This window comes from Electrophorus electricus, chromosome 12 (genome assembly GCF_013358815.1).
Source record: "Electrophorus electricus isolate fEleEle1 chromosome 12, fEleEle1.pri, whole genome shotgun sequence".
Taxonomy (NCBI): domain Eukaryota; kingdom Metazoa; phylum Chordata; class Actinopteri; order Gymnotiformes; family Gymnotidae; genus Electrophorus; species Electrophorus electricus.
Genome location: NC_049546.1, coordinates 2,226,755 through 2,298,843, shown reverse-complemented (window position 1 = coordinate 2,298,843; position 72,089 = coordinate 2,226,755). Strand labels below are relative to the sequence as shown.

General features: G+C 45.7%; 2 protein-coding genes and 1 long non-coding RNA gene across 3 annotated transcripts; 2 read left to right on the top strand and 1 right to left on the bottom strand.

The window, feature by feature from the left end:
* The first annotated feature begins 22,787 nt into the window (after positions 1-22,787).
* zgc:101566 (uncharacterized protein LOC449823 homolog) lies at positions 22,788-40,990 on the top strand. The gene is made up of 3 exons (XM_027017188.2): positions 22,788-22,977; positions 23,402-23,501; positions 39,037-40,990. Exons 1-3 carry the CDS (start codon positions 22,972-22,974, stop codon positions 39,315-39,317), a joined length of 387 nt encoding a protein of 128 aa, XP_026872989.2. The 5' UTR covers positions 22,788-22,971; the 3' UTR covers positions 39,318-40,990.
* A 1,165-nt stretch (positions 40,991-42,155) lies between these two features.
* chst1 (carbohydrate (keratan sulfate Gal-6) sulfotransferase 1) lies at positions 42,156-44,754 on the bottom strand. The gene is made up of 2 exons (XM_027017190.2): positions 44,666-44,754; positions 42,156-43,851 (listed from the first exon to the last, which is right to left on the bottom strand). The coding sequence occupies exon 2, from the start codon at positions 43,786-43,788 to the stop codon at positions 42,526-42,528; it is 1,263 nt and encodes a 420-aa protein (XP_026872991.1). The 5' UTR covers positions 43,789-43,851; positions 44,666-44,754; the 3' UTR covers positions 42,156-42,525.
* A 317-nt stretch (positions 44,755-45,071) lies between these two features.
* Positions 45,072-48,330, top strand: LOC113581798. The gene is made up of 4 exons (XR_003411104.2): positions 45,072-45,152; positions 46,078-46,179; positions 46,678-46,808; positions 48,060-48,330. It is a non-coding gene; the product is annotated as an uncharacterized LOC113581798 (long non-coding RNA).
* Positions 48,331-72,089: the final 23,759 nt, after the last annotated feature.

Genomic DNA, 72,089 nt, shown 5'->3' with positions numbered 1-72,089 from the left:
GAAATTTTGCCTACTTAAAAAAATCACTTCTCTTCCACTCATGTAGTTACTATAACTGCATCTATTCCGAAATAAAACAATCAGTCTAAAGTGATTAAAATGACCTGTGTGTATCTGTTGGTGCTGATCTGCTGTTAGCATATTAAGGCCGTTGATGCTGTTGGATGTTTCAAAGGTCATTTAAGAGTCCTCCTGCTCTGCGACATCACACTTTTAATTCAGAGTTTAGTGCAAATAGACTTTAGGAGATGTTTAGCCCATTAAAAAAAACCCAGGGCAGGAAATCGCCATTTCAGCACCATGGATAGCTCCACATATGGCTCTCTCTCTTAGATACACACACACACACACAGCAGGACTGAAGAACATTCTCAGAGAGAAAGCCCTCCAGAGGTCTGTGCTATTCATCCAACCCACAAAGAAAAGCTTTAATATTTCGTAAACAAGTTATCACCCAGGAGTGCTGAAGATTTAATACCAAAAGCCGATTCATATCTTGACAATATTGCAAATTTAACAGCCGACTTAATGTGCGGCCTCATAAAAGAGAGAAAGAACTGAGGGTAAGTCCATAATGAAATAAACGATGACAGTGAGGATAGTGATAATGGTAGAATATCTAAAAGGCTGAGGAGTATGTGTGTAGAGGAACTTAAATGAGCAGAGAGCTTCATATGGGCCATGTGAGCTGGGAGAGAGGGAGAGAGAGAGAGAAAGAGAGAGAGAGGGGGGGAGGGATGGAGAGAGAGAGAAAGAGAGAGAGAGGGGAGGGATGGAGAGAGAGAGAAAGAGAGAGAGAGAGAGGGGGGTTGGATGGAGAGAGAGGCAGTGAGAGAGAGAGGGAAGGAGGGAGAGAGAGAAAGAAAGACAGAGAAGGACAAAGATAGAGAGAATGACAACAACAAAGAGCAGGAGAGAAAAGATAAATGGAGGGTTGGGAGGTGGGGGAGGGGATCTGTGAGGGGAGAAAAGATAGATGAAGAAAGACAGGGAGAGGGAGGATAGAGAAGGGAGGACAGAAAGAAAACAGAAAGAGAAAGAGGGAGACAGAAGGAGAGAGAGGGTGAAAAAAGAACAGAGAGAGAGCGAGAGAGAGAGAGAAGGAAAGGGGGAGGGAGGTAGAGAGAGAGGGAGCGAGGGATGGAGAGAGAGAGAAAGAGAGAGAGCGAGAGAGAGAGAGAAGGAAAGGGGAGGGAGGTAGAGAGAGAGGGAGCGAGGGTTGGCCTGGATCGGCGTCCGCTAGTCTTACCCCAGGTGACTTCAAAGCAGCAGCACGCAGCAGTGTTCAAACGGGGCAGAACAGATACCCCAACGTTCAGCACGGCACAGGCAGGGCAGCTACCAGCATGTGACTGGGGTAGTTTCTGCACACCAGCAGAGGGCAAACGCATCCCAACCCAGGTGTGTGTTATTCATCCAGCAGCCACTGAAAATGATATCACAAGCAGGGGCTGTCAATGCTGGGCTGATCTGTTCAAGGTCTGTATTCCTTCAGATAGCCACCTTTCACAATCCGCTCCTCACTGGGGAATCTTTTCCTTCTTGTCCGCCATTAGGGTCATGCATAAAACAATCTGCACTAAATTAGCCACACGATGGCAGAATAACTGTTCAGCGCCACCATGCTCAGAAGCGATAACAGAGACCTGTAGAAGAGGTGAAGTCACCATGCCCAGGTGTTTGCTGGCTCATGAGTTGTCTCTGCAGCTCAGTTTTGATGTGGACACCAGGGCGGGAAAAAGACGCTCCTCCAGCATCCTTGCGTCTCGCTCGTTAGCCCTGCAGGAAAGAGGCCAGCACTGAGCGCTCCTCCTCTCGATCTCTGCACCGGGAACCGGCACATCGCCAGGCCACGGAGAGTCGAGCCTTATGGGAATTATTCGGTACCACAAAATTGCGCTGCTTGGCAAAAAAATTTGGTTGATTTTGTTCAGCTAAAAACACAGACACTGACAACTCATTTCATAACACATTTGTTGGGCAGAAATGTGACAAAATTCATCACCAAGCTGATTTAGAACAGCTGGAGCAGAAGACTTTACCCAGAGTGAAGACCCCACGTTCCCAACCTACAACCATCTCTTTACCCAGAGTGAAGACCCCACGTTCCCAACCTACAACCATCTCTTTACCCAGAGTGAAGACCCCACGTTCCCAACCTACAACCATCACTTTACCCAGAGTGAAGACCCCAGGCTCTCAGCCTTTAAACATTTCTTTGCTGGTTTACCCTACACCAGAGACCATGTGTTTGATGATGTTCACGTCTTTAGCTAATTCAGCTCCATTGAAACTGAGATAAGACTCTCCAATGAGATGTGCCACCAGACCCCTGGGCCCCGTCTGTCTCATCGGGGCCAAACTGCCTCAGAATTCCTTATTCTGACCACTTTAATGCGATGGGAACTGGCTCTAACTACATTCAAAGATGTCACCGTTGGCATTTGTCTCTTCCGTTGCTATGGAATCACAGCTTGGAAAACCCAGGAGACCCACTACCCAAGCAGCAGGAGGGAGGGCAGGGTGTGTGTGGATAATATGCCATCTCTGAATAATGCTGACCCAAAAAAACTCTTTTAAAAAGACCATAAATTACTGTCACAATTTCTGGTGGGCCCCACAGCCCTCTGGAAGACAAAAGCACCGAGAAGTTACAGTGCCGCAGTTTTGTAGGAGGTAGCAGGCTATCTTAGCGCATCTTATTCTGCACGGTAATCGTGGGGGCTTACATGCACTCTACAGCTTTGTCGTGGATGGTAGCGCTGTTGCTTAGGTAGAGGTGGGTAGTAGTGACTCTGTTACTTGTAACCGTTACATGTACTTAGGTATAAATGGGCAGTAGTTACTATGTTACATGAATGTAGCATATTTTTAATGGATTTATACTTTTTTCACAACATGCTTGCACAATATATATTTTGCCAATTATTAGCACACTGCTGGCCTTTGCAGTTTTGATATTGCAGAAATCTGCAGTATTTAAATGATCCCTCTAATAAATGTTTTTTTATTGTGTGCTGTGAACATCCTGACCCATGCTAGACATTTCAGTTTATTCAGTGGGTGTTGTGATGCAGTCTGCCATTCAAAACATCCAACTGTCACAGTGTGCTAGACACCCTGCCCAAGAGACATGCCCACTGCCACACACACACACACACACACACACACACACACACACACACACACACTGTACCTGCCACACTACGAGTCTCTCTGCTATGTCTCAACACTCAGAGTCATACTGCCAGTGTTTTCAATTGTTATAATTGTACTGGCCAGCTCGTCGCAATGAGTTCTTCATTGTGTTCATCACTCACTCCTTCCAGCCTCACACCAACAAGCATAAATAAAGTAATGCAGACCCATATTTAAACAGGTCACATCAAAGCACATATATTTATATATTACATTTGTGCATATCAATCAGCTTTACTTCAGATGCACCATTTCCAAAGTGAGAGTGATTTGGCAGTACATTATCTGGGTAAATTCTTGACTTCCTTTTTGTTTTTCAAGTATTTATCCCAAAAACTAAAATATCACAATGAAACTTTTCCACAGTATATTGTCATGGGACGCCCCGCCCCCCGAGTCACGTGGTACGGCCTGCCGCGTGCAGGGGGGTTCACTCTAGTTTGTAGCCACACCCCCGTGAAGGCACGCACCTGTACGGGGTGAAGTCTTAGTGTGTGTCTGCCTATTTAAACCCCCGTCAGTGCGTGCCTCACCGTTAATGTTAATCGTTATCGTTAAGTGTCTTCGTGTACGCTAATAATGTTACGTGAGGGCCACCATTGTCCTGTGTGTTTAATGTTATTAAATGTTTCACTCATTCGAGAGAGTCTGTGCATCCTGCTCCACGCCCTTCGGCACTCGGGCATTCGTTACATATATGATATTGATGAGCCATATTTAACATCTTGTTGCTTTGACTTGTGAGGAAAGGAACCTTTTTACATTTTAATAATTCACATAATTCATACTTTCCGTGTTTAATTTCTTCATGTTCTCCTGGTAATCGACATCTTGAGCTTAGTCTCTGCAACAAACGTTACTTTTCAGGTATGGAGTCTTCTGCTGTTTCTGGAGTCAGGGTTACAGGTTTGAGAGCAGCATGTATCCAGCTGAATCAACTTGCTTGGCAATTTGGATTTATTTCAGTTTTTATTTCTGGAATTATCTTCTGAACTATGTAGTCATCTCGACCCGCTGAGCCAAATAGACATAGTGATGGTAAAGATGATGCAGAAAAAAAGTCTTGATAAACAGATACACCAAGTTATGTAAACATCCAAAGGACAGAATATGAGAAGTTAGAGAAATGCCAGGGACTGAAGGAGGGAATAGAAATGAGGTAAGAGGGAAGATTAACACCAAGATTGACCTCCACATGGGATGAGTTGTTCCAACAGCTCTCAGGAATGACAAGACAGATCTCAGTACAGAATAGCACAATCCTAGGGACAGATTTCAGGAATAACATTGATCCTAGTACAGAAGAGCACAATCCTAGGGACAGATTTCAGGAATAACATTGATCTCAGTACAGAAGCACACAATTCTAGGGACAGATTTCAGGAATAACATTGATCTCAGTACAGAAGCGCACAATCCTAAGGACAGATTTCAGGAATAACATTGATCTCAGTACAAAAGCGCACAACCCAGGAACAGGAAAAGTCCTGTGCCACACTCTCTGTGAGAAAAAGATATGACTCGCATCTGGAATGACGAGATAGGAAGACCCAGTTTGGTGGCAGGAAATTAAATATATTTGTAACTAAACTATGAATTTCAACCTCTTGCTTATATATACAAATGTCTTTGTGTAGTGTTTATTTATTGGCTGCTTTATAGTAGGAATTGTGTTATATCACAAAGCTGTACTGCTGCCACCTAGACTATGTTGAGTCAGTCCCTCAACCTTGAAGGAGGGTCATCTTGTAAACTTTACTGGGCGGAGTTAAGAAACAGCCCTGAAGGTGGGGACGAGGATTCCCCTTAAGGCCCCGCTGATGAGTGAATGTTAAAATCAGCAACGAAACAAAGCAGTGCCACACATACAGTCTGGAACGGCCACGAGACCGCATGACCTACACGGTCAGATTTGTTTCAAGCATCATCGCTTCCATTGGAGAAAATAAAAGCTCTAACCCATGGTGTATGCCTATTCATGTCATTATAACTCCTTGAGCATGGAAATCACACCACACCGTCATGGTCAATAGTAACAAATGGACCAATTATGTTGTATAGGTTTTCATTCAAAAAGAAATCTGTGATGAAGCTGTATCACCCAGTTAATTTCATTCATAATTATATGCATAATTATTATCTTGACAGTAATTGTTATTATTAAATAATTGTGAAATATTATCTTTATTATCTTGAGCCAATTAGTAAATCCAGGCGTTTGGAACAAAGTCCTGAAGAAGACTTTTATTTTATGAACCTGAACTCTCCACTCTCCACCGCTGATCCCTAGAACTAGACTGATGGCATATGAGGTCAGGTGACTCTGAGGAATTCGCCTTCCTCCTTAACTGTGTGCTACACTCCACCACTGACTCGGACAGTGAAGGGTTAAGCGTCGAGAAAAAAGTGGTTGCAAAACAAACATTTAAGAAAGATACAAAACAGATGAGTGCTCAGTGTAGGTCATTCAACCGAACAGTGCAAAATTAGAAAGAGGGAAGCTTAAAATCTTACATTTGATTGGTTATTTTATTTTATCCATATACCTAGATAGAAAATATAAATAATTAATTTGACGATGCTTTGCATATTTACTATAAACACATAATATATCTATGACAATAAAGAGTCCGTGGATAAGAGATGTCGTTAGAAGCATAATTGTTATCATAGTCAATTAGTGTAACTTTTATTATTATTCAGATAAATGTCTCCTAGTGTGAACACGCAGTTCCAGCAACGGAGACGCAGTGTATTCAACGTCACCTCTATGCTTTACAGGACAACCTGCACCGGGCTGTCTAAGGACAGGTTAAAAAAAAGTAACCTTTAGACCCTGAGACCCCACGACAACACCTTACAAGCCAGCTACATGGTCAACTTAAAAACGATCAACTTAAAAACCTCTCTCATATTCATGCGCTCATTCGTTTTCGGAGGCATCTTCTTGGTAGGATGTACAAGAAGCATGTCAAAGTTTGTCAGCTTTGTGTTCTAACAACTTAAACGTACTGCGATGGACACAGATGAGACCAAAAAAATACTGCATACACGGTAAAAACAAAAAAAGGAGAATACACACCCACCTAGCAGCCGAGGCACTTTCACAGGCTCCGGTTCGGCATCGAAATCCAGCAAAACGCGCGCGTCGCCGGCCAGACTGGGAATCTGGGAGTGAGCACTCGCGATCGGCAGTACCTGGCGATATCACCGGAGTGTTCCGCGGACAGGTATAAATGCGAAGTATCGATCTGGGACGGAGTGTAGCGAGGAGGGAGGATGAGGAAGGATGGATGCTCAAGTCAAGAACGCGTCTGTACACCACCCGCAGGCAGCACGGGAGGGTGTGTCCGCAGGCGGAGTCCAGCGGCCACGTCCTCCACAGCACACTCACACCCCGGCAAGGGAAAGACTACAGCTGGAGGATACATCATGCTGGAATATACATCCACAGTTCGCACAGCCAACACTACTCAATCGGCTGTTGACATTTCAGGTAATTCTTTGTCGTAATTTGCCCCACCAAGTTCCTGGCTCCTCGAAATCCACTACACAACACTGAGATTTTGAGAGCTCAGGTTTATTTCATTCTCACAGTGAACTCTGTAGACGTTTCATCCTAAATAAGGCCATACAAGTCTGGTAATATGACAGTGTTTGATCATTACTGGCACTTTTGTGCTTTGAGTGAATTGTGTTCTCTTTTTATCTTTCCCACAAGTGACAGATTTGAAAGGACTTTAGCCAGCTGTAGGGACAGCTCTCATTGTAGACATAGCCATCAGATGGTCTCTTTCTCATTTTCTCACTTTTTCTCCCCTATCTCTCCCTTCCTTACACTCCTTCTCTCTCTCTCTCTCTCTCTCTCTCTCTCTCTCTCTCTCTCTCTCTCTCGCTCTCTCTCTCTCTCATACGATGATTTGTCGAGGTGTGTTAATCGCCCTGTGTCTGAACCTTCACCCTTATTTGTCTCTCCTTGCTTTGACAGTCAGACACAGGGGGAACGTGGAGTGGAACCACTGGAACTATCCTCACCTTCACTAAAACTGACATATTGTTCACATTTTGTGCAAGACACACAAAAGTAGGTCTCTGTGGTGTATTAATACATGTCAGTGAGGAGGCTGAATTGTCTAGGTACAATTCAAAAAACAGAAACAGTGGTTGAAAAATTGATACAAATAAGAGACTTATGTATTTATATACTGTGTCCAGTAGATGGCCAGGGAGTGTCAGTTGCTTGAGAAATGTCATTCTGTTGATCAATGTTGCATCTATTCCAGACAGATGTGGAAAGATTTCACCCTATAATGAGGATTGGTTTTGAGGTATATTTGGCAACACAACCTTGGTGTATAAGATGATTTCCTTATTGAGCTAAATAATTCCTCCATTTGAGGAACCTATTCTGAAGAAAGTGCTTCTTCCAGAAATGAGAGCATGGTCTGCATTGCTTGGTGTTGACATTCAACACAAATGAGGATCAGGAGATCTTTTCTTTCATTGCTCTGGCGCATGTTACAATACTTGGAGAAGAAGGGCATCTCTTGTTGTGTGTGTGTGTGTGTGTGAGTGTGTGTGTCTGTGTGTGTGTGTGTGTGTGTGTGTGTGTGTGTGTGTGTGTGAGAAAGAGAGACAGAGTATGTGTGTGTGTGTGTGTGTGTGTGTGTGTCAGACGTGTTTAAGTTTGGTTGCGGAGTGGTAGCTATTTCACTGGCCTACATTGCGTTGACCTGGTTTCTGTGAGCTACAGTATGTTCAGAGCTGTTGGTAAACTTCCACTGATCAAAATGGCTGCAGAAATAACTCCAATTATCTGGTCTTAGATTCCAAAATGATGGAAGCACGAAAAAGATAATATGAAGTGGCAGAGAGACTTAGAGAGACTACCACCTGGAATGCTTTGTCAAACAGGTAACATAAGCAGAACTGGACAATGCAGATTGAGTGTTTTGAAACCTGCAAAAGTCTGCCATCCAGTGGTTTCCATGGGGAGTTATTTCCTTCCGGAGAGGGTTCACTTGGTTTATACACCAGTGTAAGAAAGAATGAAGTGATCCCATTCAACCCACTACAGTCAAGAAAGAAAACATTTATTGTACTTGAATTTTCCAACTCCAGCACTCCCAGTTGACATGAAGCCACACTGTGGGTGCATGGGAGGGGTGCACCATGCATAAAGGAGAGGCTCACAGGAAGTGGGGGAGGGCGTCTTCTTCATAGGCACTTCCTGTGGATGATAGAAGGCCCCGCCTCCTCGTACTCATCTTTGATGATCCACTAATCCAGACAGAGTAATTCTGCATGGGTGGAGTAGTTATATGCATGGTGCCCACCTCTGCTTACTAAGATATACTTGGTCCTCCTACACTTACAAAGGCATATCTGGTATACGTTGAGTCTTAAGAGGCTAAGGGGAAATTAAACTCCTGTACTTCGGTGTACTATGTCTTGTCTATGTCTTGTCTATGCTAACTAATGTCTTGTCTCGTGCAATTACCTTTATGTATATTGTATATTTGCACATCGGCCTTTGGAGAAACGCAATCTCGTTCAGCTGTGCACTACTTGTTGTGTAGTATGAATGACAATAAAGCTGACTTTGACTCTGACTTTGAACTATTAGTGGAAAATCCTGACTGACAGTGTGTGATAGAGAAAAAATAAACAACAAAAATCATATCCAAACAGCTCTAACCAATTCTAACCCTAACCCTAACCCTAACCCTAATCCAAACACCTCTAACCAATTCTAACCCTAATCCTAACCCTAACCCTAACCATAATCCAAACAGCTCTAACCAATTCTAACCCTAACCCTAACCTTAGCCCTAACCCTAATCCAAACATCTGACTGACAGTGTGTGGTAGAGAAAAAATAAACAACAAAAATCTTATCCAAACAGCTCTAACCAATTCTAACCCTAACCCTAACCCCTAACTCTAACCCTAACCCCTAACCCTAACCATAACACTAGCCCTAATCTTAACCCTAGCACTAACCCTAACCCTAACCCTAACATTAACCCTAACCCTAACCCTAATCCTAACGTAACACTAACCCTAACACTAGCCCTAACCCTAACCCTAACCCTAACCCTAACCCTAACCCTAAACCCCTAACACTAACATTAACCCTAACCCTAACCTTAACACTCACCCTAACCCCTAACCCTAAGCCTAAAACAAGCCCTAACCCTAACATTAACACTAACCCTAACCCCTAACCCTAAGACTAACACTAACCATAACCTTGACACTAACCCTAACCCCTAACCCTAACACAAGCCCTAACCCTAACACTAACCCCTAACCCTAACACCAACCCTAACCCCTAACCCTAAGACTAACACTAACCCTAACCTTAACACTAACCCTAACCCCTAACCCTAAGACCAACACTAACCCTAACCTTGACACTAACCCTAACCCCTAACCCTAACACAAGCCCTAACACTAACCCCTAACCCTAACACTAACACTAACCCCTAACCCTAACCCTGAGACTAACACTAACCCTAACCTTAACACTAACCCTAACCCCTAACCCTAACACAAGCCCTAACCCTAACATTAACACTAACCCTAACCCCTAATCCTAACCCCTAACCCTAACCCTAAGACTAACACTAACCCTAACCCCTAACCCTAACACAAGCCCTAACCCTAACACTAACCCCTAACCCTAACACTAGCCCTGACCCTAACACTAATCATAACCCCTAACACTAACCCTAACCCCTAATTCTAACACTAACCCTAACACTAACCCTAACCCTAACCCTAACCCTAACCCTTAACCCTAACACTAGCCCTAACCCTAACTCAAACCCTAACCCTAACCCTAATACTAACACTAATGTTAATGCTAACCCTAACCCTAACCCCAACCCTAACACTAACCCTAATGCTAACCCTAAAACTAACTCTAACACTAGCCCTAACCCTAACAGTAACACTAAACCCTAACCCTAACCCTAACCCCTAACACTAACACTAACCTTAACCCCTAACACTAGCCCTAACGCTAACCATAACACTAACCCCTAACCCTAACACTAACACTAGCCCTAACCCTAAACCGAACCCCTAACCCTAACACTAGCCCTAACCCTATACCTAACCCCTAACCCTAACCCTAAACCTAACCCCTAACCTTAAGACTAACCCTAACCCTAAGACTAACACTAAGACTAACACTAACCCCTAACCCTAACCCTAACCCCTAACACTAACACTAACACTAACACTAGCCCTAGCCTTAACCCTAACCCCTAACCCCTAACACTAACCCCTAACCCTAACACTAGCCCTAACTTCTAGTGAATGAAGTATCTCATATTACTTTGGATATTTTAAGATTACTTGCAGGTGTATATCATATACTGGATATAGCAAGTAACAACTTCAGCTTTAAACCTAAAATACCTTGAAAAATAAACCTATTATTTTTACTTTCAGTACTAGACTTTGTAGAAATTGCCTCCGATATTTCCGATATATCAGACTTTGTGCTGATTTTTTTTATTCAGGTAGAAAAGCTAAACAAAAGCACAAAACAATGTTTTCAAAATAAAAATAACAAAGGGCAGTAAACAGCACCTTCACAACTAACTGAACTGAATCACTACTGACTGAACTGAATCACTACTGATTGAACTGATTCACCACTAACTGAACAGGACATTCACTACTAACTGAACTGATTCACCACTAACTGAACAGGACATTCACCACTAACTGAACTGATTCACCACTAACTGAACTGATTCACCACTAACTGAACAGGACATTCACCACTAATTGAACTGATTCACCACTAACTGAACTGATTTTCCACTAACTGAACAGGACATTCACCACTAACTGAACTGATTCACCACTAACTGAGCAGGGCATTCACCACTAACTGAGCAGGGCATTCACCTTGCTTCTCATGGTTCTGGGCTCTAGAGCCATGATCTCATCTTGCATCCTATAACCAATGCCAGCGTACATGGTGATGCCATTGGATAATACGTTATTCCCATACAGATCCTTACAAAAGTCGATGTCACTCTTCATAATGCTGTTATGCATGGTTTCATGGATGCCAGTCAAATCCATACCTACAGATTGACAGCACAACGATAAAGGCCAGCATGTCAGATAATGTGCTGATTACGTTTAGAAAAGCATCAGTAAGGTGTGTCAGACTAATACATTAAGTAGAAGCACATTAACTTTTCCTTGGTATCGATACGCATCAGTGCATTTTCGACAATCTGACCTTAAAAGAGTTCATTAAAGGAGAAAGCCAGGTAGTAATTGCACTTTCGCTGTAATCAGACAGTGATTGATGTTTAGAGTCAAGCCCAAAGAACATCTGCTCCATAAATAGAACCAGTTATGTCATGCCATTCAGTATTAGCTGCCCTCCAAAGGTGATCTCTCAACCTGTCACATGTTTTTAATCACTGAGCCATTCATTTATCTTATCCCCAGGAGGAGCAGTGCTGTCCACATCTCCACCTTACAAAGCCACACTGTGCACTTACAGGCAGGTGTATAGTGAACAAGGGAAGATATATTTATATAGCTCCTTTAAACTAACATACAAAGCTTTGTGTAGTCATTACTGGCCATTCTAACATGCACAGTCATTCATTAGGAAAACCAATTATCATAACCTCCATGTTTTTAGACAGAAGACCAGAGATCCTGTAGGAAACACACACAGACAGAATGTTGGGACTACAGCCAGAGAGGGGGACTCAAACCAGGGTCCTTACCACTGATCGGCAAACATACTCACCACCAAGCCACCCCACTGACAGATAGAACAATTGCGAGCTATTGATTGAATTCAATTTTGATCATTTGACTTCTGGCTCCAAGTAGATTCAAAGAGTTGAGGACTGTAGCCTCGGCCCAGAAGACGTACCAGAGAGTGTTGTTCCTACTGAAGGAAAGAGCAGAAAATGGACTTGAAACCACTGGGGTAAAAACAGACCAAAGACACACACGAGGAGGGGGACACATGTCTAAAATACTAATGGAACAATACTCACTGAATATACACACACAATTTAACCAAACTAACACATTAAGAACATTAAATTATTAAATTAAACCAAATAAGTCAGCAGAGAGGTCATCACTCTCTCCCTCAACTGATGACACACTTTTAACAATTTCATATTTAACATGAATTCTCTGCTATGTTGTAAGATTTGTTATGCTGGATCACTATGCTGGATCACTATGCTGGATCACTAATGTTGTAATGACCAGGGCAACTGCTGACCAAACACTATATGGGTCATGGATCATTGTCAACACAGCAGTGACACTGATATGATAGTGGAATGATAGTGGAATGATAGTGGAATGATAGTGGAATGATAATGGAACTATAGTAGATTGGTAACGGAATGTTAGTGGAACTATAGTGTAATGGTAATGGAATGATAGTGGAATTGTAATGGAACTATAGTGGAATGATAGTGGAATGGTAGTGGAACTATAGTGGAATGGTAATGGAACGATAGTGGAATGGTAATGGAATGGTAGTGGAACAATAGTGGATTGGTAGTGGAATGGTAATGGAATGGTAGTGGAACTATAGTGGAATGGTAATATAACTATAGTGGAATGATAGTGGAACGATAGTGGATTGGTAATGGAATGGTAGTGGAGCTATAGTGGAATGATAATGGAATGATAGTGGAATGGTAATGGAACTATACTAGATTGGTAACGGAATGTTAGTGGAACTATAGTGTAATGGTAATGGAATGATAGTGGAATTGTAATGGAACTATAGTGGAATGATAGTGGAATGGTAGTGGAACTATAGTGGAATGGTAATGGAACGATAGTGGAATGGTAATGGAATGGTAGTGGAACAATAGTGGATTGGTAGTGGAATGGTAATGGAATGGTAGTGGAATGGTAATGGAATGGTAGTGGAACAATAGTGGATTGGTAATGGAATGGTAGTGGAACAATAGTGGATTGGTAATGGAATGATAGTGGAATGGTAGTGGAACTATAGTGGAATGGTAATGGAATGGTAGTGGAACTATAGGAATGGTCCTGTGGAGTGCAGAGTGTGTCAAAAGCTGAAAACAAGCGGTAGGATGACTAACACAATAGTACCCAGCATCAGACAGGCTATAGTTTCTGTACACATTAAAGGTGTTTCTAATAATTAAATGGTTTTAATGCAGTCAATGTAAATGCACAACAGGAGCTATTTTTCATAGCATTGTTTTGAATATAGACAGTATTACAGATATAATTCATAGATGTTTTATTCTGATGTAATCTCATCTCTTAATCATACAGAAGGGCTTTGCGTATGAGGTTGTGGCCAGTGCACAGTGTAGATTTGTGTGTGTGTGTGTATGTAATCTGCCTGGCCTACGTAGAAGCACACCACCTCTCTCAGTCAGCATCAGGAGGTGGTCAGTGAGATGACAGTCAGAAGGTCCGGCCTTGTGATGGCAGGGAGCAGAACGTCACACTCATACAGGAATGCTGGAGGTCACATCATTATCAGCATCCAGCAGGATGCCTGTGGAGAAGGCACACACACACACACACACACACACACACACACACACACACACACACACACACACACACACACACACACACAAATGTCAACATCAGGCAGCAGCAATATAAGTGAGAAAAACAGTAAGGCAACACATGACCTGCCTTGAGGTTTATTGTCCTGCCCTGTCCTGTAGTGTCCTGCCTTGAGGTTTATTGTCCTGCCCTGTCCTGTATTGTCCTGCCCCGTCCTGTAGTGTCCTGCCCTGTCCGGTAGTGTCCTGCCCTGTCCGGTAATGTCCTGCCCTGTCCTGTATTCTCCTGCTGTGTGTTGTGGTGTCCTGCCTGCGTGCACGCACACACACACACACACACACACACACACACACACACACACACACACACACACACACACAGACACACACATAGCAAAATGCACATACATATGCAAATACAGACATATGCAAACACACACACACAGACCCCAAAATACACATACGTACACACACACACACACACATTTCCATTATTTCACTCAGTTCCTCAAATGAGAATTAATTTCCGTGGCTGAAAGTTGTACTTGTCTGAGGACATTCTTACATGGCCCCTCACTCTCCTCAACTTGCTGACAGCTTGGCCAAACACACAGATCTTATGAAGTCAGGCACTGAAGGCCAGATGGAACCTTATGGCCCAGCTGTTCACCGTTGCCTGAGCAGGTGGGAGTGAGGTGGTGGCTTCAGAGAGGTGACCTGGGTCATTGCCACCCTGTTGACAAGGGGACAGAGTGAAGCTGTGGGTGCCAGATCTGTACTCCAGACATTAGAACTCATTAATTATTTATTATATATAAAATTATTCATTAATTATTAATAATAATTATTCATTTATGTTCATTATCACTCATCATTCATTACTACAGATATATTTGTACAAGATTGTCATATATCTTAAGGCATGGGTGTGTCAGGTCCTGGAGTACCACCCAGTAACCCCAGCGGCACCATGCTGGTAGAACTCCGGGACCTGTTGAATGGTTCTGTGCTTAGCAACCTGTGTTCTTACAACCTCTCCATTTCTTCCCAGTTGGTGAGGATGCTGCACTTGATGGGGGTATTTGAGGACTTGAAGGTGAGGATATCTCTCTTGCTCTGGACCCTGTCTCCTATGTAGCTGTCTTTCTGGCCTGTACCCACTGTCGCCACCTACAGGCTAGAGAGAGAAGAGCCAGGCTAGCAGGCAGGAAATACACTTTATCACCACTGAGTCTGTTTAATAGTTACCCTGTTACCCAGTTACAGAGCCTGCACCATTAACCAAACCTATAGTCTCCATGTTATTGTCTAGGAAACATTGCAAACATTCCTCATGAGATAATCTCTGACAAAAATGTTTTTATTCTTTTTTTTAATTCTATTTTTTAATGTCTTTTCTAGAAGTTTTAAAGAACTCAGGCACTATGTGACAGGTTAACAGATGCATGCTGTTAGACGCCGGCAGCCACGTGAAACACAGGAGACCCAGCTTGAGCAGAAAGGTCTGGGAGTGTGGAAGAGTGGGCGAACACACACACACACCCTTATACACACACACACACACACACACACACACACACACACACACACACACACAAAACAGAGTGGCATAGAGAAAAACACAAATACATACATACAGAGCATATATAGAAAGCAGAGTATGAATAATAATAATAATTAATAAATAATGTGAAGTATTATTAAATGTTATAAATGTTTGTACTCTGAGTATCCTTTTCTTTTAAATAAGAACAGATAAAGACATTGGATTTTTTTGCATCAAATCTGAACTCTCTCCAAGCTTAATGAATCAACATTATTTACATGTAACAAGACAACCTTGTAAAGCCTAGCAGCTAAAAAGTTGAAGAGATAATGTCACGGTAGACCTCATGACTTGGGAGAGTTTACTTGGAAAACATAAGCGTTTGAGCTGAAAACTGTAATGTTCCTTCACTGCACCTCCGTTGCAGGCAGAGAGGGGAAGTCACTGGACCTGCTGCGTCTCTGCTGCACAGAGTACAAACCATTAGCTTAATGAGAAACGCCGATAGCAGAGACTCCCCCAGGAGAGAGAGACAGAGGCCTGGAACATCAGCTCCCCCGAGAAAAAGAGCAAAAGAGAATGCGATTAAAAGAGAGAGAGAAAGAGAGAGGGTACAGAGGGAGAGAGAGAGAGAGAGAGAGAGGGGGAGAGAGAAAGAGGGGGGACAGAGAGAGAGAGAGAGAGAGAGAGAGAGAGAGAGAGAGAGAGAGAGAGAGAGAGAGAGAGAGAGAGAGAGAGAGGGACAGAGTTAACCTCTCTCTTACCTTCTCCCTGTATTTAAATACCTCCCAGAGGAGTAATGGCACAGTGCAGACTCTGGCCTTTTTAGGAGGCGATGTGCCCCAAGCACACACACATACACACACACACACACACACACACAGACACACACACACACACACACACACACACATGCGCACGCACAGGTGCACACACACACATGCACACACACACACACACACACACACACACATACAAAGTAGGCAGCCATCGGCGAGCAGGAGGATTTCTGGGATGAGTGGCTGGTGGCGGACAATTGCACGTAAAGTTAGCGGATAATTGCTGACCCTTTGGGGTGGTCAGGCTACAGTAGGGGCAGGAACTGGGGGTAAGCGACAGGTCAGTGAATGGCATGCCAGGGCAACTAGAAATGAGGTGAGCAGTGGTCATTAAGACATAATGAGCACTGACGGATGGGTTTTCCCTCCTGGGGGAGTGAGTGTGGGTATAGCGGTGACCAGACTGTCTCTGATAGCAGGCCTTCAAAAGATCTTCCCAAAGCTGCTACTACGGGTGAGGATGATGTACGTCTGCTCTCAGTGAGGGTTGCACACAAAGCAAATGGCTCCCCCTACAGGTTCACAGCTCAGACAGCCATATACAAACAGGCATAGCTGTGTTACAACACACACACGCGGAGACGGAAGGAATGATAACACGAGCCACAAATGATATACATAGAAAGTAGTGCTACAGGCAGTATATCACACAGATATGCACACAGATATACACACGGATATACACACGGATATACACACGAATGTATACATGGATATACACACAGATATACAGACTGATATACACACCGATATACACAGGGATATACACAAAGATATACACACCAATATATACACAGATATGCACACAGATAACTGCAAACACTAGAGATTCCAGTTGCTCTTCTGGTAGAGATAGTGGATCTAATTTAGGAATATTTAAATAAAACTCCTTCACACTTGCATGCTCTAATGCAGTGAAATGGAGCTCTAACGTTGCAGTGCAGTGAGATGGAGCTCTAACGTTCCAGTGCAGTGAGATGGAGCTCTAACGTTCTAATGCAGTGAGATGGAGCTCTAACGTTCCAGTGCAGTGAGATGGAGCTCTAACGTTATAAGGCAGTGAAATGGAGCTCTAACGTTCCAGTGCAGTGAGATGGAGCTCTAACGTTCCAGTGCAGTGAGATGGAGCTCTAACGTTCTAATGCAGTGAAATGGAGCTCTAACGTTCCAGTGCAGTGAGATGGAGCTCTAACGTTATAAGGCAGTGAAATGGAGCTCTAACGTTCCAGTGCAGTGAGATGGAGCTCTAACGTTCCAGTGCAGTGAGATGGAGCTCTAACGTTCTAATGCAGTGAAATGGAGCTCTAACGTTCTAATGCAGTGAGATGGAGCTCTAACGTTCCAGTGCAGTGAGATGGAGCTCTAACGTTCTAATGCAGTGAAATGGAGCTCTAACATTATAAGGCAGTGAAATGGGGTGCTAGTGTTCTAGCCACAGGTCTGGCTAATGAGAGCTCTGCTCTACAGCATGTGGGAAAGCATCTTCTGTACATTATTACAACCGGAATTAATGGGTTTCTCATGAATTTCTATAATAATGCAGTGCCTACACATTCCCCTTTTCTCTGCAGCACTGTCTGACATTTCTGAACTTCTCTGCCTTAGACGGGCGCTCATGCACTCAACGCTTCCTGGTGCCTGCACTCCTTAATTTAATCAGCACAAATACAGATGAATCAGGCTGAAAGGTTCCACACCAAACTATTTTATGAGTGAGCTTACACGTTATCAGGCCTTCTGCATGTGCAGAAAATATAAATAAACAAAAATATATATTTCAGACGTCAAAAGCTAGATGCAAACTGAAGGGAAAGACACAAACAGGCACGAATTTCTCATTGCAGAGGTTGGAAAGCCCTAGACACACACACACACACACACACACACACACACACACACACACACACACACACACACACACACACACACATACATACACAGACACACACACACACACACACACACACACACACAACCACGCACACGCGCACACACACACACACACATACACACACGCATACATACACACACACACACACACACGCACACGCACGCACGCACGCGCACACACATACACACACACACGCACACGCACACGCACGCACGCACGCGCACACACATACATACACACACACACGCACACGCGCACACACACACACTCACACACACACGCATACATACACACACACACACACACACGCACGCGCACACACATACACACACACACGCACACGCACACGCACGCACGCACGCGCACACACATACACACACAAAATGCTATCCAATATTTTTTCTTGACTTAGGCAACCAAGCACATGTTTTTATTGGGACTCCACGAGCAGGCCTCTCTGCTGTGGCGCCATTGTCTGATGAGTGACCCCTTCAGTTAAAGGGTGACAATGGTGTTTATAGTGTGTGAAAGTTTCACTGGGAGCTTTATAACACAAGTGTTCACAAGGTGGTGGCAGTGTGTACTACTGTGTGTACACTCAACAAGATCACTAGAGCTAATTCAAACAGGCACGAATTTCTCATTGCAGAGGTTGGAAAGCCCTAGACACACACACACACACACACACACACACACACACACACACACACACACACACACACACACACACATACATACACAGACACACACACACACACACACACACACACACACAACCACGCACACGCGCACACACACACACACACATACACACACGCATACATACACACACACACACACACACGCACACGCACGCACGCACGCGCACACACATACACACACACACGCACACGCACACGCACGCACGCACGCGCACACACATACATACACACACACACGCACACGCGCACACACACACACTCACACACACACGCATACATACACACACACACACACACACGCACGCGCACACACATACACACACACACGCACACGCACACGCACGCACGCACGCGCACACACATACACACACAAAATGCTATCCAATATTTTTTCTTGACTTAGGCAACCAAGCACATGTTTTTATTGGGACTCCACGAGCAGGCCTCTCTGCTGTGGCGCCATTGTCTGATGAGTGACCCCTTCAGTTAAAGGGTGACAATGGTGTTTATAGTGTGTGAAAGTTTCACTGGGAGCTTTATAACACAAGTGTTCACAAGGTGGTGGCAGTGTGTACTACTGTGTGTACACTCAACAAGATCACTAGAGCTAATTCAATCCACAGAGAAAGAGGAGCTAAGCAAATGTGGGTGACAGCACGGGTCTTCCTTTGGAGACTCTGATTGGTCCTCATCTGCTCTGACTCAAGTCTTCCATTCCTGATTGGTCCTTGTCAGCTCTGACTCAGGTCCTCTGTTTGTGATTGGTCCTCTCCTGGTCTGACTCGGGGCCTCTGTTCCTGATTGGTCCTCTCCTGCTCTGACTCGGGGCCTCTGTTCCTGATTGGTCCTCTCCTGTTCTGACTGAGGTCCTCTGTTCCTGAATGGTCTTCTCCTGCTCTGACTCGGGTCCTCTCCTGCTTTGACTCTGCTCTTGCACTTGTTGACATTTCTTGTAAAGCTACTTCATATGTGCTGGTCCTTGAAAACATTTGAGAGAGAGAGAGAGAGAGAGAGAGAGAGAGAGAGAGAGAGAGAGAGAGAGAGAGAGAGAGAGAGAGAGAGAGATTTAAAGCTAGCAGCTGGATATTGCCATCCTGGTCAGGGTCACTAGGTGGCAATGAAAGTGCTTGACGTTGTAAAGTGAGGTGAAAGATCAGGCAGGTAATCCTATAAAATGCTACTTCTGAAATGATCACATGGTCCCAGGTGTGCAAAAACTAATAAAGCATAAACTGTCACAAAACGCTCCCCTCTCCCTGTCACGTGGTACGGCCCACCGCGTGCTGTGGGAGTTCATTGGTTGTCTCGTTTGTAACCACGCCCATGTTGTTTAGCACACACCTGCACCTGGTTTAGCCTCGTTATGATGGCCGTATTTAAAACGCTGTAGGCGTGCGCTTAGTTGTCGGTCTTCACATCTGTTCGCATTACGTTTGTTACTGTTCAGTGTCAATGTTAGTGTCTGCTGTTTATGTTGTATGTGAGTGCCACCGTTGTATGTTAATAAACGTTTGTCACTGTTGAGGGCGTCTGTGTGTCCTGCTCCGCGCCCTGCGGCACTCTGGCCGTCACACTGAGAAACGTTACATGGGACAAAACAGGAATAAGTAAGAAATATGTAAACAGAACATTCAAAAGGGTATAAGATAATTCCTTTTGCGGTTTACCTTTACTGCTTCTGCAAGCAGTCAGGGCTAGATGATACTGTAAGGAAGAGCTCAGGGTAAAAAACGACAGAAACTGGCTCATGTGAGTTATGTGAGAGTTAGACGGTTTTTAATCGTTCAGCATCATCTGTGCGCTTCTGTTTAGGCATGGGATGGCTGATCTCAAAAAAATTCCAACTATGAATAGACCAAGCCCTGCAAGTGGCAGTGCTTGCAAAGAGCTTTAGAAAAAAATGGAGATTTATTTATTTAGTTATTTTTGAATATGCCATGGTGATCTCATTTACAACATAGATGAGGTACATAAAGGGGTTTGATCAAGATTAAAAAAACTTCTTAGTGGCATATTACTGAACTTCTAACATGAGATGAACGTTAGCTATCCCCCTTATTGTGGAAATTGAAATAGATTTTGCATTAAAGTAGTCTGACACTGAATATAGTTGACATGGCACTGAAAAGAGATAACGGTAAACTGAATGGAGCTTGCTTAGACATGATTAGACCTGTGACTGAATTCAATAATGCTGACATTAGAATCGACACAAAATCGACTGTAGCTAGTCTCTTCTCCTTTTTTTTTTTTGTCTGTTGCGAGACGTGAGATTACATTTTACCTGCATAAAGCCAAATATCTGAAATAACTTTTTCTGAAGCTTCAGATCAAGGAAATATCAAACTTCCACCTGCACTCTCAGGATGCATTGTGGGTAAAGGCTCCATGTGACATGTCCCATGTGCTCTGCACGACTCTCCCCACCACTGCCTCAGAAAAGCTCTGAATCTTGGGAAGCCTGTAAGCTTTGTTCCCCTTCCTGCTCATATGAGCGAAGCGTAAAGACACAAAATCAGCACTCTGTCCTGCCACCTGACCGCCTGCACACGCACATTTAACATTTAACACACCAAGCTTCAAACTCATGAAGGCAAAAAAAACTGGCCTTCACATGCTGACGCCTGAAGCATGGTCCCAGGTGCTATCTCTTGCTCACAGTGTCCATGGCAATATCACAAAATGCATAAACGTTTTAAGCAAGTGTGACGTGTTCGTGAAGGGGTGTTACTATAAGGAAGGATGTGGCTGTCTCTTTTTGACTGGGTGCTTCATTCCACAGGATGCCATAATTCCACACGCTACAGACTACAGACCCATGACTTTCACTTGAGTGGAGAGTTGGTACTTGACTAGTTACCAGAAGGTTGCCAGTTCAATCCCACCACCTCCAGCAGATGCTGGGCCCACTGCTGGGCCCCTGAGCAAGGCCCTTAACCTTCCAGTGGTAGTTCTATGCTGCCAGGTTTACAGTAACATTATGTATTCAGAATCTTCTTAATGTCTTTTCATAAGGATCTCAAAGTTGCCTTTTGATCATTGTCATTTAAAAATGATATTTTAGCAATATTTTACTGATGTAATGGTGTACATCACTTTTCTTACACAAATACACTTACTATCTTTATTTTTGTCCACAAGCTTGAATATCCTGTCGCGTCACATCACTGGGCGTTATGTCACATTTATGGGGTTGACTGCTAATGTTTTGTGTATTTAATAGTAATAGATTACTAACTAAAGGTTTAAAATGCTGCAATAGATGATTCACTTATACAGGGCAGTGCTAGCTCAGTGGTTAAAGTACTAGGCTTGTAATTGTGAGGTTGCCAGTTCAAGTTGCCACTGTTGGGCCCCTGAGCAAGGCCCTTAACCCTCAAGTGCTCAAGTTGTACTCAGTCATGATTGTAAATTGCTTACAATATTGTATATACAAGTCATGTATTGTCTTAATCTTTCTTTCCATAGATAAATGCCTGTCCCGTGATCACGAACTGAAATGTAATATTTTCTAATAACTTTTTAAGACTTGCAGTTCTGTTAATTTTGTGCGCAGACTGTTGGTCCGGCCTGTAATAATACTAAGCGTGTCTCATGACTTATGTCTTAACCCACACTCCAAAAGGCCGTGATCTCCTACACCAGACAGAGCGAGATCGAGCCCTCGCAGTATTCGCTCTCATTAGTGAGGGCTGTGATTTATATGTATGCTTGTGTGGGACTTACGTGAAACAGCCGAAACAGTAACAAATGGAAAATATAGTCAATTTGGCCTTAAAAATACGCACACAGGAAAACCACACACGCATATTCTGTCTGGCAAGCACAGTGGTATTTCTGCTATTTTATATACAGCTGAAGGATTTAAAAAAAAAAAGAAGAAGAAGAAGAAGAAGACACTTATTATTTTAAGAACATTAAAATAATGTATAAAGTAAAATACATGCATCAGAACGGATGTTATAGTTGAAGATTGAACACTGCCGCCATCTAGTGACCCTAAAGAATCCCTTTAACCTCCGCGAAGACTCCGTAAACATCCCGAACGTCATTTCCTGCTACGTTAACGCTGCAAAACACAGGAGGTCTCGAGACTCGGTATTTCACGTGCTAAGCTAGGTCGTTTAGCTCCTTGCGCTGACTCGCGCGCGTTCTCCCTGCGATCGTGTGGGCACGCGCGAAACAAAAGCGCCGCGAGACACCGTCCGTTCCTGCGTCAGCTATGAAGGTGAGTCGACTCGCGCCCGTTCCGTCCGCCTTCGCGAGGCTTGTTTTCGGCACGTCAGTGGCGCTTGACGCAGTGAGGGGGGGAAAGTGCAGCATTGGGGTTGTTTTGTGTGCATAACGTGTTCTGTTGTGGCGTGGGATGTAGCACAGGGCTGTTGCATGGACAGTAAGATCATCTGCACGGGGGGGGGGCGACGACTCTCGTTCATAAACAGCCCGCCTCGCCAGATATGGCATATTCCGCGCATTTTCGCAAGCGCGAACCATGTCGGTAGTTGCGACAATATTGGACCGCCGGCGCTGTTGGCTTGGCCTTTTCCCTTGTCTCTCATGCAGATGCTCCTTTTGCAGTGATGTCCTGTGGGGTTTGTTTTTAAAGATGGCCTGTGTTAACCCCTTGTGTGCACTGTTCAATCGTTTCCCAGGGCCCCATCACTAAGGCTGATGAAATAGAGGAGGACGCTTCACCTGCAGATGTCAGCGACGAGGAACTTCCACCCTACCTGCGTGAAGACCCACCTGAAGGTGTGTGTGTGTGTGTGTGTGTGTGTGTGTGTGAGAGAGAGAGTGAGTGAAAGACAGACAGACAGACAGACAGAGAACGAAATGCTTTCTCCCAGTCTCCTGTCTTCAAGTTTTGTTTTTCGGGAGTTCTTAATTGCCAACTTAACAAAGCATAAACAGTCAGGGCATGATCACGCGGTCACAATTTCATAGAAGGTTCGGTCACTTGACATGTAAAACAGCCGGGCCTCAGAATGCCGCTTTGTGAATCAGGGCTAATAACAGTTGCTTAGTTTGCCTGTGAATACATGCACTCACTCTCTTCATTAGTCTTGTACTGTGTATCTGCTCTCATCTCATCCTTTCCAAAACCTGCAGATTAGACCTATATTATTCCATCTAAGGCCTGCAGTGTGGACTTTGTCAGCCACCCTGTAACCCGTTTAATACGAGTCAGTTTCTATCTATGGTGCAACTGCTGCCTAGATAATGTCTGGGTGGTGGACAATTCACAACACAGCTGTAACACTGACAACACATTGAGTGTGTGTGTGTGTGTGTGTGTGTGTGTGTGTGTGTGTGTGTGTGTGTGTGTGTGTGTGTGTGTGTGTGTGTCCAGCCCACTTCTCATGTTGGAAGCTCACTGTCACAGACTGCCAAAGGCAACAGATGGAATATCAGCTCTGGCTGTACACCTACTGGGTGATTTTAACCAAGTATCTGGGGAGTCTGTTAGATAAGCTCGAAGCATCTACTTACAGAAATAACCCCTACTCTGTGGTACTGTGAGTCACCAGTGTAGAGTCACTCCCTGCAATTTTATGATGTGCTCAGGTTTTTTTTGTAAACTTGTTAATGTACATTGCAGAACTAGCCTTTATTACTCCCAAGCTGCTGTTTATGATTGATAATGACATCTGCACCGATTTAACACTCTCTATAGTTCGCAGTTTCACGTAATTTGCCCCCACAGTACACTGCATTACCACGCCGTAGTCTGCTGTATTCAGATGCTGTAATGGCCCCCTTTGGCCTGCAGAGGGCGCAGACATCGTTCGTCAGGGCTTTCTGGGATGAGTGTTGGCACATTATGTCGTTTGTTAATTATCATGTTTTTGGCCTTTGCGATATTGATCCAGTATTACAAATCGACATTGTTTACTGTGCTGCGAGCCTCTTGCTCAATGCCAGAAATTCCTGCTGTGTGTTCCTGATAAATCACAGGATCCAACAATTTTGTTCAAAATAATCCAGGCGACCCTTTAGCTATGACGCGTGAAGGGTTCACTGGACTCCAATATATTTGAAGGCATATTATGATCACAGTATTTAGCGATATAATCACACTATAGTATTTTTGTTCCCCTTCTCCGGTGCACTTGTCTGGTTTTCTCTTTATGAAGACTAATGCTGACCAAAAATGCCAAAAAATACCTAAGGGGACAAGGGAAAAAGACGTATTAAAGCAGTGGCCACAAGGGGGCAGTGGTCGTCTAAAGAGGCAACGCATGCAAAGCAAAGTGCGTGAACTGCTTAAATGGGGGAAATTGTGGGCTAAGATGCTGCACGTTGATGTCGATTAACTTAGTACTGATCATCATATCAAACACTAAAAGGCAGCTGTGTCAGATTTAACGCGCTTGATATTAACGCTAAATGACGTGTTAGTCGGTAATGTATAAGTGGTGCATTAGGCCTAAGTAATGGTGCATATCTTCCAATTCATGACACCGTGCAGCCTTAATGCCTTAACCTGTATGCATTCACGCCCACGTTGACACAATACGTATATTCCTGTGGAGATAATGCATAAAATGGAATATTATAATTGATCAGCTTATCTTTTCTGTTTAACCTCTCCTTGGGCACCACGGGGCGCCCGATTGCTCTGTCTGAAAGCACCGTGCCTTTGACGCGTCTCCTGATGAAAGGTCCACCCTGTTCCACATTCCCATTGCTCTGGTTCGTTACTGATCATGAAAATGGGCTTTCCTCACGCTCGTGGGCCTTCCGCGTGGCCCTGCTCACGTTTACACAAGCTGTCGGGCTCCCTCCCCTTCTTAACGCGTGCGAGCAGGTGAGCAGGCATGGGGCTTGTGTAAGGCGCACGTTCCTCCTCCAGCCCCTCTAGTGTGGACTAGTGCCCGGCGGTTGTGCAACGCTGCACCAGCTGCTGTTCTCGTATAGTAATGCTGAGTTCGTTTTGGGGTTTTTTTTTTGTGTGATCCTCTGTTGACTATTTAACACCCCCTGGTGCTATGGGTGTACTTGCCGCTGCCGTCGCTGTGTCCACTGTCGAAGAGCATAGATCGTTATGCATATATTTAATTGAATATAAAATGGTGTATTTATTGCATAATGGCTGTTTAATGGAAATTTGGTTGGCAGCCACAGCTGATATCACGCAACTGTTATGTAACGGTGGCATGTTTGAAATTCAGCAGTGATGCTTTAGATGTGTTTGTTTACGAAGCACCTCCAGGGTGTCCTGCTGTATGTCTGTCTGACTGGCTTTGTCTTACAGGGTGACACAGAGCCGCACTGTCTGCGGTTCCTGTGTGGAGATCAGCTCGCTCAGCGCAGACTGCCCTGTCAGTATTGATTAGGGAAGGAAGGGGTACCTTGCTGTTATATTAACCTTTTGTCGCTAGTGCCACAGCTCAGCATGTGCGGGATACAGTTTGGGTTTAAAACGGTTACTTCAGAAACAGGACTTGTTGGGCACTCAGTATCATATGTTGATGATTAAAGAACAATTCCTATTGGCTGTAATTCTGCATTGGTTATTGGTGCATCCATGGTTACTAGATTTGACTGATTTTAGATCAGTCGCGGTGCCACTGGCTGTGTGAATGGAGCAGCAGGCCTCGGGCACAGCCTCTGATCTCAGACCAGGTGGCAGCAGGGCTGCTGTGTTACTGTAGCTGCGTGTGACCACGGGGGGAGAGGACCAGGTCGGCTTCGGAACGCCGTGGGAACAAGACTGTGATGGTGGAGGATGGGGGGTTGGAGTCTTCATCAGGAGGAAGCACAATCCTGCCCCCCCCACCCCCCACCTTACACGGCAGGTGGAATGGAGTCTCAGGTCAGCTGTGCGCACGGGCTACCTGAAGCGTTGCCGCGGTGACCAGGCCTTATGCTATTGTGTCTGTGGAAAATTACAGTGAGCCTAATAAATGGGACACCTTAATGTGGTTCAGTTGGTGCAAGGTTTGCACTTTTACTGTGGTGCAAGGGGCTTCTGAAGCTTTTTTTTTTTTTTTTTGCCCCACATTTACCATTACTAAAGAAAAAGAGAACTTATTTCTGTGGGAAATTATGAAGCTGTATGGTTGTGCTATGCAGGTGCAGCATGTGCAATCGATGTATCTGCACCACTGTTGTGTGTGCCTAAAAATCCATACACTGGACTCACCTCACCGATTGCTGAGCAAGAAGCAGAAATTTCCAAGATTCCTGTGTGCTCACTTCCTGTGACTTCAATGCTGCGGTTTTCCAAACATGCCGATGGACTTGGTGAATTTACCACCCATGTAGCCTCAGTATGTTTTCAGGTGCCTTTTCATGGATGTATCTGTCCAAAAGACACCAACTGCCACTAACACACTGAGTAGGAGTAGTTAACTGACATTTAAATGCTGAATATAGTCTCACAGCTAAAGTTACTTTTGCTGATTCTTCTCCAAAATCTTATATAGATCCGTTGGTCCCCCACTGGTAGATCCGCTGGTTTGGGTTGGAGCAGAGAGGCAGGAGGCTTGCCTTAATAAATGAATTATGCAGGACTAGCAAGCCTCATATTAGCATCAACTGATGTTTTAGTAACATCATTTAACTTGGTAGAAATTTACAGAACAGTTTGGTGAAAAATCATATCGTCATTATTTCATTGTATTTCATTACTTATCCCAAATGTAGTTGGACACAAGCAGACAGTAAAATGTGGCCCACTCTTTAGGTTCTGACCGTGTGTAGCATGAAGTTGGGCCTACCTGTAAAAATGTTCCCAAGCACAGAGACTATCCCACTTTTAAGATCTCGTGCCATTGTTTCTAGTAGTTTGTCACCGTCATGCAGTCTCGGGGCCAGGGCACAGCAAACCGTGCGGTGATTTCAGCACTTTTTTAAACACGCAAACTGGTGAACGTTAACCTTGTTAGCTATGTTGGCATTGTAGTTCCAGTTCAAAAGTAAGGAAGCAAAATTTTGCACACTGAGCCATGTTTTCACGTCTTCGTGTTTTGTCAAGCCTGTTTTTGCCGAGCTGTTCCTTTTGAAGGTCCTCCTTCACCAGCTGCAGTAAACTGATCTTGTTCTGCTCGTGAACTATTAAGTTCCGCTGTCAGAGACGCGACTGGCTGGGCCTTCCGAGAAGGAGGAGGCACATCCAGGAGTTATTAATAGGACACAATGAGGCTTTATTGACTCTTTCTGCCTCAGCCCTGTTTGCTGGGGGCCCTGTGAGCCGTTCCATCATTCTGACACATCCAGTGCACATGGCGGCGTGAGTGTGTAGGTGCGTGCGCGCACGCGTCTGTTTGTGTGTGTGTGTGTGTTTATGTGCGTGTGAGTGAACGCATGTCTGTGTGCGTGAGTGTATGATTTTCTGTGAAACTGACGGATGGGCCGTCAGCTGGGCGCTGGTCCTGGCACGGCGTGTTTGTTTCCTCACAACGCTGGAGGCTGGAGGCTGTGCGGAAGCCCTGTGACAGCCGTGGTGAGGGGTCTGTACCTGCGGACTGGGTTACTGTCAGTGGTTTGATCAGCCGCTGGGACCGCCACGTCCACAGGAACGCTAGCCAAGCGTCTCACTCCCGTTTTCTTTGATGGCCAGGCAGGAGTAGGCTTCCTTCAAACACCTTCCTTTGTAGGGGACAGAAAGTGCAGCCTGTGTGCAGCCGACAGACTCATCTTATTGACGCAGCTTCTGTTAAACCAGGACCAGAGTGGATACATGCACGTTTATACAGGTTGCAATAGTAATGGGAGAATGTCAGAATATGCGCAGTGCACAAGACTATTCTGAGCCTCACGCTGTCACCAAAGGAGGAATTTTGTAGTACATCACTACAGAAAAACAGCACAAACGGCGCTGAGCCCCTCCGCGCGTGTGTCTGGTCCAGTCTGCCCAGTGCTGCTGTGAGGTGAGCCGAGCTGGAGGATTTGGGGAAGTCTGTGTCATTCCCGTGTTTTCTCTCAAACCCAAGGAAACGCACGACTTGCTGCCTATTAGCTGTACTGTCACGCTGAGGTGTCACACACACTCAGGGCCGAGGCTTAGAGCGTGTCAGAGCCGATACCCATCAGCCATACCTACTGTCCGCGCTCTCTGACATGCTGGGGCTCAGAACTGCCTCCCTGAGCTGCCGTGTGCACACGGAGGCTTTGGGAATAGATTCAGGCTGGAGTCCCGAGGATCTGTTTTACCTAAGGATACCCATTAATTTAGTGGAAGGTGCGCGTGCGTGCTTTGGTATTCAGTCAGTGACGGATCTACCTCAGGGAATGAATAGTCTTGACTTGTGAATTATTGAAAGCAAATAACAGACTTTGTATGAGCAGCTATTGTGTTTTATGTTGTTGTTGTTGTCTGTAAACTTGACTTCACCCTTGACTTCCCATCAGAGCAGTGAAAAGCTTTGTTTCTGTGGCTGAACGTCCTCTCTTCAGGCAGCCAGCCATGATGCGTGTAGCGTCTGCTCCTCTGGGAGCGCGGGACGTTGCCCGGAGACAGCACAAGCCGTCTGATCAAACCGTGCAAACGCCGCTCTGCGCCTCCACACGAGGAACGCCGGCACGACACAAACTCCGACCACTCGTAAAATACAACCTGGCCACGCTGAGCGTGATCCAGGGTTTTCGTGTCCAATTACTGCTTATTACCATGGCACACTGCTTGCTGGGCCATCGGAGGGACGGTGGGAATGAGACGGGCTGAGGGAATGCTCTCGTATGGGAATGTTTTCAGAGATGATGACGTCTCTCTCGGTCTCTCAGCTCACCGCACTGGAGCAGAGGAGTGCCTCGCTAGTCATGACACTTTGTCGCTGACCGGCTGCTCCTCACTCTTTCTTCTCATTCCCTCTGTTGCTCCGTCTCTCCTCTCTTCTCCATTTCTCTCTTTCTCTTTCGTTGTGTATTTTTCTCGCTTGCTGTCCTTTCTCTGAGTGTGAATGATGCTTGTGTGTCTGCATGTCTAATAAAGTTTTGTGTGTGTGTGTGTGTCAGGGTGCTGAGGTTTCTGGCTGAGAGTACGCTGTGTGTGTGTGTGTGTGTGTGTGTGTGTGTGTGTGTGTGTGTGTCAGGGTGCTGAGGTTTCTGGCTGAGAGTACGCTGTGTGTGTGTGTGTGTGTCAGGGTGCTGAGGTTTCTGGTTGAGAGTACGCTGTGTGTGTGTGTGTGTGTGTGTGTGTCCCAGGGTGCTGAGGTTTCTGGTCGAGAGTACGCTGTGTGTGTGTGTGTGTGTGTGTGTGTGTGTGTGTCAGGATGCTGAGGTTTCTGGTTGAGAGTACGCTGTGCGATTGGCTGTTTCTTCTCACCGGCATATGACTGGATGGAAAAGTGTGTGTGTGTGTGTGTAAAGTGACCTTGGGTTCCTTGAAAGGTGCTATATAAATATATAAATATAACTTTATTCATTCATTCTCTTCTTTCTTTCTTTTCTCTCTCTCTCTTTCTCAAGGTTCTTTTGCTGACCTTTGCTGTTCTTTTTGCTGACCCCATCTCTCTCTTTCTCCCTCTCTCTCTGTGTCTGTCCCTCTCTCTCTCTCTCTCTCTCCCTCCCTCCCTGAAGGTGTATGTGTCTCTCTCTTATGTCCCGCCCCGTGACCCCCCAGTGTACGGCGAGCTGTTACGAGGTGTTGGGGGGCACATATCCAGGGCTGCTGTGGAGGTTCTTCTCTGGGGCAGTGGGAGCTCAGCGGTTAAGGTACTCGGAAGGTTGCCAGTTCAAGTCCTACCACCCCCTTGTTTCCACTGTTGGGCCCCTGAGCAAGACCCTTAACCCTCAATTGCTCAAGTTGTGTTTAGTCATGATTGTAAGTCTCTTTGGATGGAGGCGTCAGCTACTTGGCTGTTTTTGGAGCTGGTCCATGTTTGTCATTCTGTGCTGTGCTTGCCACACAAACACACACACACACACACACACACACACACACACACACTCACAGCGCGTGAGCGTGTGCGCCTCAATCCCATGGGAAGCCACTGAGATGTAGCAAGCTGTGTGTGTGTGTGTGTGTGGGGAGTGGTTTGTTGTCTTCTAATGAGGAGCAGCAGCATGGCTGGCAGTAGTGGTCAGCTAAACCCATGCCTTTACTCCAGCAACATGTGCACAAACAGGCAATGGAGTGGCGTGTGCGCATTTGCATGTGAGCTTAATGCCAGAAACAGATTGGGTGGCATTAGCATTGTGTAGCTGAGGGGAGCTGATGAGTGGCTGAGATGTGCATGGCCTGCCCGCCCCGCACGTGCACGCAGCCCCGCGGTCAGACCTCCTGGAAGATGAGTGCGCTGTTTCCATCCGGCGTGAGACTCCCGCTCGTCAGCAGGTCGCAGTAGAAAACTCCAGACAAATCTCTACTCTGCAGACACAGCGGCAGCAACGTTGAATTACTGGGCCGTGTGTGGCGGGCGCTAAAGTCCGTCGTCTTTGATGTTTAACTCAGTAGAGATGCTGAGAGTTCGCCACTCGGAGAGATGGGTGTGGATCAGCTCAGTAAAGTGGCTCTGTCCCCAGACCTGCTGGCGTGACTGCTACGTACCTCTCGTTCAATAAGAACATCATATCTATAACAGTTATTGGATAGTTTGCAGTAGGTCTGAATAATATGCGTTAAGATAATATCTAATAAGCAAGTTTAAAAGTTAAACTGCGTTAAGTGTTACAGTAAGCAGTACAGTGAGGGGTTCTTGGGCCAGTTCTTGGGGAAGTCAGAGCGCCCCACTCAGCCTGATTCAGCAGGTTTCCTAGCGCACATGCTACTCGCATGCTAATGCAGGTTCACACCTTACAACTGTCTGTGCACCACTAATATATTTATAAGACAGAAATATTTTAGATTTTGAATAGGTTAATAATGGCGCAAGAGGAGATGCTCCTCGGTGTGTCTGTCGTTCTCTCTGAACCCCCGTGAATGATGCAGGGAACGGCAGGAGGTGGAGAGGTTTTGCTTTCTCCTCTGAAAGTGACGGGTGTCATCCACCCATCACAGCAGGCTCTCGGTGTGCTGCCTGACCACAGGCAGTGTGCATACAGTCTCCCTGATGTCTCTCTCGCTCTCTCTCATGGCCTCTGTCTCGTCGTCATTCTCTCTCTCCCTCGTTCTGTCCCTGCGTGAGCACCTGAAGTTCATGCACTATTGAGAGATTCAGGGCGTGTGTGTGTGTGTGTGTGTGTGTGTGTGTGTGTGTGTGTGTGTGTGTGTGTGTGTGTGTGTGTGTGTGTGTGTGTGTGTGTGTGTGTGTGTGTGTGTGTGTGTGTGTGTGTGTGTCCAAACGGGCAGCACGTAGCTACTCCTCATCTCTTTTTCTCTTTCTCACTCACATCCAGTATATTTTACAGACTATTGACTCTTAATTGCAGTGCAGTAATCTCACATTGAGCATACTGTTTCTGGGTCAGTTTAGGGTGATTTAGAACAGTGTGGATGGGGACAAGCCTGATTCTAGGCCAGCCCCGTTCCTCTCTCATCGCCTGCTTCCGAAAGCCACCAGAATAAAATCGGCCACGCTTGTGCCTTGACCCAGACGCTAAAGTCTAACGTGCGCGAAGCTGGAGAGAGTTTGAGAAATGGTTTCATTCTGCAAGTTTGAGAACAATTGAGCCACATCTCTGGGAGCAGCGAGGGATACGCGTGTGTTGGCTGTGGAGTTCACAGGGCCTTAAGCACACGCACGAAACTGAGCTGGAACAGGGAAATAAAAGCGCTCGTAGAAAAATGCCTCCTGTGCTCTGCCGACACGGCACCTTCCCGCAGTTCTCCTTTGGTTTGTTTACTTTTACGCTTTGGTTTGTTTACTTTTACGCTTTGGTTTGTTTACCTTGCTGAATTTTAAATAGATGCTGTGATGCAGTGTAAGCAAAAAGGTCATCTGTTCTGAATGTTGAGAGCCTCGCGGGATTTCAAGCTGGTGTTTTGGCTCCGACCTTCCAACTTCTCCAGCCTCTCTCCTCAGGGACACCCTGATTCAAATCCTCCCCCGCCGAGGGTCTGCGGTGTTAACTGCGGCGCATAGAGGTGACTTGTAGTGTTTTGACGGAGGCTGTTGATGTTGGCCCACGGACATCCCGAGAGCCTCAGCCACGCTGCCGTGACTCGTATCAGCCTTTCCGTGATTTTCTCTTTGTCTCCCTCTGGGCGTCTGGGGCTGAGTTTGCTGCCGGGGGAGGGACGTAGCCTTCACGCCTCCTCGCACGCCTCCTCGCAAGCCTCCTCGCACGTCTGTGTAATCGGACCTGTTGCTACCTGGGGGGGAGAAACCCCCCGCGTTGGGTACCATGGCCGCGTGTCGGAGTTCTGCGTGTTCTACCCGCCTCCCCTGGAATAGGTCAGCGGCGAACTGGCTAGGAGCGCCTCAGGCAAACGCTGACCTTTCCATTAAGTGTCTCCCCACCGGTTCCTTCTCCTGTGTCTGAGCCTGCGCTCGCGACTGCCGTAATCTCCCGGACCCGTTCCTAATCGCTGCTTCGTTTGGCCTAGGTTTTCCTTTCGCCCACTTTCTCGGGGCGGACGGGGCCAAGGATTGAGGCGTTTCGCTTGCATGGGGAGTAGGTAGCTCCTGCCGCTGCCAGGACAGTAGGCTGCTTCTGGAGGCCTGGAACAAAGGAGCCGTTGTGAGATGCCTGTCCCTCCAGACCTTCTCCTGCCCCGTACGTCCCTGAGCTGCTGAATAGACTTGTGATGGTTTTGTATTTTATTTATTTAGATTTTTTTAGATCGGATATCTTCCTGCAGCCAGCCTTCTGACTTGGCTCTCACCATCAGACGTCGTCATTAAAGGGTCATTAAACGGGTTCTCGTGTCTCCTGGGGGGGATCCCCAGTGAAGTCATTGTGTAGCAGTGCACAAACGCGCTCTATAGCTTCGGTTCGGGTTCGGGTCCCAGTTGTGCGGTGCGACTAGCTGAGGATGACCCGGGCACTGCTGCTGGGGACCAAGGAGCGTTGGCTTGACGCCGCTGGCGGAGTTGGGGTTTGAGGAGACGGAGTGGCCTGTCGGGGCGGCCTGTGGTGTGAACATACGCGGCAACAAACGCAGTGGTCCATTAGTGTCCCAAACGTCGAGCAGAACGCGGCCTCTTCCCGCCTCTGTGTCGCAGGAGGCCTCGTTTTCGCTCTGACCCCACGCTGCGTCTCGCCCCGGGCTTCTCCGCCGTCTCGGGGGCGCGGATTAAAAATAGCGTCTCCAGCAGGGACGCGGTTGACACAGTTCCTGCTCGTGAGTGTGGAGGATTTAACCCCACTGAGGATTCGCGTCGCTGGGGAAGAACTGATCCTGCTCTCTCCTCCTTCGGCTGCCTCTCTCTCCCTCTGTTTTCCTTTTTCCTCTTTCTTTCACTCACATCTCTCATTAATTCTCATCTTCACCACCCGTTTTGCTGTTTTGCTGTTATCCCCCCCCCCCCCACACACACACTCTCTCCATCCTCCTGTATGTTGTAAATCTCAGTGCCAGGTGAGGAGTACAATATTTTGCCCATTAGTCCTCTGCACTCACTAGAGATGATGTGGGGTTTGAGATTGTCGTAAATCCAGTGGCCGAACGCACTTCTGGGGCGCGCTGGCTGACTGCCTCTCACGCAGGAGCTCACTGGTGGGTGATTGCTTAGGAACAGACGCACCTCGGCTTTCCTAATTTAAATCAAACGTGCTTTCAGTACTGGAAGAAATGGCAGCAAAAATTAGTATGTGCTTGGTTAAAATGTGTAAATATCCCTGTCGGTGACGGTAGTGGCGACCAGTCTGGAACGTCTCATCCAACTGCAGGAACCTGTGTTGAGATCTCACCTTTGAGCCTGCCGAGCGGACGTCTCTGGTAAAGATGTTTCATCGTGGATCTGGTGTGCCTTTTAACACCTGAACATAATAAGTGACTGGAGGAGACATCTCATCTCATTTCATCTCCTCTCCTGCACAGTAATCGCCCACCTCCTCTTCGCTACGGACCCTTTCCCTGCATCACCCCTGCCCTTGTGTTTCCCACGCTCCTGACGTGTGTTTCACGTCTCTCTCTCCCAGCTCACGGCATTCCTCCGCGCAGGGCGTGCGGTGTTCGCGGCGGCATCCGTACGCTGTCTGCGTCGAGTGCAGCCCGCGTCCTTTCCACAGCCTGGTCACGTCCCCACGGTTACCTCTGACCCGGCTCCGGGCCGGTCCTGTGGGTCTGCATGCACACGACGCGGGAAACACCATGGCGGCCTTGCTCGTTTTGTGGAGTTTGTGCAAGAACTCAGGTTGGTTGCTACGTGACCTTGTGGAGCCGTCGTGGCACAACCCCGTTCACTCAAACGCATCGTCTGGCTGGATGCGGTTGGCAGCATCAGATGTGCAGCATGGGTGTGGATAGCATATTCTCTCTCTCTCTGCTCAACGAAACCTAATCAGGCTGTAACACTCTAGACCTGTAAGATCACTAAAGACCGAGCTCCTAGCAGAGTACACAGGTGTGGAAGGCACAGGTGTGTCCAGATTCCACAGGTACTCTGTTCCCTGGAGGCAGGGGAGGGTCTGGGTATTTCTCGGAGACATGCAGTCTAAATTTACGTCTAAATGGAGCACACACAGTACAGACAGGTGCGCACTGATTAACCCGAACGTCCAGTTACGTGATTTAAATCCATCTTCTGTGGTCCAATGACGAGGCCCATTTGAGTCTATGTTGTGGATTCACTAATGATGATGATTATTATTATAGATGTTATTTAGTAATGATTTAAACTGCATTTTAAATGTTTATTTGTTCCTCATGTTTGACTTGTATTGGCTGTAATGGAACCTGAGAAGGTGAGTAGGAACTTGCTCGCTCATCACCCTTCGTCTCTGCTGATTTGAACACTCGAGCACTTTAATCCACAGGTCTCATTTCCCCGTGCAACTGATGCTAACCTCCCGAGACTGGGAGTTCCTACACCTCGGCCCATGTTCCTAGATGAAAAAAATATCCAGTGGAATATCTTAACCTTTTCATGGGAGCGTTCAAATGTCACGCTTCTGTAGTCTGAATTTGAGAGAAGAGTGACATTTTCCGCTTTGCTGCAGAATTGCATCGATCTTTTAAGGCTCCTGTCAGAACCAGCAAATTGGTCACTCTGGGCCATGAGGCAAGTGCTCAGGTGTTCAGCTGTCTGGAACACACGTCCACTCGCTGGTCTGCTCATATGCAGTAGTTTAGTAGTACAGGCCTCTGTGTGTCCCCTCTACTCACTGACTGTGTTTCTTGTTTTTAAAGCACTTTATGTTAATGTGGATAAATACATGCTCCCCTGTATGTGTTAGTCAAACTTTCTATTTGCCTCTGACATGCTCTAGTTTTGTTTCTCTTTATTTCTGTCTCTCTCTTTATTTTTTGCTGGTTTTCTCCCTAACCCCCCCCCCCCCCCCCCCCCTCTCTCTCTCTCTCTCTCTCTCTCTCTCTCTCTCTCTCTCTCTCTCTCTCTCTCTCTCTCTCTCTCTCTGATTGCTATACTCTGCTTTCTTTATGACCTGGTGCCGCAGGCCACTAATAAGTAATCAGGTAGGTGAGATTAAAGGACCTCTCTCTGCAAAACCTAATCAGCATGGACCACTCTAGACCGTAGACTTGACGGTGAGAACAGATCTCTAGCCTGGGCTCCTCGTAGAGCGGGTGCCCAGATCCACCATCAACCTGGGAAGTGTGCCCACGCCTAGTGGCACCTCACATCCTGTCAGTGGCCATAACGCTAATTATGCCTTTGGTTCCGCAATTGTGCCATGGCACAGATTCCTTCCGACTTCACGTTTAGTTCCTGTGTGCTTGGCAGCGAGCAGTACCGCAGTATTCGACAGAAGATAAATGTCCATTTTCAGCTTTTTTCCTTAATAGCGCATGCTCCTGGTTTAAACCTCTATTCTCTATTCCGAGCTTTTAACAGCACACAGGCACCCTGTGGCTGACATTAGTGAAACGCATAATTACTGCTCGTCAGGGCCCAGGTCCTCAGAGCTTGCTGTTAATTGCATGGTGCATCCAGCACAGGTGGAGAAGTGAGATTTACCCTAGCTGTTGGCACCACCCCAGTTGAGCCCTGTCCCGTAATGAGGAGTGAGGGAGCGCGAGACCCAGCGGCTGTGGACTGGACGTTACCCAGCATCCTCTGGGGACACTGCGGCATCTTACAGCCTGTAGGAAGCAAACATCACGTGTTATAAGGGAAAAAGCTTGCATTTCCATCTGCTGAGTCAGAGTAGAATCTAGAGGAAAGATATTTAGCGAGGTGTTTTTGCACGCACGGAGAGATTATGTTGACAATCAGTGAACGGTATATTTGGGCTAAACTGATATGTCACGTTAACCTTACAGTTATGTTGCCACTCCTGGACATCGCCATCACGTCTGAGTACTCTTGCCTATCACCGGTAACGGAGAGCACCCGCCTGGCACTTTCACAATCGCAGGGCGTTTAGTGGGCATCACCACTACCGGAGGTCATCTGTCAGGCATCACTGCTGATGCATGGCATGTTTTGTTGGTGCGCACTAGCTCAGGGAGGAATAAAGAGGATTTTTGGGGTCCGAAGGGCTCGAGGATCACTGACGTGATTCCAGAAGACAGTTTTCTGATCCTCTCATTCATCAGACAACAAGGTGTAGTTATTCTCAGGCCCCCTTTGGTAGATCAGTAACACACACACACACACACACACCCCTCCTTCAGTTCTTTGGTCATATCGATCGTGTGCAAAGATGCAGGTTTGTTTACGGGCGACGGCGTCATCATGTTTTGGCGAGGGTTGGCAGAAGATGTACTGCTTCCAGGTGAGCTTAAGAGACTGACACGACGCTCACGTGGGTTGGGAGGTGTGTGGTTGCATCTCCTCTGCCTATTAGCAACCATATAAGGGCTGACGGTTTGAGCCTGTGGTCTGACCCAAATCCCACCGGTGTTTGGTTTTGGCAGAAGCAGCACATGGCAGGGGGATTATTGGTCTGGTCATGACATCATAAGCCCCTCGCTGACCTAGTAGAGGCAGACGGAAATAATTAAATCAACTCATCTTACACATTTCTGTTCTTTGGTGCATCTTATAATATGACCAAGTTTGATTTGAGTACTTTGTGTGTAACTCTGGGTTACTTTAACATAGCTCGGAAGGGAATGGGACACACAAATGATTCCATGTCCCCATGATTGATCCAGCAGACCACAGGCCGAAGTACTGAAGCTGTAACTCAATTGTGGTTGAGAAACTGACCTCCGAACAGGACTCAGATTCCAGCACACTCGTTTAGCATTACGTGTGTGATGCTGAACCCTGTGCTGTATGTCAGACCTGTCTGCTCGAGAGGGTCTAAATCAGGACTCAGGGGGGGTCTGCTACTCACCGTGTACGCAGTGTCGTTTTACCCAGCTCTCCCCATAAGCAGTTCCTACAGAACAGCCTGAAGCGTGTGAATGTGTAATTATGGGTAACAGATGCTGCGCGTCTCTAAGCGTGCGGTACCCACTCCGCTAACGGCATCCTTTTCTAGTGGACATGTCTTCCAGACTTTCAGCAAGCCGTTAAATACTGCAGCATGTCAAGACTCAGAAAGCTGTTGTCATGTCCTCGAGCGAAGTTCTTAATCTCGTGTTCTTGGGTTCGCGTCTCAAGCTGGCCGGCGCAGGCCTGGCAGCTTTACGTCCTCCTCTCGTGCAGATGCTACGTTTAAATTACAAAACAGGAAGTGGAGAGAAGGATTTTGCACGGCTGCCCTTTGCCTCCCTTCACATTTTCTCAGTTTTGGCAGACAGACGAGTCCTTGTTCAGAGCGCCGCTGGGTCGCTGCTACAGAACAAGACAGCAGAGTCTGTTTTAGCTGCATCACCTGGACTCCAGGCCTCAGCTAGCTAGCTGGACACGTTAATGTGCCATCTTTTAACTCACTCTATCTACTCGTGACCAGATCTGACTCGTTACTCAGAATATGACGGCTGGATGCTGACGTAAAGTGCTGTCAGTATTTGTGTCATGGGTCGAGTTGAAAAATTACAAAGGAATTGCAATTTTGAATTGAGTTCAAAATTGGTGGAATTCAGTTTTAAAGGTAATTCTGAATCTAACTTGTATACTGAAATGGTGGTCCAATTGAGTTTCATGATGTTATAGTTGCATATTATAGATGCCTTTTATAGATATTGTCTAAACAAAAAGGTCTATGAAATAAAAACGCATTGAAGTCTACTACAGGATAATCTCTCTGAAAGACAGATGAAGGGTAGTTGAAGAGAGGCAGTGCAGGAAAATAGTGGAGGCACTTCAAGAACTTTCATGTTCTCTTTGTAATTCTTAGCACCAGCTTCAGGATTCATTGAAAATGTACCTTTTATCTCTTTCAGATCTGGAGAAGGATCATGCCAAAAGCGAGGGGGGCGTGGTCTGGAGAGTGACGGGTGGGCTCTTCAACCTAACCAGAGGAGCCGTGGGCGCCACCCTCGGGGGTGTGGCTTGGGTGGGCAGCAAAAGTTTCGAGTTGACCAAAACTGCAGTGACGACCGTTCCGGCAGCCGGCGTGGGATTGGTCAAGGGCAGTGTTTCCATGGTTACAGGAGGGGTGGGGGCAGTAGGATCAGCGGTGGTTAGTAAAGTTACGCCAAAGAAAAAGGACAAGTCAGATTAGGTTTGCTAATGGCACACTGCTCCCGTCCACGCGGGTGTGTTCACTCTCTTGGGTGCAGGCTTTTTGGAACGCTAAGAGACGTGGTTATAGTGCCGGTGTCTGGCAGAAGTTGCCCTCTTGCACTAGATCAGGGCCAGCGTAAACCACCCTTCGCCTGGTAGCACTAGAAGAGGGACCGCAAAATGCATCTTGGAGCGGAGCAAGGGGGCAGCTTCTGCTGGTGTAGGTTTCACAGCTGGGATCTCATGCTTTTTGTTTGACTAATAGTTTGTGTGCGTGTGTTTTTTAGTTTTTTGTCTTTCGGTTTGTTTGTGTAACAGTTGGGAGGGCAGGACTCCATCTGTATGCTTGACCTGGACGAGAGACCTACCATAGCTCCACGTTGAAAGCACACCTTCATTAAGAAGATGCAAATATATCAGAAATTGGACCAGCCAGTGTGAAACTGCTTAAGTATTAGACCCTATGAGTTCATAGTTGTTCAAGTGGCTGGACTGCAGTGATTCTCAGCCCATTGTAGTTCCTGGCTTCTCTCCTCTAACACGCCTGCATCGACTGCTTGTCTTGTCATGAGCTGAATCACTAGGGAAACCACACAGTCACGCACTGAGCTTTCCTGCCTAACCCTACAGAAAGCGACAGTTGCTCCAAACCCATGTCACATTTAAACTGTCATTCATTCCACTCCAGTCCTTGGATTACGTCATCAGACTGGTCTTCACACTGAGTGAGGGGGTGTTATGGAGACGGGGTTCATTTCACATGCTGCAGTCTCTGAGCCACTCGAGACGAATGCGCTTTGATTCCCAGAGATGGAGTTCCATTTCCTATTCCTTTAGCCATCACAGTTAGCATTGTGGCTCCATGAGGTCTAGAACTGCCGCTCGGCCCAAAATGTTCTTCTGTTGTTCTTCTGTTGGCGTGAAAAGGAAATCACACTCTCTCATCCAACGCCTACAGTGAAAGTTCTGTTGAGATTATTCATTTAACGTCTCTTTATTGGTCTGCTGGGCTTAGACTTGCTCCAAGCAGCTGACCGATCCATAATGCAGGTCAACAGAACCTGCCGTCAAATTTGCTCACAGCCAGAGTTCAGCCATGAACTGTCTGCTGCATTTAAATGTATATTCACGTGCCTCCATTTTCCATGAGGGCTTGGGGAATTAGACTGCGTGGTCCTAAGTGTGCCATGTACCCTTCACTAATGTATTCTTTTCCTCTCACATTCTCTGCTGTTTACATCTCATATAGAGGTCTGAATTATAACACCAAAAGATGTGCACATAAAATTTTACCTGAGTGTATTCCATTTTTCTCTCTCTTCCCTTTGATTTAACTGCTTTGTGTGCATTTGTTGGGTTCTTTTTATTATTATTGTTGTTTTTACAGTTGGTATTCTTCAATGCAGACAGTTCCTAGCTTGGCATGGTGTCCTTGAATGCTGGTATGTTGCATGCTGTCATGTAGTTTTCTCCACATGCTGTGCTTTTAAATTATGTATGTTATTTTTATCCATCTTCATGACCGTAGTGGGTGATCTGTTGTCTTGGAGACTCTGTTACTATAAACTGGACTTTGAAAAAAGAAAAAAAAAAGTAGATTTTTGCTCTATTATAGAACTATTTTTGCTAAATTGATGCTGTATTCTACAATTAAAGCAATTCTGTATTTTAGAAATGTGTCTTGGGTTTTTTTTTCTATTATATTTCGGTCTTATTCATCCTTTATAATCTGTACAAGTTAGCTAAGATGAATTATTTAGAAATAATGGGTTTAATAACCTGCTTGGAGCAAGAGCAGTGAAATAATTTCTGATTTCATTTTGCACAGTAGTAGCTATTAATGGTTAACGGAGCCATGGGCGTCCAGATGGGATCATTTGAGACCTGGGAGCATTGTGAAGAGTTCATGTAAGATGTAGCTGCATGATAAGGTCTTGTATTTACACTGTTTCCCATTGACAAAGGAAGATATTGACAAACTCTAACAAGGGCTCCTGTATAAGATGACACTTATTTGTTACGGTAAGTGAAAATATACTCGGGTGTCGTCCAAATGTTTTGGGAATAGATTTCTCATTTAAGATGTTCAAGTTATATTTATTGTTTTACTTTAATCTATATTCATTTTATGGCCACCAATTATTTCTTATGAACATCTGTCTGCTTACAGTAGCACTTAAATTCTGACATGATTCTGACATGAGTTAGACACACAATAGACTGCAGAATAGTTAGTAAATTAATCAGCCTTTCAGTGGTGAATATGCAGCTGGCTGCTGTTTGCAGATGAACCCTGCAACAAATGTCCAGATTTTTACTGTGCTGTGAGTGTCCTGAGACCTGTATTATGAGTGTGAGTGTATATGAGTGCTATGAGGGGGATGAGTGGTGTGTGTGTGTAGAGGAGTCCACCAAAAGCTACTCCCAGCGCTACTCTAATTAGCACCTGCTCTTCAATCATGTTACGTTTTCGCCACTGTTGAATATTGGTAAGGCACATCACAACTGTAGTAACTGCACTCGCATGTCGTGCAGCTCTAGAATGTGTGTGTTGTCTTGAGCGCTATACTAACATTCGTGCTTCACACACTCGGGTGCAAGAACTTAATCCTGATACCCTGCTGTAAAGGCATAACTAAAGACAAAAAACACCTGCATTTTCCATGACATTTCCAATCACCATGAAAGTCAATTAGTGAAAGTCACACTTTTAATAATAAATAATCAGGCTAAACCTTTGCACACATCATTCTGAAACCTATAAAACTGAGCGGTGCACTTCAGCTTGACATTTTAGTCTGCTCATGTGGAGTAACGTTCACAATTTCAGACCAACTGCCACATTCACAGGTTTATTGCATGGTGTTTCACACCTCTGTATTTGTGTTTGCAGTTTCTGGAAAATTGTTTCAGAACTTTATCAAAGGAATGGCAAAATATGTAGGAACTAATTAACCAGATGGTGTTTGTGGACAGAAAAAACAACCAAAAAAACAAGTAAGATGTCAGTCAACAAGTCCTCATTTGATTGCGTTTACTGAGATTGACTTGGGATTTCCACTGAACATTTTGGTTTGATTTGTTGTGCTGTTCAGAGTGTCACTGCAAGCTTTACAAAGTTCATAGTGCAAACGGTCCAAATGAGTCAAATTAAGGCAACAGTAGAAATCTAGAAAAATAGTTGTGCGTGGGCGCGCTTTTTTTCGTTACAAAAAAGGTACAAATGTTTTGTCCTCGATGACCGAGATGGACATGTTCTTCAGCTCCTCAGGTGAGCTCACGGCTTTGTAACCCAGTTCTTCTAACACCTGCTGGCAGACCGTCTGCGTGTAATCAACAATGTGGTGTGAGAGTTTCAGCCTCCAGCTCTCCGCGTTGGCGGCCGAGTCCCTCACTGTGCCGTACTTCTGCTTGGCCGACACGTCGCTGCTGCCCCTGGTGTTGTTGCGGATCCACTCCTCCACAGCCTTCTCCATGGACAGGCCCAGGAACTCGTAGATGTCCCGGGTCTTCTGCAGTGGCCTGCGCGCCAGGTCCTCGTACCTCACCAGCATGTACCTTCCTCGGAGCCAGGTGGGCCGGCTGGTGCCCGTGCCCACTGACCGCAGGACGTCTTCACACACGGTGGTCAGCTGACTCAGGTCCAGATTGTATGGTTTCCTCCCCGTGGCCCTCCAGATCCTCCAGAGGCGGTACGTGTCGCGGAACGTCTCGATGCGCGAGGACAGAATGCCCCTCGGGTCTCTCACCAGCTGGATGACCTTCAGGTTCAGCCGGGGGTCCTCTATGAGCGCCCTGAGGTCGCCGACCTCTGGAATTCGCACGGTCTTGATGGCCACGTGGCGTCTCTCCCGACAGGACTCGGCTGCCAGGGTCAGGTTGAGCGAGGTGCACTTCCTGATGCAGTCTCCCTCCTCTATGTTTACCTCGCTCGGGCTGAAGGCATCGCACACCGGCGGGGAGCACAGGGCTTTGCTGGCCCCCCTGCGGAAGAGCTTGTCCGTGGTGTGGTTCGTGGGATGAGGCTTGATGTAGCTCTCTAGGAAATAGAGGTCGCAATTGTACAGGCTCCGTAGAAGGTCACGGCTGGCTCCCAGCATCACCCGTCGATCAGCACTGCCCCTGCTGTGGGAGAGGTGTGGCATTAGGGTGGTCTGCACGTGATAGAGGGGCTCAAACAGGTAGAAAACGTGCGAGTGCTGATTAAAGAGCTGGCCCGCGAACGAGGAGCCGCTGCGAGTGGTGGCCAGAATGAGGACGTGAGTCTTCCTAGAGGCGTTGTAGGAGAAGAAAGAGAATTCGTCGCAGGAGCGGTCAAAGCTCTCCACCTCCTGGCTCAGGGCGCAGTTCAGAGGGCTCGGCACGGGGCAGATCTGGAAAGGCTGGGCTGTGAACGTCCTGATCGCTGTGTACTGGATGGCGATCGACGCCAGGCCTAGCAGAACCACTGCCTTCCAGGAACATTGCATGGCTGAGTAGCTTCATTTAGGTGACGCGGTCCGATTTGTTGGTGCTCATCGGCGAAGGGACAGCTGAGATTTAACAGAGAGGATCCGTAAGTTTGGTTTGTTTTTTAGATTTCGTTAATTAGCCAACTGACAAGCAAACAACATTTCGTTTGATGAAAGACAGACACGAATTCAGAAAACGACACATTTCCACTTGGTCCCGAAATACACCTACGAGGCGATCTCTACTTAATGCCAGTAAGCTCATCAGTCTCCCAGCGATCATTTTAAACGTGGTACTGATCAGATTACACAAAATAGGTCCTAAAACAACGATTATACAAAAGAGGTTCATGCTCTCCTTACAGAGGGAAATTAATTAGCGTAGAAAATCGGTTTCCATACCACCTCGAAGCGCAAAAACTTCGTGTCTCATACTTGCTGGAGTGAACGAGTAGCTGGGAATAGCATTTTAAAGAGTCTCAACTCTCGGAAATATGCAGTTTCGATGTGTACTTCGGATGCTGGACTGCACCATTTTATTGTAGACTATCTAAGAAACACGTAGCACAGGGTATGCCTTTCATTAACGTAGAACATCTTCGCCGAATTCTCGAAAAGTCCGTTATTTCAACTTCAGGTTGAAATATCTGCTTCAGGTTGAAATAAGGCTTTTCTTTTATACATCACGGATTCTTAGGCAGACATGGTCTTTTGCGCATACTTAGATTATCTGTACACATGCACATGTCTGGAACAAGCGAGGCAGCGCGTTGTGGTCTGCTTTACCGCAGTGCAACGGCACGCGCCTTCATCTGAGACCGGCAGAGACGCGAGGCGACGGGGACCGGTGCAGCACACCACTTCGCAAACGTACAAGCAGGAGAAAAGGTTTCACCTTGTTATACTCGCCTCGGTGAGCCGGACGAGGGCAAGACGGAGACGCGAGAAAAGGATCCGCCGGTTCCTTTACGTCCTGGTGGACGCTGGCACGACCAGTCGCAGAGGTTGCGAGGTTTGGTTATATGAATGAACGTGAAGAGCCAAAAAAGGGCTGTGCTCGCTGGGGAACCATCCGCACGGTCAGACGAAAGCGGTTAAATCCCCTTGCAGGTCGCCGGCTGCAGGACGAAAAAGGACGATCTTTAAAGTGCACGGGCGAAGTGAAACATCTCCCGTGCTGGCCGGACAGCTATAGATGGCTTTGACTCGCGCGCAGCTCCGTCGGTGGTTGGAGCGTGTGGCGGAGTGGGGCGAGACAGCGCGAGCTCTAAGAGCTCTAAGACCACCCCAAACCCTCTAGGCTACTAATATCCCCCGCCCTGGAAAAAAAAAAAAGCTTGTCAGAGGTTTGGTGGGGGGAAGAAGAATCCCAACTTTGGAAGGTAAATGCCATCGTTCTTCTGCCCACGGAGGCCCTTTGTGCTCGATACTGCAGACCAGGGTGGCGATTGATTTGGTGACGATTTGGTGATCGGTCGGTGCAAAGCGGCTTTCTTTCAGTATGCAGCCATCTCCAGTTTGCGGTTGTTAGATTTCAGCCCACGGAAGAGCAGACTGGAAGATGCTCTCAGTGCAGCCGTGCGTAATGCTCATGGAATATGGCGCGGGTTTCCGTGTTGAGGCAGACGTAATTGTGTAGTTGCATTACGTCTCATCATTTGCAGGTATTCTGCAGGTATATTTGTTGCCGGCCTGGTTGCTCAGCGGACAGTTTCCATGTGCACCCATTTAATATAATGTCGGACCGACCCACTGAATCGCCGGGGATGTGCAATACGATACAATACGATATGTTCTCAAGCAAAACGTGTACGTTCCTTCGGTGTTTCAGAACAAAAGTGTGACTTTTAAAAAGTGCGTTTGAACGCACAGGAGGGAATACTGTCCTGGTGTTTAAACTCATGGAAATGCGTAGATACATCAAAGCTCACAAAAAGGGTTTTATGAGTCCAGTCGGCTCCTTTATCAAAGAGAAGAGAGCGCACCGCTGACTCAGAAACTAAACTAAAAAGGGATAATGATATCGACAATTAGCCGATATTATACTCAATATATGACAATATTATCGAGAATGCTAGATTAGGAAAGAGTGACTGGTCGGTGTGCAAGGTTTGTCCAAAAATATTCAAAACTCTTATTGCGCTACGACAATAAACGCTTTAGTGGAGGTATAACAGTGATATGTGATGAATGAAACGATTTATTCTTTAAAGTACTATTATTCGTTAGGCAATAATGAAAACTTGCACTTTAGAGGGCAAAACACGGAACTGTGGTGATGTTTAGGTAGCGTTCATTGTGTTTCAGTGGATTAAAGAGTCTGAAAGCAGTGATCGCATTCCTGGTGGAAGAACAACACTGCATTTCCTAACATACGCATTTCCCAACACACTGGACTCATCTCATCAGGTAAGTAACAAGCCTTTCGTGTGGATAAAATGTTCGTGAGATCTGGAGCGAAAACATTTGACTAAACCATTATTAAACCATAGAAATGTCATGGTAAGAAAACTTGAACACCAAACAATATAATGACAAAAATCAATTTTAAAATGTACAATACGAAATCATATGTTCAATACAAGAAAAATAGAAGGGTTATAACAAAATGTTTAATGGTAATGGGTATTTTTGTTAAGTATATAGTGTTGTGTTTTTAAGAAGGCAGATCTAAACCTGATGTCCTATATATAAACTGTAATCAAACTCCTTTCCATGTTTTTTATGCCTTAAGCATTTGAACTGATATCAGATTAAAATGCCAGCTATCTCATCATTTAATGACACTGAGAAATGATCCTAAAAGGAAGGGAATACATTTCCCCTAATTAATTCAGCCTTTAGAATTTCAAATGAAACTCTGCACCTTTCCTGTACAAAGTGTTCTACGTTCATTTCCCTTCCCAGACCTGCTTTCTGCCTCCCTCATCTGGAAGGTTCTCCTCTGGCTGACGCGTTTGCTCCAAGCCGCCCTCCTGCATCTGAAATGGGGTTTTTCTCTCAGCCGCGCCGTCTCGCAATCACGGAGGCTGCCAAATGTGAGATTATGGCTGGCTTTAGCTAAATCAGTTTTATCTTTGTGTGTTCAATGCGCCCTCGGTTTCAATCAGCGTATGTGCTCAAGCATTGGGAAATGTCAGGCCCTGTGCTCTGGAGAGACACAGTACAAGCACAGGTGTGAGAATGGGTGCGCACCTCCTAATCCATCCAGGCGCGGAACGGCGGCCGGCGCTACACCAGGAACGGGCGACGGAGCCGGTCGCGTCTGCTCCACTCCGCCGTCCCCTGAGCCTGGCTGCGAGGTCAGGAGGATGGCGATCTGCTTCAGATTAAAAGTCAAGACAATTAAGCATCAGTTCATTGCTATTTGCACCATCATCTCCGAGGTCAGTTTTATTCAGAGTGTGTGATTGCACTGGGGGGGTTCTGCATTGCTCATGTCATGTTTGAATTCATGTGAGCAGCTGAGGTCAGTGATGTCCATCGAGTCCCTGTAGTGAAATACCACCGTTAGAATTAGCAATGAGACTCCCCTTAAATGTATTGTCTGTGACATTCTCGCGTAAAGCCACCAGGTGCAGGCTCTCTCAGAAAAGAACCAATCAGATATCAGACATTACATTCTCCATAGAGCTTACTTGACATTTTTGGGAGTACAGACCATGCCTTCAATTAATGGATTATGGTTTGAGGAGAGAATATAAAAGAGATGGGAGCAGAGTCAGAGAGTGTTGGGAGCTGTGCCTGCCTTCTCCTCTGCAATGGAAGGCCAGTTCTACTGAAGACCCATATGAGGAGTGTGCGGGTGGAGCCCGGACACAGCTGGACGCGTGGCAGTTGTCCTGGGGCATGGTGGTATGGAGTGGGGAATATTTGAGCCAAGGAGGGAAAGACGTGCCAGACGTCATCATTTTCATGGCTTCTGTTATCCTAAAACTCCATATGAGGTCCGACTGCTTCATTCTCCTCGTATAGCTTAAAGTTTTAGCTCATGGCTCACAGAGTGTTTAGCCAAAGTGCCTCTTCTTCCCAAGCTGGAACTCACTCACACAGTCCTGTAAAGTGCTTGTGCTCTCTTCCACTGCCTCTACTGCTGTACTTAGAGTCAGATGCATGTTGGTCGCACCAGGTCAAGCTTCTTCCTCCAGTAGCGCCGGATTTGCCGGAATGAGCCAGCCGGCTCGATTCCGTGTAACTGAAATGGGTTTGTATTAGTGAGAAGTTGTAGCAAAAGACTTCTGAGGTCAGGTGGAACGCTTCACTGAGACAGGAGGGGTTGTGTGTTCCAGGACACCTGGAGAGGACGTGGACAGAGGACTCGGTATCCAGACTGGACTAAAGGAGAGACTAGGCACTGCAGACACAGCACAGTGTCCCACTGATTTCGCCCTGGAGAAACAGAGAAGCAGCCCCATTAAAGGTACATGTAACATTCTCCATTACAGGCCTGGTTCCCCAGTGGAGCGGCTGACAGACTGGTTTTGTGTGATGCAACAATAAAAGACTTTGAAGGAACAATTACGGTATGAACTTTCTAAAAGACACAGTGGATATGCTTACCATGCTGTGTTCTAGTACACTCAAAGCAATATTGCTGGAGTGCTTGGAGCCCTGCTCAGGCAGATCCTGTGTGGTTTTGGCTTTAGAAGTTGCTTTCCAGAACGTAGCCGACAAAGGAGAAATGAATACAGACAATACAGCGCAATCTGAAAAGGTTGAAAAGATTTAATACAAAATACAAAATCAGTTACTGAACAGGCAGTGAACCCAGAAACAGAGAAGTTAGTACAACACCATAACTGTCTACACATATGCTTTATCTAATCACATTGCCCTTGCTATTCCGAATTATGTCACATATAATGGGTCTAATCAAAACTAATATATGCTGGCAGACTGTGATCAACTAAACAGTCTCTGAACTCAGTCCATTCAGGCAACATTTGAACAATGTTTGTGCTAACAGCTGTCATGGATGTACGTCCGGTTTACCATACAAGCCGGTTTACCATACAAGCTGATCACAAGCTGGGGTTGTAAGGTCTCGATGTTCTTATACTTCAGCAGACGTTCATGGTCATGGCTGGCTGCTTCCTTCTGAAGACAAAAATAGAACCGAAATAAGACTCAAGCAAGCACGCAGACAAGATATTCTGAAAATAATATCCACTCCCACGGTTCAGTGCGGGACCTTAAAAGAATGTTTTCTTGGTCATCTCTGCTGACACATGTCGCTGTTGCTCACAGTTCCTATCCGCACGCGCTCACACCAACAACGAGAGATCAGAGATCACGTCCATCTAAGAGTGCACACAGTTATTACTGAGATGTTAGAGGAACGTACAGAAGCAGGCGACGGTTTATGAAAATGTTAAGCACTGGAAAGGAGTAATTTGACTGCAAATCAACTGCTAATGACTTTAAAATGACTTTGATGAAGGTGTATTTCTAACAGGTATTAGGAATGGCATTCCCCCGGGTGAGATGTGACTGTCCGCAGGGTCTCGTGTCTGGGCCGCATGGGCAGGACGTACGAACGTCATGCCAAGCCACGGGACTTGCATGAGTTGATTTAACTTGAAATTGAGCCGTTAACTTAAAAACAGGTTTTACAGTGATAATTACTGTTCTTAGGAAAGATTTTCCACTGCATATAAATTTGCAACGGCAAAGTGAAAAGAAATGCACTGGGTTTCATATGATTTATTTATTTTTTACAGTGTGGGTTGGTTTGTTTTTTTAGACATATATTTACCAAATTGAATATGTGATGCGGTCAAGTATATTCAATCTTTTTTTTTTGTAGTGTGCTGTCATTTGCAAGGCCGACGTCTGCACCATATGTTGCTCCAGAGGAGGGAAACTTGGTCTGACACCTCTCCTAGCGCCTCTGTCGTTCTCTGGCCTGCAGCATCTTCTCCGCCCTCCCCGGAAGGGCGCCGTCAGCAGGGGCTGCAGGAGCCACGTAGGCACTGATCCGGATGGCAGCACGACGGGACGCTTGGGGTGCGGGGCGTGTTGGGAACAGACGCCTCGCCCCAGAGGACAGGCACCAATCCAGGCCAGGGGGACGTCCTCTTTAGTATGCGCGGTAGTTCGGGGTCAAGGCCGCTTACGTGCGCCCAGCCTGGCGGAGGAAAGCCAGGTAAGTTAAACGGTGCTGTGTAACACAACGCGCCCTCATTTAAGCACAGTGTCACGGTTTTAGCCGACGTGCTGATAGCGTTCTAAACAGACAGAGGCGCACGGCAGGTGAATAATAGCGCGCCACGTCTGGGTAGGCAGTGCGTACAGTGTTTATACGGCGGGGAGGGGCAGCGGGTCGGAGGAGCAGCGGAGACTTCAGGGTTATGGTGCTGAATAATTCAGAAACAAAGTGCATGAGCGGAAGGAACCTGGGGAGTCGTGACACCTCACCTCCGCCTGCATGGAATCACAACACAAGCAAGGACTCTCCGTGCCCAAGAGAAGGGGGAAGCGGCAGCAAACGCAGTCAGAACCGAACCCAAAAGTCCAAACTTCCTTCAACGCCCTACCAGGCTCCCACGGCGGGAGCGGAAAGTTGCTTTTCTTGGTACAGGATGCAGGGTGGTGTCACTCGACTGGCAGGCTTCATTGGAAGCAGATTTCTAGATTACACTGACATTTGCACCAAGTGATGAGGTTTAATTAAGCACCTTTGATGATTAAAACTGAAGCCTCTCCTCTGATGCTAATTAACCCAGTGGATCCATCGCAACACTCGGGTCACATATAAATTACAGACTGGGGAAATATTATTTCTTGCTCAACACGACCCAGTCCTTAACGTGTGTGTCTTTTACCACCTCTAAGAATGATGCGTACATAGCAAATCGCTTTCAAGTGTGAGAAATTGCTGTCTTGGTTTTTTTGAGGCTGTCCTGGGTCTAATTGAAAGTGGATTATTCTGAAAGCTATATAGTCCCCAATACTGCCATAAAAACCTATACAGCCATAACGACTCGATGCTTTGTGGGAAAAGGAGGGTGAATCTGTGTGACGGAGATGAAGAGGCTGTTTTGTGAGCTGTTGAAATATGAGTGGATAATACAGTCATTTATACTTGATGGGAACCAAACCATTTATAATGCCATTTCAAAATAACCTTCAGTATTATTTTTGTTGGTGTCTTTTTCAGATTACCTACACTGTATCCATGTATTACTGCTGGAGCCATGTTAAATTTTGCCATTGTATTATATCTATTTGAAATGGATGCAGCTTTTCTTAAAAAAAACACACAAATAAAGCCCTTTATACAACTCTAACAGAGGGAAACTGAAGAACAAATACAGTGTTTAGACGACCATTGTTGTTATTGTTTAGATAATACTGAGGGCATACTATGTCTACAGTGTGAAGTGAAGCTTAAAATTTTCCACTTGAGTCTGTTTTATTGTCATATTGTGACGTGTGTATAACAGAAATGATTCTTTCCGGGTTTTCATGCTATGTGAGGCTTGGACAACCTCTGAGCAACAGCAGACGAGACGCAGGGCAGTGAGCAGTGGGTAGACAATACGGCTGGCATTACTGACGTCCCAGTGGTGAGACATTAAACATATAACTGCAAATAAACATTAAAGTGCCATTGAGAGAAAAATGTCTTATTGAAGTCCAAGTGAAAATAAATAAAGATAAATCATAATAAAATCAAAATAAATCAAAATGTAGCATTTGTCCATATGAGATCTTCTTTTTGGGGGAGTTTACCAGGATATATTTTAACACATTAACACATTAACACAACTGAAAAAACACCTTAGTATAACCCATCTGTGGAACATTGGTTGCTTACACATTGTGGGGTTAAATAAGCTTTTATATTCCTGAAAATCTCCGATACAAGCATTACAGCTCCTACAGGTACAGGGTAACAACGTAATAAGAAGATAACACGTCCCTAACAACACAGCGGCGGATCCACAATGCTGGGGTGTAACAGAGGGCTTGGAGGCTGTAAATTACACAAGGGTACTGAGCTGAGCTCTGGGAGGGCATCGTTATTGTTCTGTTAAGGCTTTCTGAACAACAAGCCCACGGTCTCCAGAGCTGCTATATTTCCCTCGTAGTTTCCCTCTGTTTTGTTTTTTTGTCCTGTTTCAGGCAATGTGAGTTTACGAACCCTTAGTCTGTGTACAGGCTGAGCTCAGAGACCACAAAAGCACAGTCTTGATCTGTAAAGCCTTCCCAAACACCAGGCTACCATAAACACCAGGTTACACAAACACCTGCCCACCCAAACACCAGCCCACCATAAACACCAGGTTACACAAGCACCAGTCCACCCAAACATCAGGCTACACAAACATCAGCCTACCCAAACACCAGGCTACACAAACTCCAGCCCACCCAAACACCAGGCTACACAAAACCAAAGCTACACAAACACTAGGCTTTCCTAATACCAAACACCATTCCATCCAAACATCAAGCTATATAAACGCCAGCCTACCCAAACTCCAGCTAATCCAAACATCAGGCTATACAAACAGCTCCTTCATTTCAACCTGGGTTAGGCAAGGCAGATGCAAAGCTTAAACAGTATTTATTCTGTTTGTGTGTGTGTGTGTGTGTGTGTGTGTCGCTGTGTGTGTTCTCTGTGTGTGTGTGTGTGTGTGTGTGTGTGTGTGTGTGTGTGTGTGTGGGTGTGTTTGTGTGTTCTGTAACCATCAGAATGTAACAAATACTGAGGATATGTACAGTATTTTGTATTTTGTTAACATTTTCATGTTCTTATTCTCTAACCAGGCACCATCTAAATCTAGATTCTCACTTGAAATGCCCTTAAAGATGCAGCTGTTTAAGCACTTCTATGCTATTTGTGTTTAGGTCTTATATTATGATTGCAGTAATAATCTATTTTCTGCTTTTTGGTCTTATAATTACAGCAAAAAACCATTATTTGCATTTAGCTCTTGTATTATAATTATGGTAATAATCCATGCTATCATCCAATGGTAATTTGAGACTCCTGAGTGGCTTGTCAGGTTTAAGTACTGTTTCTATTGCAGTTTTGTGCCCTTATCCTGCTCCCAATAAGCCAACTACCTTTGAGGATCAGAGTCCCCAGAGCTCAGGTGTTTTTAGGACGTGGGTCCCCAGAACTCAGCTGCTTATAGGATATGGGTCCTTAGAGCTGTTTTTCGGATATGAGTCCCATAGCTCAGCTGTTTTTTGTAGAGAGGGGCATACGCAGAACTCAAACTGAGATTGTTCCTAAGCATCTGTAAGAGTGAAGATGTCACACACTGAGAGCTTATAATTGTCTGTGCTTCTTGTAGTTGTAAGTGAGCTCAATGAATACAGTCTCAATAAAAAAAGGGTTTTCACTCAGTTCTGTTCCAGATCCATGACACACCTGGGCCTGCAGTGCTCAGCAGCTTCTCAGCCGTTGCTTACCTGGATGAGGTGTTATGGGAACTCGAATACATGAAACCTCTGCACTGGGTGGAGTTCTCCAAGGACAGAGCCAAGAACCTCTGAAACAGAGGTTGTAATGAGGCTTAACATACCTCTTTTCCTGGTCATTCCTCATGAGTTTGTATATGTCACCATTGGGGAGACACAGGGCAGAAGCAGACTGTTCCCCAACAGACTGCCATATAACCATGTACGGTAATCGGTCAGAAAACCTGCCCCTTGCCATAGACTGCGTGTGTCATTTGTTATTTCCAACAGTGATTGCTTCATCATCATCATCATCATCATCATCAAAATTCTGAACAGAACATTAGAATTTATGTGATATTTTGAAAGCCCCGATGCAGTCTCATCCACATGTTGAAAGAATGAAGTTCAAAGACCTTCAAAATGTTGGCATCAGTCATCAACAGGCATGAATCAGCTTCAACAAGACATGAATCAGCTTCAACAAAACACGAATCAGCTTCAACAAGGTATGAATCAGCTTCATCAGACATGAATCAGCTTCAACAGTCATGAATCAACTGCAACAGGTATGAATCAGCTTCAACGGGTATGACTTTCCCGGTGACCCTCACACCATAATCAGCGTAAATCCCAGAATTTTCTTATTGTTTTTTTCCAGAAATCTGGTGCTATACTTAGCCATTGTAAACTAACCTTGTAGGGTACGTTTTTATTTGCATTCTCAATAGTTACTGATGCACAAAGCAACAAAGCTTGATTTTTATATGTCCACCTCTAACCTTGGAAAAGCAAAGGCGAGAATAAGAATGCAGGGTCCAGAAGCAGGACATGCTCCAGGTGACACAGGGGGACTGTGAAGGGTTCAGGGCCCAGACCCAGGTATCTGGGCCACCCTGAGGCTGTGGCTGTTCACCAGCCTGCCAAGCTGGGATTCCAGGGCTTTGGCCTGGAGCCTGGAGCTCTGGAGCTCTCCACGTGTAAGTGCTACCACTCGTGTTGCTGCCCCTAAGTCTGTTTTGCTTTGTGGCACAGTGACAGCATTTTAGCAGAAGAATGGGGCTCTGGAGAGCACTCCGCCATTTCTACTCCAATGCATACGCCCCACTGCTGCCTGGAGCTTATTAGCATAGAGAATTCCACAGCCAGCTGGAGTGGAATTGGCAGGATAATCCAGATAGAGCTTGGAGCGTGAGATCGGGGTCGGCGCAAGATTCCCGGGATGGACGTTAATGATGATTAACAGTGCCGAAGTGGGTTACTGAGCGGAAGACTTGGTTCCCCTCTGGACTCCTCTCATTCCTACCATCACCATGACATGCTGTGTAGGGCTCCGTCGCCAAAACGCCCCAGTCTTCGCAAGTTGGTCCACTAATGATCCCTCTCCTGGGCAGATGGCAGCCAGTGCAAACCTGCCTTGAAGCTTCTCCATAATTACATTCCGCTGCCCCCAGATCAGAGCAGAGGGTGAGAATGATTGGCGACGGCACTTCTACAAGATATCAGCCATCAGCTGAATGACTGGCAGTGCGAACATGAAGCTATTTCTTTATTTTGATTTACGTATTTTAAGTTTGACCTCGCAACAGTGGATGAATGTGCTTGAAAATATACCTATGTGTCCCACTAGTGCATGTGTAGTAGAAACATACTGTAATCATAGCAATCCAGGCCTTAGGACTCCTCATCTGTCAGGGACACTGGGAGGAGGGCCTACACCCTTGGAGGCTTGTTAGATTGAACCCTGATGCTATTCCCCCCAGTGACTGATCACTTTCACCGCCATGGGTTCATCTTACTTCTCTCTGTTGTCTTTTCCACTGCAGCCAGGAGCCCGTGAGTGTGGCACTTAAGCGTATTCTGGGGCTTTAAAAGAGTATTAGCTATACCCCTCCACCCAGCTCCTACCACCACTACGCACCCCATTCATCGCTGTCCCCTATCCCCATGGCCTTGATGTCAAGCGGGATGTATGTCGCTGTCATGCATGCATAAACAGAACGACTCACACAGGATTCTGAATCAGCTCCGCTGTTTTCAGTACTCAGTAATGTGTCCCATGTGTCAGGCAAAGGTTTCACAGTCAGGACCGGCAGGTGCCGATGGGCTACGGCGCAAGTATTCTGGAGTCTGAATCACAATGAGCCTGTTTTCTTCCGCTTTCTTTCAGAAGCGCGAAAAACTCTTGCGCGTTACGTTGCTGATGCTGAAGTTGGCAGTCAATTAAAGATCAGAATAACACAAGCAATCAGTGGCAAGGCGGCAGCTCCATTTTACCACACTCAGTGATGTAATAGGCCTCATTAATCACCCACTCCAGCTCCGTTATCCTGCCCTGCTACGTTACAGTACTGCCCAGAATAGCGGTCCCAATAAACTAAACGGGAACTGAAAATTACTTAACCAAATGATCCTATAAAGTATTACAAATGCAAGTCATCCCAAAATTTGGCTCGGTAAAGAATACGCAGCAGGAAGTGTCTCGGTGAGGCAGCGTTATCAGTAAGACTAATGGAGACAATGCTGTCTGGTCACGAGTGGTCAGCATGGCGTTTGGGATTCCATCAGCGGGCAGAAAAAAAGCGAATTAAAGTACTGAGCAGTTTTCTGTGGCTCCAAACCTCAGTTTAAATGCATCATGCTGCATCTGTGCACTTCCGGCCAGCTTGGTAACGACCCCCGGAAACAGCGACCACAGCGCATCCGTTGCATGGACAGCCACCGAGGAGACAGATGGGGACGCAGTAATGCCCGGATATGCCCGAGTCTCCCGTAGCAGGCTAGTCTTCTCCAGTGACTCTGGTTTTATTAGCAGTAAGGCTGTGTCAGAGAGCCAATACAATGGCCCATAATTCCTGTAGCTATGAATGCATTTCTGTCCAAGTGGGACCTGGGTGGGGAGCTGAAGGGTTGTTTTCTGGTTGAAGAACATATGCAGGAGGCAGCCATCTCTTGAGGAAAGCATAGGAGCCTTTTTCAAAAGACCCCGAAAGACAAATGTGTTCTGGTCGTTGTTCATGTTCTCCTTACACTGAATTTACATTAGTGTGTCAAGTTAAAAATCCGAAGCTATTTATTACCCAGAACTACATGTACAATTCAAAGTGAGGTGGCTTTCTGTTTGTATGTATGCCAGCTGCTCTGTAGAGAGCTGCAGAGTTGCCGCACATGTCGCACACGTTGGGTCCAAGTTTTTAAAAACAAACAAAGAAAACAAAACAACACAAGCAAACATTTGTGTTCTCTTTTGTGTTTGTGCCTCCAATGGTTCATTTGAATTTCACAGAGAAGGCGGATGATGCACGCCTAAGTGAGCCAGCACAGATTCATGTAGGGAAGGTTGATTCACAGCGTGTCCAAACACGTGGGTTTGACAGAGAAAGAGAGAGAAAGAGAGAAAGGGTGTGAGAGAGAGAGAGAGAGAGAGAGAGAGAGAGGAAAAAGGAAAACAAAGATAAAGAGAGAAAGAGAGGAATTAAGAGACAGAGAGCTATTAACAAATAGAAAGGAGAACACCACAGAACACAGAGAACATCACAGCACAGAGACAACACCAAAGAACATAGAGAACACCAAAGAGCACCACAGCATGCAGAGAGGTGCAGTCCTGACACTGGCATTATCACACAAAACAAACAAAAAAATACATATGCAAAAAAAAAAACCACTGACACGTCCTCAGTTTATTTTCTTATGCCTCCTCACCAAGAGCTGCCGTGTCTATAGAATCTAGACGCATGACGAGGAAAATTGACGAGCGCCATAGTGAAAACACAAAGCAGTGATTGTACAGCTCTGCACATAATGACACTAATCTTGCTGTGTGATGCAGCGAGTTTGACTGAAGTGCGTGTGCCCATCTCTCTTTGCGGTGGCAGAAACGAGACTTTAATACGGCTCTTATCCGAAATTCAGCAGATCAATGGCCTGTTTTATCTCCTCCCACTTCTGGCCTATTATTCCCAGTTGTTCTAAGGCGAGGGTGTCCTTTCGCGCCTCGTGGTTCCCGAGAGCCGAGTTGCCACAGAATAAGGTAATCTAAAGGGCGGGTCGATTTGTGGACTGCTAAGTACCCCCACAGAGATCCACACTGCCTGTGCAAATTAACAGTCTCAAAAAGCCACACTGGAGAGGAGAGGAGAGCAGAAGCGATCCTTATTGATCTCTCTGAGACTTTGATCCATGAGAAAATGCCTTGTAATCATCCTCCAAGAGCCATAACCGAGACAAAGTGCTGAGACATTTATAGCTGTGGGGTTTTTTTTTGGGTTTTTTTTTATATCCCTGTATAAAAACACCCTTGAAGTGGTAAAACAATGCACTGGCATTGAGCTAAGACAGCCCTTTTTCTCAGCTGCGAGTTTTTTTTAAAGGAAGGCCCTGGAGCTGGTCCACCGGGGGGCTCAGAAATGGGGCAGGGGAACAGCTGGCAAGACACATGGCAGCAGCGAAAAGTGAAGCCTGGCATTGGCTTGTGGCCAGCTATAGTTTCTGATATGTCTGAAGCAAACAGAAAACTGTCATACCCTTATGACAGTCATTTATCTGAAGGAAGGACACAGAATCTTCTGTCCACGCTGAGATATGGTGTGTGTTTGGGGTGCATCTCGTTGGACATGGGTGGACTGTCTAAATGCTCGACATGCATGTGCCTCTTCAGGCGAGGGGTCAGAGTTCACAACAGAGCGAGCGCACCGGGTCAGAGCAGAGCGGAGCCCGGAGAGGAGGGAGTTGGCTCCTCTCATAACAGGGTCACGGAGGTGCTACTGCTCACCTGATTGCCACTCTTACAGCTCTGAAGATGTGTGTGTGTGTGTGTGTGTGTGTGTGTGTGTGTGTGTGTGTGTCTGTCCAAGTGTGTGTGTGTGTGTGTGTGTGTGTGTGTGTGTGTGTGTCTGTCCAAGTGTGTGTGTGGCCAGCTCTTCTCCTGCTGCTTTCCACTTGGCACACCTGTCTCTGCTCATCACTTTTCAGCAGAGTGGAACTGTCAAAAAGCAGCCATGCTCTGTGTGTGTGTGTCTGTGTGCCTGCACATGGATATGTATATACTGTATGACTGTATTTTCTGTTTACTGAACTTCAAAATGGTTTTTATGTTAGCAGAACTTCATTTATGTATTGTAATACACAAACTACATGTAGAAGAAAAGCCCCTTAAAGAAAACTCGCACTCACCCTTCACACACCCCCACAGCAGATCCCCCAGCAAGAGTGCCAGTCCAGCAGAAAACCCTCTTCAGCCCGAGCTCTCCACTTCTCCCAGCTCTGAAATGTGCTAGACTTCAGAAGATGACAGGGCACCTTTTCTGCCTCTGTAATCTCTGTCGAAAACAAAAAGGACGAGGGCTGAAATCTTGGCCTTCCCCATCCACACTGTCTCCCCCCGTCTCTGCTCATCCACACTGTCTCCCCCCGTCTCTGCTCATCCACGCTGTCTCCCCCCGTCTCTGCTCATCCACACTGTCTCCCCCTGTCTCTGCTCATCCACACTGTCTCCCCCCGTCTCTGCTCATCCACACTGTCTCCCCCCGTCTCTGCTCATCCACACTGTCTCCCCCCGTCTCTGCTCATCCACGCTGTCTCCCCCCGTCTCTGCTCATCCACACTGTCTCCCCCCGTCTCTGCTCATCCACACTGTCTCCCCCCGTCTCTGCTCATCCACACTGTCTCCCCCCGTCTCTGCTTGCATCTGCTTTGCATCAGTCCTCTTTGTCCTGTTCGTGATGTTAGAATATGCAAAACGCTATGCAAATGCCCTCGATCTAGAAGCCTGTTTAGTCCTGGCATTGTTAGTGTCTGCATGCTAATGCTGTGTGATGGGCTGAGTACTGAGTGAAACCAGCATCGCCGTGGAAGCGCCAGGTCGGTTGTGGAGGGAGGGGCTGCTGCACCCCCCCGTCCCCGTGGCTACAGGCAGCCACGCTGCTGTCAGATCACACTGATTTCCTGTCGCTCCTGGTCTGGGCTGGATTATGGCTGAAGCCCCGGAGTGACCCTGGACTGTATTAATGCCCATCTGACATGTCTGATAGACAGTCCACCACCTAAAGCAGTCTCAGAGACAAGGTGAGCTCTGTTGGTCTTCTTGAAGAGTTAAATCTCTTTTTGAGGAATTTGAGGACAGCAAGGAGACTGGAGTTGAATCAGTTGCTAACAGAACCACCTGCAGAACAGAAATGACAGATTACTGTAAGGTGACTATAAGTAAGAAACCAAACTATTACTGAGAAAGCGTTAGGGCTTTTCTGGCTCAAACGCAAGAAGTGAAGCACCTCGTTTCAAGCAGGAGCTTCCCAAATAAAGTTTGCATTTTGTTAAGAGCAAATACAATCCAGGAGCAAATAAATATTTAATCTCTTTCTTTTTTCCACCATTGTGAGAAAACTTCCAAACTCCAGATGAACAGCCTAGGATGAGCGGAGAAACCACTCAGGGTGTCTGCTGATTTGACCTAATTATCCTAAAACTTCAAGATGTTTGCATGTTTATATTTACAACTATGAAATTATGCATGGATGGAATCAATGGGCCAATCACCTAACAAAATACAAACTGTTTTCATGAAAGGATGATGTGTCTTATAGCTGAGCAATCAGTCATCTTGGCATTTATGGGGCCAGTCTGTCTGTCACTCAGTCAGAAACAAAGTTCTTGTCCTGGATGCCACTCCACCTTCAGGCATCGCAGGTTCCAGGATGTCTGAAATGTGCAGGTGAAAACCCACCAACAATGTTTAAAGGAAGCAGAAGTGCGATACAAATTACAGCCATTACTGACTTGATGAGAATTAGGACTGACTGACTCCCCCGTCACCAAATGATTAAGCGATTAAATGAATTATGAAACATCTCATAGTTGCACAAGGTCTGAATATGTTTACAGTGCTTTGTACCAGAAACATAAGCCTTGTTATGGGGGGGTCTGAAATCATCTTGGCTGCCTGAAAGAATAGCCAAGTAAACAGACAAAATTCTGACCGACCCTGCAAACACTACAGAGCATGAGTCAATATTTTCAAACGGAAGGAATAAATGTAATGTGCTGTCTGCTGGTCCTGTTAATCCTTTTTTTTTTGTGGTATTAATTGCGTCTGTTTTTCCTCGCTATGTCCCTGTCTCTCGGTCTTCCTGTTCACTTCCTAACAAATATCGTCTCTTTTGAAGGGCTTGTTTTCGCTGATTTACCAACGACTGAATCAGATGTGTTTTAACTGGGTGAACAAATGCTTACAACTGAAAACATATACTGAATTCTATTATGCCTGGATATTGAATCTATTGAAACCAATGTTCCATGAAATACAAGATTTAATTTGAAAGTTGAAAGCCTTTAAATGTATTTAATATAAACATTACCTTAACAGCTATCCATGTTATCCGATTAGAACATGTCTTAAAACTCAACACTAGAGATTTATATTTAAATGAATAATATTTGAATGACATTTCACACTAGGTGATTGGGTAATGAAGCCTCTGTTGTATTTGATCAAGGAAGCCCAGACCATTAGGCAATCTGAGACGCCGAAGGAGCTGTCAGCATGTGCGTCTGTTGGACGAGGGCAGCACCTGAGGCTGGCAGCTCTGATGTGTGAGTGAAACAGCTTATAAACCCAAGTACCCATGTGGAACATGGTGGAGATAGGAGGATGGATTGTGGGTGCCAACAGATGGCATACAAACTGCAACTGTTCACTTTACCGAGCTTTGTTGTACACCAGTACGATGACTGTAAAGACTTCTTAATCCTTGAGTCTTAAACTTTCAAACTTTAAACCTTAAACTTTAGCAGCACAACCACACATGGGAGGATGCTTCACGACTGCTGAAATTTCCATCTTCTGAGAGAGAGATGTGGTGTTTGTTCTTTGAGTCATTGATGATTGAAAGAACAGGTCTTACTGAGGTATTTGGGGGAGACAGAGACCAGCACCACGGCTCTTTGCGCTGGTGTTCAGAGCTCAGGTTTACCTCTTCTCAGACCTGTTGAGCCTCTTGGTACACAAGTCTTTTAATAGAACATCACTGATGTCAACTAAAATTATCATAAACACTAAACAATGAAGGCAAACAATTTTCATTAAGTGGAACCAAGTAGCTAAGAAATAACATTTTGCGAACAAGCAAAGTTTCGGTTCAAGATTTTGGTTTACTTGCAATTTAGTTCCAACTTGCTTTAAACCACCAATGAGTTTCTTTACAATATTGCATCTCTAGGTCTCTGTTCATAAACAAACCAGAATATAGTATAAAAGGAAAGTGTGTTTGTATAAATTCAGAAAAAAAGATACATATGTGTACATATTTGTATACTGTGGTCATGTATTTTCCTACAACGTCAGGAACAATATGTTACATCCCATCACTAATGCTTTGAGGTGTGCTAGTGTGACAGTGGTAGCTCAGTGCTTAAGGTGCTTGACTTGTGTTTAGAAGGTGGCTGGTTCAAGTCCTGCCACTGTTAGGTCCCTGAGCAAGACCCTTAATACTCCAGTTGTGTTCAGTCATGATTGTAAGTTGCTTTGGATAAAAGCATCAGGTAAATGCTACTGTTTGATTAAGAAGGTTTGCAGTATTAACTTTACACATGTGAATGTTACGTAAAGATACTGCTGGACATTAATTTAACAAATCCTGCCTTACCGGTTAGTACTAATTAAGTTCTGAATCCTCACAAACTAAGCCCATATTTGGAGGCAGATATCAGAAATACTCAGCTAGCTAGATAAGCATAGTTAGACAGTCCATAAATATTCCTTAGCTATGTAACTCTCATAATTCAGACAGATTTACCAACCACGGAACCAGTATCCACCAGTATCCACTATGGTCCTTCCATCCACACCCACCACCATTCTTCACCAGTTGGCTCGACAGTGAACTGACTGGACATCAGGATGACGCGATAATGGGTTACACATTGTCCTTTTGCTGAAATGTAGGGAGATTTTAAAAATAACCTGCCAGACACAGACTATAACGTTACTGATCACAGAGAAAGTGCCACCCGTGCAAACAGGACGACCTCGCAAAGTATGTGTAGACACACGGACGTGTACACGCTGAACAAAGCAAGTTCGAAACAGCGCACGCGCACTGTACCTTGACTGCACATGCTTGTTTCCCCCCGCATCTTTCAGCACTGTAGGTGTTCATTCGACACTATAGGTAACCATTCAACACTGTAGGTGTTCATTCGACACTGTAGGTGTTTATTCGACACTATAGGTAACCATTCAACAATGTAGGTGTTCAATCGACACTGTAGGTGTTCATTCGACACTATAGGTAACCATTCAACACTGTAGGTGTTCATTCGACACTATAGGTAACCATTCAACACTGTAGGTGTTCATTCGAAACTATAGGTAACCATACAACACTGTAGGTGTTCATTCAACACTATAGGTAACCATTCAACACTGTAGGTGTTCATTCGACACTATAGGTAACCATTCAACACTGTAGGTGTTCATTCGACACTATAGGTAACCATTCAACACTGTAGGTGTTCATTCGACACTGTAGGTGTTCATTTGACACTATAGGTAACCATTCAACACTGTAGGTGTTCATTCGACACTATAGGTAACCATTCAACACTGTAGGTGTTCATTCGACACTATAGGTAACCATTCAACACTGTAGGTGTTCATTCGACACTGTAGGTGTTCATTCAACACTATAGGTAACCATTCAACACTGTAGGTGTTCATTCGACACTATAGGTAACCATTCAACACTGTAGGTGTTCATTCGACACTGTAGGTGTTCATTCGACACTATAGGTAACCATTCAACACTGTAAGTGTTCATTGGACACTATAGGTGACCATTCAACACTGTAGGTGTTCATTCGACACTGTAGGTGTTCATTCGACACTATAGGTAACCATTCAACACTGTAGGTGTTCATTCGACACTATAGGTAACCATTCAACACTGTAGGTGTTCATTCGAAACTATAGGTAACCATACAACACTGTAGGTGTTCATTCAACACTATAGGTAACCATTCAACACTGTAGGTGTTCATTCAACACTATAGGTAACCATTCAACACTGTAGGTGTTCATTCCACACTATAGGTAACCATTCAACACTGTAGGTGTTCATTCGACACTATAGGTAACCATTCAACACTGTAGGTGTTCATTCGACACTGTAGGTGTTCATTCGACACTATAGGTAACCATTCAACACTGTAGGTGTTCATTCGACACTGTAGGTGTTCGTTCGACACTATAGGTAACCATTCAACACTGTAGGTGTTCATTCGACACTGTAGGTGTTCATTCGACACTATAGGTAACCATTCAACACTGTAGGTGTTCATTTGACACTATAGGTAACCATTCAACACTGTAGGTGTTCATTCGACACTGTAGGTGTTCATTTGACACTATAGGTAACCATTCAACACTGTAGGTGTTCATGCGACACTATAGGTAACCATTCAACACTGTAGGTGTTCCTTCGACACTATAGGTAACCATTCAACACTGTAGGTGTTCATTCAACACTATAGGTAACCATTCAACACTGTAGGTGTTCATTCGACACTGTAAGTGTTCATTCGACACTATAGGTAACCATTCAACACTGTAGGTGTTCCTTCGACACTATAGGTAACCATTCAACACTGTAGGTGTTCATTCGACACTATAGGTGACCATTCAACACTGTAGGTGTTCATTCGACACTGTAAGTGTTCATTCGACACTATAGGTAACCATTCAACACTGTAGGTGTTCATTCGACACTATAGGTAACCATTCAACACTGTAGGTGTTCATTCGACACTATAGGTGACCATTCAACACTGTAGGTGTTCATTCGACACTATAGGTAACCATTCAACACTGTAGGTGTTCATTCGACACTATAGGTAACCATTCAACACTGTAGGTGTTTATTCGACACTGTAGGTGTCGGCACACTTATTTTTTGTTACTGCTAGCAGCTGCAGTAACAAAACTAATGCACAGTAATAACTGGTCCTACAGAATGGCAGTTTCATACACCTGTAGACATCGCTAGTGTGTGTATCATTCTGTGTAGAACAGCCTAGTCCAGCGGTAAACACTTAAAGCCATGACTGCAACTCTGTAGGCTTTCATCTAAGAACAAAAGCCATTTAGTTAAATATACTACATGTACATTTATATATACTGTATGTTTAAATATGCTTTATATACATGTATAATGCTATCTCACTGTTAAATGCATAGTGTTAATCCAGGGGGGTGATGAGGTTTTGGCTCTTTCTGATTGAAGCTTTAATCATCAGCCACCCGTTTGCACCGAAACATCTCACACATTTCACAGAAGTGGTAAATACTCAGGAATTATTTTGCCAGGAATGGTAAATGGGGAATGATTTTCCCAGAAGCATCACGGCAGAGGAGGTGTTCTCATGCTGGCGGAGAGAGTTACATTTAAACCATCTCCCTCTGGCAGCCAGGATGGTGCTAAGCCTGTCAGGCTTTTGGGATGTGCAGCGCAGAATGACTCAGCACAGAGGAGAAAGGTGACCTTGTTAAACTTTCACAATTTTTCCCCCCCAGTAGGTCATGTGTAAATTCCCATCATGGAATTATTTGACCTTTTCTTATTTATTCACTGTGTTTTCAGAAGAAAGGTATTAATTTTTTGTTTGTCCAGTCATTATCAAACCCTTACTCTGTACTCGGTCTCCCAAACATCATTTACACGTTTTATTTTTCTTTACTTTTTCTCCTATTCTTCTCCTCCCCTCCCTCCCCTTCCCCCCTCCTCTCCTCTCCTCTCCTCCCCTCCCCCTCCTCTCCTCCCCTCTCCCCCCTCCTCTCCTCCCCTCTCCCCCCTCCTCCCGCCTCCTCCCCTTTCCTGCCCTCCCCCTCCTCTCCTCCCCTCTCCTCCCCTCTCCCCCTCCTCTCCTCCCCTCTCCCCCCTCCTCCCGCCTCCTCCCCTTTCCTCCCCTCCCCCTCCTCTCCTCCCCTCTCCTCTCCTCCCCCTCCTCTCCTCCCCTCTCCCCCTCCTCCCGCCTCCTCCCCTCCCCCTCCTCTCCTCCTCCCCTCTCCTCCCCCTCCTCTCCTCCCCTCTCCTCTCCTCTCCTCTCCTCCCCTCTCCCCTCCTCTCCTCCCCTCCCCCTCCTCTCCTCCCCTCTCCCCCTCCTCCCGCCTCCTCCCCTCCCCCTCCTCTCCTCCTCCCCTCTCCTCCCCCTCCTCTCCTCCCCTCTCCTCTCCTCTCCTCTCCTCCCCTCTCCCCTCCTCTCCTCCCCTCCCCCTCCTCTCCTCCCCTCTCCCCCTCCTCCCGCCTCCTCCCCTTTCCTCCCCTCCCCCTCCTCTCCTCCCCTCTCCTCTCCTCCCCCTCCTCTCCTCCCCTCTCCCCCTCCTCCCGCCTCCTCCCCTCCCCCTCCTCTCCTCCTCCCCTCTCCTCTCCTTCTCTCTCTTCTTGCTCTATGTGGGTCATCAGCATCACAGAGAAATACAAACACACTCCACCCCCCATAAAACATAGAAATACGTGTCACAAGGCCCAAAATCATCAGTACGAAGATGAAACCATCACCGAATCAAGCATTTAAGTGGCAATATGGCTGCCCCATGTCTAATGCAACCTCTCCTTTGACACCAATTGACACCAATAAGCAGTGTGAGCATGTGGGCACTCTTCACAAAACCCTTCCGAAAAATGCTAATGTAATGTTTTTAGTATTTTCCCAAACCTAGCAGGGCCTTCTTAGCATTATCCCAATGCCATCATGCTAAGCTGCTTCCACTTAGCTTTAGGTGAAGATTTTCAGGTGAAGAGGACCTCTCCTTCGACAAGCAGAGCTACCTGGTCACTAGGCGGTATGAATGATACTGATTCTTTTTTGCAAAAGAATCTGTGATTATAATCTGTTTTTATTGCTATTATCATCGCAGTATGGCACTCAATCAAAGGAATTTACCCATGAAAGAACATTCAAGATTGCAATCAGGCTGTTCGAAGCACTAATCAAACTGGCTTCATTTTAACTGTAATCTGTGCTATTTTTTTTCCAGAGAAGGAAGAATACAGTAATTACAAAAGTCCTGGAAGAGCCTGGTGAGGCTGGAACCTGTCCCTGCTGTGCTATACTCCTGTCTTGGGACTCACGGTGGCCTACAAAAGCATCTGAAATTTAGTCTCCGCAAAACAGCCAGGCAAAGTGCTTGAGGTTTGCCATTAAAGCAGCCGCCATAGTTCCAGGTGAGTTAAATGCATCTCTGTCCATTACGGCCTGTGGGAAGGCAGGTTAGCACAAAATTGGCTCAGGTGCCAGAGGTGAGTCAAGCAAGGTGCTGCCTGTCAGCTGCAGCCGTGGCAGAATTATAACGTGTTTGCATATTCAGATTCGAGATCGGGAACCAAAGGACAGGCTTGCACATGTAAGACCGGTACCTGTCCCGGAGAGCAGGTTGGTGGATTTGAGTCCATTTAAATGGCTGCTTCATTAAAACAGCAGGCTGTCATCAAGGCCTTTTGGTGTGCTGGATTTTAAACAGGAAATGTGCACAGAATCTCAGAAATACTGTAGAATTGTACCAGAGTACAGTCATGGTCTGTCAATGCACAGAACAGAAGGATGTTCCAGCTTGGGTTGGCACCATGAGGATCCACACATACAATATTGTCATGGACTGCTGCTCCCCCCATAAGTCATGTGGTATGGCCCGCCGCATGCAGGGGGATTCACAAATGTACTGTGTCTCTGTTTTTGTAACCACACCCCCTGGGATTACACGCGTGCATAGGGTTTAATGTTAAGGTCTTGTGTGTCCATTTAAAGCCCTGCCCCCGTGTGCTCCCTTGGTTGGTCATTGTCGCTACCTGTGTCTCTTTGTGAGTCGTTAATGTAAACAGTAGCTGTAGCACGTAACGTCTGTGTGTGTTCCCACCGTGTTGTAGTTAAGGGAATATCGTTAGTGTTGAATGTTTAATAATGTTCACCCGTGTAGTTGTATGTGAGTGCCACACACACACACACACACACACACACACACACACACAAGTATACACATACACATATACACACACACACATATACATACACACACACACACACACAAAAAGTATACACATACACATTTACACATACTCACACAATTACACATATACACATTTACACACACTCACACACACACACTGATGCATTTAGGCACATTTGAAAAGAGCCGCTGCAGTGAAGGCAGCCCACGCTCAGGTGGAGAAGATAACAGCTGATTGTCTGATTGTCTAATCAGAAGATGTTATCTCTTTATTAGCACATTAAAGGTTTGGTTTACATTTGTGAAAACACGCTTTTCCAAAGGGAATTACAATTTCCATCATGTTACACAGGTAGTCAGTGGTGTGGTGTCTTGCCCAAGGACTCTTACTGGTGCAGAACTGAACCAGTGCTCCTCACGGCAGCGGTGGAAATGTTACCCACTACACTGTTAAACTATTTGAGAAGAAACACTTTGGAGACAAGAATTACTTTGTTTGTGCCTCTTCAACTAATTAGTATCAGGTTCCACAAATAAATTACGTTCAGCAGCCACAGAGGGCTGACATGTATGGCATGTGAAGCTCTTATGAAAATATGGATTTCAAATCTGATCAATGCTCCTCACAAAAAAGCAGTGAAAAAGCAGTGAAATGGCTCACCCACAACCAACTATAACGCATGAGTTAGCAGAGACTGAGTACCTTCCCCACTGTGACCAGCGGGAGGTAAAAAACATTATAAATTGTTTATTAAAATGTTCTGCAAACACATTCACAGCAAATGCGATGACTCAGAACAACTGTTTTCAAATCACAACAGTAAAATGGCATTTCACATAGAGCCCAAACACACACACACACACACACACACACACACACACACACACATACATACACACACACAGGATGACTAATATCCACTAATTTCTCTAAGTTTGACTAATTTCTACTTCAGTGACTTGGCTACGCATCTTAAATCATTCAGATCATTTGCATCTTCAGCATGACACAGTCTAGGATGGCATTGCTCAGGAGGTGCTGTGGAACACAGAAGATCTGGGCACTTCCAGTGGGTCCAGTGGGCCGCACATGCTGGGACTCAATCAGGAACGTGTGCGTAGTTGATGTTCTGATTGGCAAGAGACAATTCAGTTACTGATCACTTTTTAGCTACCTCTCATTTTTCATGTCAGTGTGAATGATTTCCTTCAGAGCAGTTCCAAATAAAATGTGGCCATGTTTCATTGTTTGTGTGTGTGTGTGGGGGGGGGGGGGGGTGGATGTGTGTGGGTGGGTGTGGTGTGTGTGTTTGGGTGTGTGTGTGTTTCTTTCTCTACTCTACAGTGTGACTGCTGTACAATCCTTTGACCAAGCAGTTAACAGCAGCTGGGAGAAGAGATGAATTACAGTGGTACCTTTGATGCAGTGTGTGTATGTGTGTGGGTGTGTATGTGAGTGTCTTTTGAAGAAACTAATGAAACTAGGCAAGACTAGATGCATTTCCTCTCTCTCTCTCTCTCTCTCTCTCTCTCTCTCTCTCTCTCTCTCACACACACACACACACACAGAGCAGGGAGGTCATCTCACTCACACATACACACACAAACACACAGGGCAGGGAGGTCATCTCACTCACACACACACACACACACACACACACACACACACACAGGGCAGGGAGGTCATCTCACTCACAAACACACACATACACACACACACAGGGCAGGGAGGTCATCTCACTCACAAACACACACACACACACACACACACACAGCGCAGGGAGGTAATCTCACTCACACACACACACACACATACACACACACAGGGCAGGGAGGCCATCCAGTCATCCCTGCACTGCAATCTGTACTCCCAAATTGGTTGTGATAGCACATGGGCCACGGCAGCAGCAGGCATAATAACCTCGTTGTGTATCCGCCTCTCCCTCACCCTGTAATTATGCCCAACCCCCATTCTGTACCTGTGTCCAACCACCACCCAACAAACGTGCCCCTCCCCCACCCTGGAAATGTGCCCCTCCCCCACACTGCTTACAGCTCATTTACAGATAGCAAGATGCTGACATCATGCGATTGCCCCGACGGTGACAGCTTTGTCAACTCCTAGACTAGAATGAAGAAAGGTCAGAAAGGTCAGAAAGGTCAAGAAGCCCATTTTCACAGCTGCAGCTTCTGCTCATCATTTAATGACGCATTTAAAATGGATGTATTATTACGGCTCATTTGCACGCTTGAGTGTGAACGGGACCCAGCGCTTCATTATCAGCACATCGTTCTGACACAGAGACCTGAGAGGCTTGTGAAATTGGCAAGACGGAGGGAGCAAGAGGCGTGTCTAAAGAATACAGCTTTTTCTCCATGGCAAAAGCGAACCACATGGTGCAACGACTAAAGGAAAACAAATACAAAGACAAAAACAAAGTAGTCTGTTTGGATACCTTCAGGTTTAGTGCGCTAATGCGCAGCACTGTCCGCAGGGACCTGCGGGTTTAAATAATGAAAAACAAAACAAGGAACAGGTGAACGAATCAATAAGTGGCTGATTTGGAGCGAAGCAGGTGTTTGCTATGAACCCGAACCAGAGTGGGCGTGTCCCTCTGGCTAGGAGACCCGCAAACCTTGACAGGACTGTTCATTGTTAATCAGATTTTACCATGTAACATCAGTTTCATTGTGGTCACACCAATACGTGGTGGCATTTCTCTCAGTTTTTAGATTTTTTGTATGGTTCATGTGATATATTTCACCTTGGTTTCCTGTTTTGTTTTATTTTTCCACTGACCTGTGAAGAATTGTGTATGGGGGTAGGGGGGCACAGACCGTGCACCCGGTTTAATGGCCAGTGAGTGTGCAGGCACAGGGGGAGTTTCTCTTGACGTGGGTGATGGAGGTAGTGTGTGATCACATGATTAGCTTTGCTCTTTTGTTAATCTCTCTGCCCCGCACCCTCCTTACGGCATCTCCACACCCACCATGCTCAATGAAACTCGAAGTTCACTATTTGTGCATGAGTGCAAACATTTGAATACAAAAATTATAAATGCATTTATAAAATATACATCTGAATGAATTTGAACAAAGTCTGAATTGATCTGAATAAAGTCTGAATAAATCTGAATAACGTCTGAATAATGCAGTACATAAACTTGTAGACTACTTGAAATTGAAACATGTGACATACCTATTTAATATTTTCACAGGTTCTCACTTACACAGAGGCGAAGTTAAAAACCAAACACCCACAACTAGCTTGTGTCAGACGGTGATCTGGTTGTAAGGTGGTCATGTGAGAACCATGACTGAACAGGCAACAGAGAGCCACCCCCAATTGTGTGTGTGTGTGTGTGTGTGTGTGTGTGTGTATGTGAGTGAGTGAGCTAGTAGACTAGCTGTTTACCTGTAGATCATAAGCAAAATTAGCTACTATCCCTCATAAAGAACAGAAAGAAAACTGAAAACAAAACCATTATATTGTTTATATCATTATTTATAATCATTATGATCCCTAACTCTTTTGAAAATTCCATACAGCCACAACACTGAAAGGCTTCTGGGAAACTGGAACAGGAAGCCTCCAGTATTACCCAGTTCTTTCCAGACACTATTCAAAACATTTTTTGTAAGCATTTCTGGTTAGTTTCCCATAGTAGCAAAGGAAGTTATTGATCATTTTGTGCTGCTATTTCCACCACAATATCTTTTCTCAATAATTTCATTGGAACTTATATTCTTTCCTTTAAGTGCCCAGTAGGTCAATAACAGGCACCGAAGCGCGCCGGTGTGTCGCTGTGTTCTGAGAGACTCTGCCGTGGAGCTTCCACCCTTGGGAGTCAGCCCCAGGATGGGATACTGATGAAGAGTGAGGAGGAGACGATGAAGATGACATCTGTCATGAGGAGTCTGAAGAACAGAGCCTTGGTGATCGAGCTTTTTTAAAGAGGCGAAAGCTAATATAGGAAGTGATGTAATCACTCTCAGCACCTGGAGATAAAACTGAAACCTCACTCATGTCTCCAGTCTGCAATAAAAACCTGGAAATGTTGCATGGGACGAGGAAGTGAGAATGACGACTTGTTTGGGGCTAGTTTTCTTTTTGCTAGGTTTGGTTGAATGCTTAATTTGACATTTAGCTGACACTTTTATCCAAAGCAACTTAAAATTATGACTGAATACAATTTGAGCAATTGAGGATTAAGGGTCTTGCTCAGGGACCCAACAGTGGCAACGGTGGAGCTTTAACCTTCCAATTACAAGCCCAGTACTTTAACCAGAGCTACCACTGCCCCCATTTGTAATGTCCCAACCTGTAAAGCAACAATCTGTACTTTATATTGACTTACTAGAAATCTGGGCAGTATCAGTATATGCCCAAACACCCTTATATGCTACCTATTGTCTACTTACTAGTTCTGTCTATTTAGTCAATACCAAGTATATTAAACATAAAACATTTTATGTCAGACTGTTTTTCTATCTTTGATTTATATAGAATACATTTTGAGAAATAAATGTATGTAAATGTAAAATTCTGGTAATGAACCAAACAGAGATTGTCTGCTGAATATAAAATGTTGCTCCCTCTCTCTCACTCACTCTTTGTGTGTGTGTGTGTGTGTGTGTGTGTGTGTGTGTGTGTGTGTGTGTGTGTGTGTGTGTGTGTGTGTGTGTGTGTACCACTATCCCCTGAGATGTGAAATAAAGAGAACTCATCACTTTCTAGCTCAAAACATCCCATACACTTAACAACACTCATCAGAGACAGCCTATAAAACCACTGGAGAGCTAAACCGTCTTCAGACATTAGTTCCATACAGTTATAGTCCCATAATGTGTTCCATAAATAGCCTGTAGGCATGCATCAAAGAGAATTACGATGTGTCTTTGAACAAATTTT

Bases quoted from the DNA above. Each gene is read 5' to 3' on its own strand.
- chst1 (XM_027017190.2), bottom strand. From the start codon at position 43,788: ATGCAATGTTCCTGGAAGGCAGTGGTTCTGCTAGGCCTGGCGTCGATC.
- zgc:101566 (XM_027017188.2), top strand. The intron at 23,502-39,036 runs GTGTGTGTGTGT...TATCTCTTTCAG, and splicing joins GCGTGAAGACCCACCTGAAG to ATCTGGAGAAGGATCATGCC.